Consider the following 68522-nt stretch of genomic DNA (forward strand, 5'->3'; position numbering starts at 1 on the left):
CAACTGTACATCTCTTTGTTTACTTGCGATTCGGTCAACGGCCAACGACTCAAAACTACGATCTCAATGCCACAATCTCTCAAAATGGACAGTGCGTTTGGACTGCAAGTGCGCATGACAAAAAGGAGAGACAACCGGAATGCTCGTCGAACCCACTTACCCCGATAGCAACATTGGCCAGGCATCCTGGGAAATACTTTGTAGGCGTAAAAAACTATAATGCCACCACAACCACCCCATACAGGAGAAAGAAAATGTTTTATCGCTGGACGGCAAAAGCGGTCTTGCGTCGAAGTTAAAGATCCCCCACCTGCCCTACCCATGAGTAAAACTGCATCTGTGACACCAGCTTATGATTCCAAAACCGATCAGAACTACACTCTGAGGGTGGCCTTCGGTAGCTGTGTATACTGGTCAGCGAAAGTTGAGATGTGGGTAACAAAAGGCTGTCGGGTGAGTTGCTGTAAAGTGTTAACATTATCGAATAATTTTTTTTTCTCTCTGGATAATTCCAGATTTTAGGAGCATCGAACAGATTTATTAACTGCAGCTGCGATCACCTGACATTAGTTCAGACACTTTTCAGAGAATTCGTAGGTTTCACGTAATTGTGGAAAAATGAGTGCTTCATTGTGATCATCTTCGCTTATTTGGCAACTAAAAATCGAAAAGACAAAACGTTGTCGAGCCCGTGCGTAGTCTTCCATCGTCAAAAATATAATTATTCTCATAGCTAATCACGACCTTTGAATACCTTTGAATGGACAAGACACATCATTAGCACTGAAAACCGAAACAGTGAATTTCTCTCTGGATAATTCCAGATTTTAGGAGTATCGAACAGATTTATTAACTGCAGCTGCGATCACCTGACATCGTTCGGGGGAAGTCTTTTGGTTAAACCGAATCCTATCGACCTCGACAAGGTTCAAGTGCAGATTCAAAAGTTGCCAGAATCTGGAAATATCACAGTTATTTTGGCGATGGCGTTGGTTTTCTTAAGTTACGTGATTGTGCTTGTTATCGTCAGGAAAACAGACATAGAAGACTCTAGAAATGTAAGTTCTGAACATATTTTGTATCATGCAGCACGTAATAGGCTTTGAAAACTTGCAGATTCATATTTTTCTAAGTATCCTGGAAAAAAGTGATCACTGAACTGGAAGAAATCACTTAGAATCATTTAAGGTTTCCAAGTTTTTTAACATCATCAATACATATATATATATATATATTTTTTTTTTCTTTAAGTAAGGGAAAAAGTAAAAAAAATAAATAAATCACCGATTCATCAATGGTATTATCATTTTTCTTAAGAACGTTTTACCAGTCCATTTGCCATCCTCTCCAGAGAGTACATATGGATACGAGATAGTAATAACTACAGGAGTCTGGATATACTCAGGCACAACAGCTCAAGTTGCTATGGAGATTTACGGTTCTGACGGAAGGAGTGGCATTCTTCAGCTAAGCCAGGAAGAGACGGGTTCAATTGACGCGTTCTTCTCTCGCGGTAACTCGGCCGTGTTTGTACTGTATGTTAACAAATCACTTGGTGTGATTCAAGAAGTGAAGATTGGTCATAACAACTTTGGTGACAGTCCTTCGTGGTTTTTGGAGGAAATTTTCATTCGGGACGTACAATCCAATCAGTCTTGGAAATTTATGGTCAGTCAGTGGTTTGCTCTTGAGCGCGGAGACGGGCGTATCGAGCGAATGTTTCAAGCAACGGTATCTCAAATGGACTTTGCCAGTGAGGTTGCAAGACGCTGGCGGAGAGGGCTTACAGAGCTACATATTTGGGTTTCAGTCGCTGCCAAACCAAAGAGAAGCCACTTTTCAAGAGTACAGCGGGTTTCTTGCTGCCTTTCAGTGCTTTTGACATCCATGTTTGCAAACGCGATGTTTTATGAGCTACATGGCAGATATGAACAACCTTTTCAAGTTGGACCGTTGAAATTCTCGTGGAGACAAGTAGTTACTGGTATTGAAAGCGCGCTCATTGTGGCACCAATAAACATACTAATAGTGCTTTTATTTAAAAAAGCATCCAAAAAGTCCTCGAGTAACAACAATCCTTGCTATAAAGCTAATCTAATCAAAAGTATCGCCTGGTTCTTTTTTTTCGGTTCTTGTGCTATTTCTGCTACGTTTACAATCTTCTATAGCCTGATTTGGGAAAAGAGTGTCAGTGAGCAGTGGCTGTCCTCAATGCTTATCTCCTTTGCTCAAGATGTCACAATCACGGAACCAGTTAAAGTGTTCTTTACAGTTGTAGTTTTGGCGGCCATTATCAAGATGAAGGCGAAGAGATCAACGGTACCTGCATGTGAAGACTCTAATCAAGTTGAAAGTGATCGCTCAAAACAAAGGCTGTGGACGTTGAAATTATCGGAAGTAGAAAAGATAAGGAAACGCCAGGCCAAGAAACAGAACCTGTCACGTTACTTCACAGAGTTGGGTATCTACTTGGTTTTTGTTTTCTTGTTAATGGTAGTGTGCTATGGAAACAGAAATGACCATCGTTACCTAATGACCAGATCAATTCGAGATGGACTGCCCAATTTTAACAATGTGAGTAACATTTATTGTGTTTGGAGAAATCGTTAAAAGACTGATATTACCCAACGATTGATTCTGGATTGCCAAACCCTATTTGAAATCTATTTTCACGACATAAACGTATCCTCCAAAGCGTAAATACCTCTTTTCTTTATAGAGAATTATTGCTACTTTTCAAGTCCGTGGGTTGTGTATAGAACAACTGTTATGATCACATTTCGAGTTTTGGTTAGAATCTGTATCAATTCTTCACGGACTTTGCATCATAATGGCTTGGCTCCCCTACCTGTTTCTAAATGTTCCTGATCCACCAGCGAGTCATGCCTCCATCCCAGTCCGTGAAATCCGACCAACACATCTCCCGTTCTTGATTTTCTTTTTATTTAGTCTGTTTCTAAGCATCATATCCACAATAAGCGATACGAAAGGTGATGTAGTCACAAATTGTAAGTAACGTATTAATTATCATTGAACTCAGATGGCAGATGACAGGAAGTACTGGAGCTGGCTGCGGGAAGTTTTCATTCCTGGAGTGTTTTCCGGTAGATGGTACAACGGTCAGGAAGAGAAAAAAACAATGTACATTGGTAATAAACGCTCTCTTCTCGTCGGGATGGCTCGATTAAGGCAACTGAGAGTGAAATCGAGTAAGTCCTTTCTTTTATTTACTTTTAAGTCTAACTCACCCTAAAAGAGACGCCCAGAAAATATATATTTTTTTTCTGTCAAAGTATTAGGCATACGTTGTCAAGATTTTGATATTCTACTTTATTTTGTATTGGTCTATACACCTTTTAAAGAGAAAAAACGGGCACAAGTGAATATCCGGTTTTTAACTCGTGAATTGCGTGCATGCGCAAGAGCGAGTTATAGATACGATGTGGGGAATGGCATTCGCTCGCTCGCTCGCTCGCTCGATTGGTCGATTCCTGTAAACTTTTTTTAGATTTTAGGCTTTTGAGTGCATTTGATAGTTTTTGGCGAGCAGTAAACAGACGAAATGGCGACCTTTGTCGCTAAGAATAGTGGTGGGGTGAAAAAGAAGCCAATGATAATCTTAAAAGAGTTTTTTTTTTTCGTTTTAGTTTCAACAAGCGGCGCCAGCGACTGGCAGGCATGCAAGGATTCACACTGAAATAACAGAACAACCTTCGTTTTTCATAAAATTGTAATTTACAATCCTTGAACTTGAAAACAATCCGAAGATTCATTGAAAATATCACTTACTGCGAAGCGCTCGGAGCTTACGGATGTTCAAAAGCTTTTTCTGTTATGGCGTGAGATTGAGGACAAAAATGATCATTACGTTTCGTTGCGTGTGTTTTTCCTGTGTGAAGCAATAGAAGATGCCGTCGTCTGACGAAATAACAAGTTAACACGAAAATCAAATAACACCTAAACAAACAATTTTAGCTACCGATTTTCAGTGAATTTTTAAAGAACAATTTTCTTTTAAGTTTCAAGACAATTTGAAGACTCAACATACATACAACGTACTAAAATGCGAAAGTTACACACCACAAAATTGAAATGAAATTCTATCTTGTTATTGATTATACGTTGCTTAGCACGTGATTCAAGTCTACCCAGGCGGAGATCCAAAATGACGGTGGCAGGCTCGGCTTAGTTCTATCACTCAAAACTCGTTCCCGTTTGTCTCATTTGATAAAGAGGGAATCGTTAATAATTTCATTAAGACAGTATTGCCTTGATTTTCTAATATTTACAACGAAAGACAGTAAATTTCACTTTTCACCCACATTTACTTCCAACCTTTTCTTTTGAACCAGAAACAAAAATTGATAGACGTTTAAAACACATGACATCATCCACCTTGTCAAATGTAATAGCATGATCATTTCAATTGTAATGCCTTCTTATCCCAACGTTACTTTGTTTCTTTGCTACATTAGCGAACACTGAACTACTGCTCGTACTCTAGATATGGCAATCAACCACAAAATTCCCTAAACCAGATAACATTAAACGTAATCTAAAAAATCATGTGTCAATTCACGAGTTTGCTCACAGAGCACTTTGATTAACTAAATTTTCCTACACGATAAAGAATATGGGAGATGTGCTATACCTGTAGATTGAATTAGTTCCAAAACAAACTTTCTAATAAATGTCCCTTTTTTTATTAAACTTACAGCACCATGCAACGTGTTAAAATACATGAAGACAACTTTCCAGGAATGTTACGAAGGATATTCGGAAACAAACGAAGACAAGACCGCTTTCTATGAACCGGGCTGGAGGTTTGTCGACAACTCTACAAGAGACGAAGATTTATTTGGACTTTGCCCGAAGCCATGGCGATATCAAAATGCGGAAGAAAGTAATAGCGGGTCAGAGTGGGGACAGTTCTCATTTTATCGTGGAGGGGGATTTGTAGCGGACCTCGGGTACAAGAACCATACGGGGTTCAAAGCCGTAACCACTTTGCAAAACAACGGTTGGCTTGACAGGCAAACCCGGGTGGTTCTCGCACAGTTTTCCGTGTTTAACCCGTCGGTGAATATTTTAGGTGTTGCCACATACTTTTACGAAGTTGAGGCATCAGGACTCAAAGAAGCTTTGGTACAAACTGACATTCTTTCTCTTGATCCTACAAACACAGCTTCATATCAGTTCTATTTGATTTGCATTTTACTATACGCTGTATCCGTTCTGCTGTTTTTGGGAAGAGAATGCTTCAAGCTTTACAATCACCGTTCCCGGTATTTCCAGTCCGTGTGGAATTGGGTAGAGATGTCCCAGGTTGTTTTCTCCGTGTTGGCCGTGGTTTTGTACATAAAACGACAAATCATAGTCTCTTCAACATGGGCAAGGTTAAAAGAAAACAGTTATGCAAATATAAGTTTCAAAATAGCTATCATTTGGCATGAAGCAGAAAATGTTGTACTTGGAATCCTGATGTTTATCGTCACTGCAAAACTCTTGCGAGTCATTCGCTTCAACAAACATGTTGCTGTATTCTCCAAAGCATTGACGATATCTGCACAATCTCTTTCATCCTTTAGCATTGTCCTATTGATTCTCTTCGTGGCATTTCTTTGCGCCGGTGTATTGATGTTTGGTACTGGATCTGAGCGCTACTCCTCAGTGCTAAAAGCAGCTTATTTCCAACTCGAACTGACTCTTGGAAGAGTGAAAGCCAGACCAATCAGTGAATTAGCAGAGGTAAACAGCACATACGCTAAGACATTCGTCTTTGCTATTCTTTTCATCCTAACAATTATCTGCATGAACTTTTTTATCGGCGTAATAAACGATGCACTTCTGGATGCAAAGGATACCGCGAATGAAAGTGAGTTGCACGAGCTCGTTGATGAGGTTCGTTGCAAAGGCTCAAAAGAACGGAACACATTTTTCGATACTGTCAGCAGTAGACTGAGACAACTGAAAGTCTCCCAAGCATCAAGCACGGAAGAGAAAAAAGCAGTAGATAGAAGCATTACGCATGATTCCACGAAAAGTTCAAAAGTCAACTTTGACCAAATCAGTGAGGCCATCAAAGCTTTGAGGGGAAAAACAGGCCAAGAACCAGGAGAAAAACAGCCGAAATACTCAAGAGGAAAATCATTTTTCGATGGAATTAGCAAATTCTTGAAAACAATGGGAAGAATGAGCCATGACGAACACTGCAAAGGTAAAAAAAGGAAGAAAGTTCGATTTCAAGAGGATGTCGCTAACTCTCATCTTCGGAAATTAGAGAAAAGAGGGTATGAATTGTTTCGGCGGCTTGATAGGGTTATGGCGGGATTCTCAAAAGAGGACGAAGAATATCTTTATCTAATGGAAACAAAGCGAGCCTGTGACTTCTAAAGAGAGAGGAAATAGATAAATGGTGAAAGGAATAGATCATATACTCGAGAATTAGACTGAAAGATCGGGACTGTAGTCTACATTACCCCGCGATCACTGGCAAATGGCTGAAATACTTCGCACGTATACGTATTAAATGTGTTCTTTTCTTTATAATTGAATTTCACGCTTAAAATAAAGAAAAACTTGATAAAGGATGGTAACATAGAGGTGGCAGCAAAAATGTAGAGACGATCAAGTAGAAATAATTTTTTGCCACTTTCCTTCAGAGTGTATTATGTTTGTATGTAGGTCCATCTAAATTAGATAATTAAAACGTAGCTTCGCGACCTGAAGATTAGTTTCTCGAAGCGGTGCTTAGGGAAAGGCCTCGTTAGAATGTCAGCAATCATCTCATCAGTGGCAAGATATTTACAAAAAATTGCTCCATTTAGTGCTTGTGGAGTACCAGCAAACGAAAACTACCCCTCGTCGGTACTACCCCAAGGTAAAGAAGAACCAGACGAAACTTTTTGTCGCCATTCCTCTACATTTGAGTGTATTCGACACCATCTTCTTTCACAAATTACTTTTGACATGTACATTCAACGGTCTATGCTATCGCTCGACGTAAAGCGTACTTTTCGATCTCTACCAACAACGGTCTGAAAGCGACGGTCAACAGAGAATTGACCCATGGGTAAAAAACTAAAAACTGAGCTTTCCAAAACACTGACAGCACATGTTAGCTCTTTTTTAAAGTCTTCCTCCCCCTCCCCCCCCCAAAAAAAAAAGAAAAGAGAAGGAAAAAAACATACCTAAACGGGGATACTGTGCACGGAAACAGTTAATCTCTTTTGAAACACACAAGTGGAACAATTTTGGCTGGAAATTCCCCGCGCAAAATGGTAAAGTAGAGGATACAAAGCAACCTGTCTGACGCAAAATCTAAGGAAAGAATTGAGTCAATGACAGAAAACAACAAAAGTTTGACAAAGGAAAAATACAAATTTTTTGAACACGAAGTTTATTCAAGTACGGATACTTTGTTACCCCAGTAATTTACCACTGACTTTGACAGCTTGAAAACGAAATATCCGTACACGTGCAAACGGTTGAACGCTTTGTCAAGTGATAATAAAGAGCGGGCAGCATAAACTCATCCCAGCGGCCAGTTTGAAGACAGAGAAAAAGGTCATCGTAGAGAGGTAAAGGACCACTAGCGTAAAATGACATCTTTTTTTCCGAGGGTAAATCGATTCTCATAGTAAAAGAAAAAATAAAATATTTATTGTGGCCTTTAAAGAGGTAATGTGACCAAAGTAGAGGAAAACCTAGTTCAAGTATTCAGAAGGGAAACCTCGAGGAAAAACGAAATCAGCAAGGTGAGATGAGTCAACCAGTTTGTGAACAAACGTTACACTTTGTTTTTTCTTTAATTATATAAGCTGTCTTAAGACTTTCTGTCAGGCGAGCTTACTTCGTACACATTGTACCGCAACTTTCCTGGTCACTCTTTGATCATCTCAGTTTTTTTTGGATCTGTGAGGAGTTAACTTTTCCGCTGTTTGGCGGGACTCAAGGGAAAATTTCGGTTGAGAAGAGGTGGTAAACTTGAAATAAAGGCCGTTTTAGACGAGTAAAAACTGATGGAAGTTCAAGAGTAAATCACAAGCCTAACTTTTTTTATAATCGATACTGAAAATCTGCTTTTTGGCTTCGCCGACGAGAAGCACCTTTCTATAAAAGGTGTCATTTTGCGTCGGTAAAAAATCATTTCCTCTTAATCATGACCTTCTTAATAGGGAAAACAGGTCCCACAAAAGAGGCAGAAACCGCACCCATGGCCGTAAGGTTTTTCTACCCCTTTTCACGTCATAACGTTGGCCCAAATAAAGATGTGTTCGCTAAGCTTTTCAATGAAAGTGCGCACGCGGAAGAGAAAATTGTCGCTCGAAAGACGTTCACAAAACTAAAAAACCATCAAATCTGAGAAAATTTCCTCTAAAACATTTAATGACCGGAAAGTCACGGGTGTCGCTATTTAATAAAAAATTTAGTCAGCTATAATATTATCACAACCATTAAGATCTACAACTAAAAAACCATCAAATCTGAGAAAATTTCCTCTAAAACATTTAATGACCGGAAAGTCACGGGTGTCGCTATTTAATAAAAAATTTAGTCAGCTATAATATTATCACAACCATTAAGATCTACAACGTGTGATTGCTTAACTCGCCGAGTTTAAATCTAGTTTCAAAACACATTACAATCAGCTTTAAAACTCTACTTAAAAATACTGAGTGTGGTAATGTTAATTATAGTTTTCGTTATATTCAACCATTGAGATTTTTCCCCTGTCATCGCATAGTCGAGAGTTATTTAGAAAAATATTGAACAATCGAGTGAGTAAAAACTGTCTAAAATACAAAACGTGCACTATATCTTATCACAGAAATCAAATATTTGTCCAGACATTCAAAACTGATTAAATCAAATTTGAAACTTATTCTCAAATATTTCCTTTGATGACGAAAAGCAAAGTTTCTACAAAAAAAATTTTAGTGGTATTTGGAGAAATTCTTCAACCCATAAAACAGAACTTTAGCGAATATTAACAATGACGTCAAAAACTTAACGATCTAAGTCACAATCTCACTCCGAACATTATCTGCGCTTGCTCCACCATGAAACAGGAGAGGAGTAGAACCGAGGCAGCGGTTTGGGTACAAATTTATTGAGCTAAGAAAGTTTTGAAAACTATAAAAAAAATGGCAAAAGTTTGTACGGGATTACAGAGTTTGAATAATTGAGTATGAGTGCTTATTTTTGGCAGGATTTGGAATGTATATCAGCATAAAATTTGTCTTCTCCGTTTAGTGAGGAAGGAAAAGCTATAACTATCAAGCTCTACCCACCCGACAAAGCTTGTCACTTTGAGTTCCTTGAGAAACTTTGTCAACAAGACGTTTGCGTAAAAAGAATCCGTAAAGTCATTCCCGGAGCTTCTCCAGATTTTCTAGGGAGCGAAAAGCCCTGGGTACGAGATTGAAAACTGCTAATGGAGAGGAAAAGGGTTGACAGACACGGCTTTAAGAATTAAACGCATTTCTAGTTTTCGCTGATTGAATAATCAAGCTGTACTTTACTATAGAGTAAAATCAAGGTCTAAATAAAGAAGAATCAAATCTATCAGGGACAGCGTTTGTTGATTTGTTTCCTTTGGGGAATGGGTGGAGTTTAAGGATTTAACACTTCCCCCCCCCCCCACCCCCAGCCCCTTATAAGGCTCTGTAATATTTTTAAGAAAACCCACTCATTTGAAGTAAATTTGCAGCCAATTTTATTAAGTCCAGTTATATACTTTATTAGCGACGACTGATCCTTCTTCCGTTCCCCCTGAAAACCATCTATTCCCCACCTCACCCATCAGCGACAAATAATGAATTGTTTCTCACATACGATTAGTGGTGGTCATCCAAGCTTGCCCATTCCCTATGGAAATAATTAAATAATAATAATAATAATAATAATAAAATTAAATAGTGAAAACCATCTATTCCCCACCCCACCCCTCAGCGGCAAATAATATAATGTTTCTCATACACGACTAGTGGTGGTCATCCAAGCTTGCCCATCCATAATTGGCCTGACTTGTTTTAATTAACTCATTTCCATATATGTTTTTTGGCTCTTTAGAACGGAAAGAAACGATTTACGGTGCGGGTTTCAATAATTTGGTGAGCATCGAATGTTGTCTCAAAGTATCAAAAACATACCAAGTCAACAAAAAAAGTTAGAACTGCATGAATCAACGGAAAAAAATAATTAGGAGAATATCACTTTATTGCATTTTCATCCTTAATGTTACTCAATATAGTTCACGTTAGATGTCTGTGACATTTCATGCTTTAAATACTAATTGAAAAGGATATTTTTCTTTTCTTGATGGCGTCCGAAAAGGAACTAATTTCCTTTCCTTAAAGCTCAAAATAAATTAAGTGTTGACGACTTGCTCGCTTTTTGTTTCGACAAAGGACTGCTAGCAGAGTTCCTTAACAGGGGAGGGGAGGGTCCTACTTCAGAGTGTCTGGAGTAGATTTTTTTCATTTCAAAAATTGTTACTTTAATCACTCTGGCAAAGAAAGGGGGTGATATTCTTTCTAGTGCTTCATTCCCCCCCCCCCTCCCCTCCCTCTTATTTTTTGATGCACTCACGCGCTATAGTTACGCATCTGGGTTGTTTTGCTAAGGGCAGTTGATTTCTCTCCCAGGCTCACCATAATGTAATGATCATATGATATTTCTGACATGTCTTGTTTTAATTTTTAAGTCAAGCACTAATTAGCCAGCTAATGTTACTCAGTCATTAAATGACGTCAAGAGACGATTGAGGTATGTCTGAGATTAATGCAAATGGCTTGAACATGGTCAGAGATATCAACACTTGGTTACGATACGAGAATAGAATGAAATTTTTGGATAATGCTCTATAAACTCGGGTGCCACTTTACAATATACCATCATCTTCAAAGAGGATTGCTTAAACTAAAAATATGTAAAGTTTCTGAGAAAAAAAGCAGTAATACCAAAGACCATTTATCCGTGGTTTCGATATTGTTCAGTGTCATCGATAACACTCGTTGATCTTGAACTTCCAGCTGCATGACAAGAAGAAATGTTCGCGATAGAAACTGCTTAAAGTTAGAAGGAACGGTCGATCAAGAAGCGCGTACTGTCCTGAAAAGAGCTAATGTCCATGAAAGTGATTAGCACTAATTTCATGTCTCGCGGAGGGGAAGTCAGATGAAAAATTGGTGACCACTTAAATAGTTCACTTATCCAGACAATCATACTTACTATTAGCTTTAATACCTTTACCTCTCGACTAATTCATTATTTGATTCTTTCTTTGTAAAGGTGTTTTTAAAATATGTTTAAAACCTTCTCAATATTATTTGATAGTTAACGCTTCTAAATTCATCGTGTTGACTAATTGTACATTCAAAATACAATCCTATGGCAAATATATTCTATTGTGTCAGGTGTGTAATCTGATATGGTCCATTGGCAAAGAAAACGCGATGTTATTTCAGCAAATATTACCTATAATATCTTCTCGTTGATTATAAATAAAAAGGTTTTTTAAAACTGGAACTCGAGTCAGTTTGTTTATTCCTCAAAGCTGGATGTTTTTTCTTTTGTTGACACGTTGTCGAGTAACCAATTCGGCAGTCATCGCGCACGACCAGAGGTTAACGTAATCACTTACGTAAATACGAAGCTAAAACATTGACACTCAAAAGCTGCAAACTGTTTACAAAGTGAAAACAATCGAGGGCACCCGCGTACGTGCAAACTTTCCTGATCAGTTGGCGGACGGTTGTTAAGATGCTCTCGGTTACAATACTTTCATTATTAGCTGAATGAGGTAAGTTTCATTTCGAAAAATCATCTTTTCGGTAGAAAGGAATTTGAGGTTCTCGGCTTCAGCGCAGCACAATTCAAAATTGTGTTTAAGATTATAACAATCTAATCCCTTGCCATACAAAGGTCTCAAACAGTCTCTAAACTTATAGAAAGTCAAATACAAAACTATCCGTCCTAATTTATTTTGTTAGACATTTTAGAAACTTCTGATATGCCTGGGATAGTTTAACTAATTTCTCTCAGAAGTAGAAATCACAAAATCACAGCTACATTTGTTACCAAATAAATCTCTCCTAACTGATTTTATGATATGATCACTTCTTAAACAACGCAGGTATTTTTACCTATGCAATCACAGTGACAAAGTTTGTTTATTCAATATGAGGCTAATTCCCGTAGTTTTTCGACTGCTAAGGAATTCAGTAATCACTATAAGCTTCTAATGTTTTGAATGAAGACAATTAAGTCGTAAAATTCCCGATCGCAGAATAATGAAATCTTTAAGCGATGTGGTTCTTGATGTTTTCCTTTCTTTCAACATCACGTCCAAATGTTATGGTAGCGTGATCTAGCCGTGTAGCTCAAGGGAAACCATTGTAACAATAAACTATGGCAAAATTATAAAAAAGAAACGAGTTGAAAATGTGCTTGCAGTGTAAACTAGCCTAGTAGCTCAAGTTGAACTTTTTCAAGAGATTATTTTTTTTAATTGCGGCAATGAATACGCAGCAGATTTATTCCAAAACGATGATTGAGGGTAATTGACCATTTGGTCTATTTTTCCATCGAAAGAAAAACAAACCTCCGTTAACACGAAAAGAGGAGGCAGACCCTTGCGATTTCTTAATTCGCGCGACGCCCTTTTGTTTTCCGCTGACTGAACGAAAAACAACTGCAACAGGAAGTGCTAGCTTGAAGGCTACATCTCATCTAACATTTAATTCGAGCTTAGTGGGTGGATCACGGTTATGTTCATGATTCTCTCTCTTCTAGAGGCCTCAGTTTCCCTAACTCTGCATTCAATTGCTATTGTTCTGCTTTTGTTCTGCTCATTAGGTCTTTTGTTTGGCTTCGTCCCCGTTGCCGCCGTCGTCGTAGCTAAAGGTCTCTAATCCACGGCGGCTGCGACTTGGTAAAACAAACGATTTAATGGCCTAGCAGCTCAGCACATGCGTTTTAAAGCTTTGTATATTTCTTAGCCATCTTCTGTAAAAAAAAAATACATAAAAAATATGTGATCATCAAAATTTGTCTTATTGTGAGAACGGATACCCAGAAAGAAATTTGTATAAGTTCGTATTTGGAACACAACGATGTCCACATTCGTCATGCCCCGAGTTGAGGTGACGAATCGATACGAACACGTAGACACTCCATCTGCCCACACGATCGCCAACGAGTGGCACAATCGGAATAAAACTGATTCAGCTACCAGCTGATTATCTGAGTGGTTTGTCCCTTCAGTAAATCGCGCAAATGATAGTGAATCTCTTTTCTTTTTTCTCTTTTTTGTGAGACAAATGGGACCTTCTCGATCCAACCATTCAAACAATCATATCGAGACAGAGACGAGGTATCGATTTACCACTGCAGAGTTCGCACTAAAATTTCTCACATATTGTGCTCTGTTCTTAGGCAAGTCTCTTTATCCTCACAGTGCCTCGCTTCATCTAGGAGTTGAAATGGGTACCGGCGAACTGACAGAAAAACCTCACGAAATGCTGAGCAAGGGGTTGGGTGGGGGGAATGGGGGGAGGGGGAGGAACATGTCACGGACGAGCATTCCAGCCAGGGGGAGAATTGCTATACTTCTTGTCGCTTCACGCTACAGAAACAAGAATAGGCTGTTGCTGGATAGGCATCTTGGCTCGAGTATAGATTTATCTCTCTATGCACTCAATAAGAAATAAATAGCGCGCATCGAGGCAATGAAATTTTTTTTTCTTCATCTCCGCTTCATACCGAAAAATTCCAACATCGCTTTGTCAATGTTCACAGTTTTTATTTTGTCTTTCATAACTACTTTGATCCAATTCATTTGATCACTGAGGACGCTTTCCGCCAATAATTTAAAAATATCTTGCTTTTAATCCTTTACTGGCTATTTGCACAAATTATCTAGCTAGTCATTCACTCTTATTATCCACGGAACTTACTTAAGAAGATGGCCGTCTCATTTCTTAAATGAACAAAGGAAAGCTGCCCCCACTGAAAGGCCCTTGACTCCAACCCCCCCTCTTCATGATTAATGTCTCCTTCCTAGTTGCCATGAATAAATTCTTTGACAGCCAATGATAAGTTTTAATGAGGTGAAGGGCTGTACAGTAATAACATCCCTACAGCTCCGCTTTTAGACTTGGCTACATCTAAATATTATCAATTGTTCTTTTGATTCGTAAAAGCTGATCATTATTCTCTTTTTGACTTTTTTATTTTCTAAATGTCCATTATCTTCATTATGGGAAACTCTATTGATTGCTGTTACGCCACTCGTCAATACAACCAGTGTTTCTTCCCGTGTATTCGATCGTGTTCGTACACCACTCGGCGAGTCTGGTACAATTACGATGGTCTGGAGACTGTGCAACCTTTGATTGACATCGTAAAGCCTGAAAAGGGTGTGATCTGAAAGTTTCCGAAGTCTCCAGCGGACATCAATGCAGACAAAGAAATAGCGAGTGCACTTGCATTAGGTAGAGTATCATTACACATTAAAATGATATGTTAATATCACAATATTAATGTTGAGGATTGCTTTTCATAAACCTGTAGAGAGTAGCTAAGAAACTAAACAAATTTCTTTCCTCGGCAAAATTGTAACCAAAAATTTCAATACTTAAAACTTGTTTCTCGAAACTGGAAAAGCAAAGGAGACCGTGGTGCTGAAATACATGGGCCACTGTATGCAGGCCTATCATTTAAGGGAAAATGATAAGCAGTCTCAGTTTGCACTGAGAAGAAGTAGTCGTACGGCTTCACCGTTGGAAGTCTGGACACAAGGCTAACAGAGACGACATTTTAAAAATGCTCTGGAGGGGAGCCGAAGTTAAAATTCGCGTTCATGAACGGATCAGTGTCCAAGCTCCAGAGAGCATGTAAGAGTCCAAACTTTTCGCGCGTAGGCTTCAAGGACTAGATGAAAAGTTTGTAAACACAATCATTAGAAAGAATGAAATTTTTTACATGCCTTTTACATGCTCACTTATATGAAGAATTATGCAAAAACTCTTTCTTTCCATAGGCTGCCTGTGTTACAATAGCAGCTCTGATGCAGTCTTTCTTGATGGCCGTTTTCTGTTGGATGCTGATCAAGGGAATTGACCTCTACTTCTTCGTTGTGAAAGTTTACAACATCAACACCAAAGTGTACATGTATCACGTCATCTCATGGGGTAAGTTTATTATTTCACAATCTGCACTGGAAACTGTAATCATGCCTACGGATCGCCAAAAATGGTATTGTCAGACAGTAAAATGTTTCGATTTTCTTCCTTTCTTTGTGGGTAGGTCTTCCAGTGATGATGGTGGCCATTTCACTTGGCATCGCTACTGGAAAAAAGAAAAAATGTTTACAAAGTTATACGAGTGATAAATAGTGAGAAAAAATTCAACGGTTTCTTCGTGCTCTTCTACTTTTATTTCGTTGCATTTAATTCTTTGTTTTGTTTTTGTACATATTTTGAAATCGGTATCATTTCATTTGCTGAAAATTTGTGTTTCTTTTTTTTCTTTCACTTCTTCCAGTTCAGTTGCTGACTTTCCTCGACTATTCGTCGCCTTTGTGGCTCTCATTGAAGTTGTGAGTTTTATGATTAGTGTTGGTGATTGTGATTGGTATACCTATACTAATTGCTGCCAAATATTTTTTCTCTGCTCTTGAAAAGCGAATTAAGAATATATGATATGACCCCGCACAACATTTATCATTTTTCTTTTCCCATTTACTCACAACAAACTTTGGACGTAGCCGCTGTTTGCGGGGATGCTGGTCAATTTTTCCCCATTGATATCTTCACAGGCATAGGACAGCTTCATAAATTCTCCAACTTTTCCTATGAAAAAAATACTTTTCGTATGAAAAAAAATTCTACCCCTTCCTTGTTGATGTTTTCTCATTGTTTCACATTGACTTTTTTTCTCGCAAAAATAACTAAAAAAAAAAAACATCGAGTAAGATGAAAGGAGCAGGAAGATTTGGAGATATTAGGAGATAACCAATTTGTCGCAGCCAACAGGGGAAAACTACCATTCTCAGCAAATACGATAAGATTGACAACACAAAACAAAATAGTGGAAGAGGTTTTCATGTTCTCCAGTGAGGCTCTATTCGCCAACCTTCCTCATTCCTTAATCAGTAAGGCCTTACGATATCTAAAAATGAAAATACATTGTTTAAGGAAAATAAAGGAATGTTTTCTCTTTAACTCATAGAATTGGCATCAAAGCATGCGTGGTAATGATTCCCCTACTGGGTGTCACGTGGCATTCGGTCTCCTCTCGCCTGTACATGAAGCTTTCGTTTACGTCTTCACCATACTCAACTCTGCTCAAGTCAGTATTCGCTGGTAACTCTCAAAATTATTCAATCTCTATCATTATTTTACTTTCTAACCAAGTGAGACACCATTACAATGATCACATGATAATTTTTTGGAGATTTGAAAACATAAATGCAGTTAGCTATGCAAGAGAAGGAAGACTTCTTTTTCAATTATAAGATACGCAATTTTCTTTCCTTCTTGAAATCGTTATAGGTATTTGACTGATATGTTTGCATATTGCAAAAATTAATGATCTTGAAATCATTTTCATGCAGCAGGGTTTCCTAATTTTCGCTCTACACTGCATGCGAAACATCCAGGTAAGAAAAAAAAACGTCAAACTGATAATTAACTCCATATCATCAAGTTTTAGAGTTTCGATAGATATCCGAGTACATGTGCTAAGAACCGAATTTCGTGTTGCTCGTCTATCTGCAGATCAGAGAGCGATTCAAAAGAAAGATGAACATCTTTTTTCCATCTTCTTTAAAGAACAACCCGACAAGGAAGAGCCACAGGTCAATCCAAATGAGGTTGGGGATGTATGGGCAATTGAATTGCAGTCTTCTGCTGAGTTTGAATCGAAATCACACCTAACTTAAATAACTGGATCCAGCCAACCGGAAATGACAGTCAATTACCTAGTACAATCACTTAGTTAACAGCAATAAGTCGGTTACCATCGATCTGACTTGTTCTCTGCAACTAAAAAGAGTTCTTTTTTTTCATTATTGTTTAAGCATTCAACTAGCTGTAATTGTTATGTATGCTCTTTACGATAACAAGGTTGTTTTTGGGGCGATAGTATATTTGTAGGCAAGATTAATCGAAATAAACAAATGTATAAATTTAAATTTCTAATAGCTCAGTATCTTGATGACTTTCCTTCGAATAAGACCACAGTCCACTACAGAGGAGGCGGGAATTTAAGTCAAGATATTATGAATTGTCTTTCTTTAAGAAGCACTCTAGCACGCAGCTTTAATTGAATGTATTTATATTTCGATTCTTGCGCGCTGACTTTCTACACTTACTGCATTATTATTTCATATTCGACGTTTCACTTATTGAATTTACAAACTTCTCACCAAACACTGTCATTACTTTAAACATTAAGCTATGGATAATAACTGAAACTATAGGTTTCTAGAAATTTCGAGAACGCCTAGTCATGCGGAAATGCATACCAAGGGACTTTCTGGAACAGTTAACTAAGTTACGTAGTTATGATGTAACACTACCAATATAGTTGTGTTGTAAGCGTCCGGAATTTTCGAGAATACTTTGTACATAAGGACACAGTCGTGCAGCAGTAATACTTGTTGTCGGGAGAGACAGACTTTTCAGAAAGCTATACCGAGAGAGAGCAACCGTAGAAGATTGTTAATCTCGAGTTACTTTGGAGACAACTTCCAGATTGTGTCAATAGTGAAGAAAGGAGTAGTTTGTGGTGGGTTTCAATCAGTTTTTTAAGGATAATTATTCTAATTGTTTAAGAGTCGCACCTTGGCAAGAATATTACAAGTTGTTTAATAAATTAAATGGGTCTGTTGATAAATGATGCTCTTTTTGTCTGTTAAATTGTACCGTAACAAATAATACTAATAGTCTTAACTGCTAACGCTGACATTCAAAGTTGTTGCTTAATGAATAAATAGATCAATTCGTAAATGTTTGAATAAGTAAACAACTTATTTAGAAAGAACAGAAAAAAAATCCTTGTAACTGGATCTTTTTTTGGATCAGTTACATTTAACCATTTTTTTTCGCATTCCTAAAATTAGGAGTATCGTTTTAAATCGAATATACATCGATTAATTTGGAATTAAACTGGGGCAATGTTAGCCGGAAAAGGCATAAAGCTAGAGATTATAAACTGTTCGGCACACATTATTGAACAACGATTAAAGAACTTTTACACAGAATATACAATTTAAAGGAAAAAGCTTAGCGATAGAAATGCAGAATATTTCGATGGGCCTGATTTTCAAATATCACTACAGCGGCACTTAGCATTGCAGAGGAATTTCAACAAGCGAGAGAAGGAGTCAATTATGTAGATGAGGCTAACAGTTTATAATGGTCTACTTTACGTCATACCCATTTATAAATAAACATGGTGACGAAGCGTGCGATTAAAACGGAAGAAGTTAAAATAAAAATTATTCTGAAATATACAAGCACTTTTTCTCTCTAAACTGCTCAAATGCGATAGGTAAAAACGTTTCAAGCTTCGATTGACTGAATACATTGCAGCTAAGACGAGCGAATATTCCAGAATAAATAATCAATTATTCCATGAGCGTGGAGAGATACTGGGAGAGTAGAATGTCTCGCCCACAGAGCACATCACTATGACCCAAGAACGTCTCGCACTAAGAGCTTTTGACTCACCGCTCGTTCTAAATTGTTGGGATTCAAACATTTGGAAACAAAAGTGATGGTCTGCATGACGCTTTTCTAGGAGAAAGTTGTTTTGTAGGCTGAAAACTAAAAATTGGCCGTTAGCCACCGTTGTTTTAAAGGCATACGAGGTAATTAGCGTGTCATAAGCGAGATGAATAAATAACAATAATTTCCATTTATGCATAACGAACAGGTGGCATTCTAGCTTAAGCTGCCCGTTGATAAAACAGAATTTTGTTTAGGACCACTTTCATTTAACAGAGTTCATAAAGAAATTATCGTTCTTACCATCAAATATTTTTTAGCTGTTTCTTCTGCAGCACTTGAACTACAAAAAGTATTTTAATGACGTGAAGCTTTTCAATTGTATTAGAAAAACAATGCTCTACATCAGGTGCAAGCTGCTTTTTGTCCATTGGTCCGTCTATGACAGAAAAAAAAATGGAGACTAACGCCATGAACATGTGTTCAGAGATCATGATTTGTATTAAAATCTAACTCGTACGAAAGGCTTTTTATGAGGATGCCGCAAATCCGCAACTCTCAAGCGGTGTGAATCAAATAGAAGTGAATTCGGCAAAATGTTCAAAACCCCGGTAATATGTTGTATGCTGGGTGAGTACGACCCTAGTTATTCCTGTTTGTTCTGCAGTAGCTATGAAACCGTCGAAATGGACTTTTTATTGTAAAATATTTATTTCGATATTTAAACTTACGGAACTCTAATAACGAAACATACCAAACTCCTAATATGTCCTCTCGAGTTGTTGTCTAATTATAAAGCTAATTATCACCATTATCGTTATTATTACTTTCTCAATATTTTTCTCTTTCCATACAATTGAAAATAATTGAATAATAATCACCCGTAATGACACATTCGTATATGTTGTTCTCTAGGTTAGTACCACCCTAATTATACCTTGACTTTCCATTTGTGACACATTAATATCCATTTTGGAACGTCCTGTGGAATTTAGCCAAACCAAACAGAGAAAAAATGTCAGGTGGCGGATATTTTGCACTGTTAATTAAAACAAAACAAAACAAAACAGACTTCCTCATTAAACTTTTAGTTCTTAATCAGACATGGATCTCTTAGAAATTGGATTCCTAAACCCGTTTAGATTCCGTATAGTGCAAAGTAGGTTTCCGTAGAGCGTTCGAATGAGGCGTTATTCAGACATCGCGATACCCAAACCTTTAGAGCTTTCATATTTTTGTTTTGTCATTAAAACTCAGAGTAGATGACTGCTGACTGCTCGCCAAGTTGGACGTCATAGTTAATTAGAACATATTTCTCTTCTAAATTATTCTTCTTTATGCCCGAAAGCAAACTTTATACTCAACCCATTGCTCTTCTTTTAAAAAAAAAATATATGGGCTCTGGAGGTTCCGCAGGTTCCGCGGCCTGCTGATCCATAGTTTTGTAACTCCCGAGAACATGGAAAAATCCTCACAAAATTTTGGAGACCAACCCCGCAAGATTCAAATTGTGCAAGTTTTATTTGAGCGCTCAGATTTGATACCCGATTCATTCGCTTGAAATGTGAAACATTTTTTTCTCTGGATAGCACATTTTACATCCTTTTCATTCGTTTATAGTTCGGTTGCGCGAATAACCCGTTTAAGAAAATTTTCCAAAGGACATTCCTGAGGGTCTATCGTATCCTTAAAAATGTTTCCACATGTGACAAGTTTTGTTCAGCTAGTTGGTGAATTGCGGAGATGCTGCATTTTTTATAATTTCTCCGTCAGCTCCCTAGGAAGGTAATAAAATTCATGAATGGATGTTAAAGGGCATGTAGCAAATAAAATGCATTAGTACTCGTCTTACTCGAAATCTAATAAACTTTTTCATTATTTCAAATGTTACTCTTGAGATAACAATCAATTTATTTGTCCATTTTCTCTTCTACAGTCATCCTTCGTTTGTTGATGAAATTGCCAGGGACAGGTGAGGCAGCTTCATTCCGGTTTAATATTCAAGTTCCTTGAAATAGACGGGAAAAAAAGATAATACCTGTCCAATTATCATATTAATGAGTTATAGACTCCCTTTTAAAATTACATTGGATTGCGATTCAAAACGTGAGTTGGAAAGCAAAACAAAAAGTCAAAGAATAACGGTGCTATTACCCTGATCTCCCAAAGATCCACTTTTAAAACCTGGCCTGATTCTAATATTTGCTTCAGGGATGTAGAGGGTTTTGATGCCCATCGCCTGTTATTAAAATTAATAATATAAAAAATACTTTCTCGTCTTTATCATTATCGCTCAGTCAGTGTTGTTATCTTCAGTATACATTTTTCGTTTATTTATTTATTTATTTATTTATTTTCTTATAGAGTGCCAACCAACCTGTTCAAAAACTCCTCTTACATATTTTCGAAAAGCAAAATTTACAGGTTTCCTAACAATGAAGTCTACTCAATCTTGGGAGGTTATTTAGTCTCCATCGAGACTGAGGAAGAATGGCAGTTTATCAATGATGAGATTCAAAAGCGTGGTACTTGGAATACCTCGGCTACTAATGCGTGGCTCATTGGTTTGGAGAAGAAATACGGGGTTTGGATATGGAAGAGTGGAAAACAGCTGAATGTCTCGAAATGGCGAGATTCTGAGCCAAATGGGAACGACGAAAGAGCGGAAATATCCATGAACGGAAGCCTCTTTAATGGTATCCCTCGGAATAATGAAGGAGATGCCTACATTTGCGAGATGCCCGGAGGTAAGATCACATTCCAACCATAAAGTATATAATGTGCTGAAACATTAGCAGTCTTGCACTGGTGTCATGAAAATTGCTCTTGCTTCTTAAAAGTAAAAAAGAACATAGTTCACAGAATATACTCTGCTCACCTAACTTGAACGTGTGAGCTATGAATGAACTTTTAGGCATAAGTAGTTGAACACACTGCCCATGAAATTTTCCGTAATACATGTTTCAAAAATTAAGTGAGTGTAGGCTTTTTGTTTTGAACATAACATATCGAATTACTTTTATTTTTGTGTGCCCGGGCGTGAGTTTCTCGTACAAGTCAGTGATAAATATATTATTCGCCGGCTGGAAGGTCTGTAGTGAGTAATACTGTGCCCAATGTCTTGAAAATTAAGATAAACTGCACAGTTTTTCCCAATACGGACCGACTTAGGCTGATAAATAACAGTTTTTTCCTCTTGAAATTAACTAAATGTTTTCCATATGGAAAATTAGAGAGCGCGTAACAAAAAAACGCATGCACCCTTTAAAACAAATCAACAACGACAACGGCGCTGGTTTGGCAAATAAACCGAACTGCAAAGTAATTTTAAGTAAATTTAAATCTATGTTTTGAAGTTGTGGGAGTTCCCTCGTTCGTTTGCTGCAATCACGAGTGCAACTCTGATCTTTCATCAAAAGGGGAATTTTCAAGCAGCTTTTTCTCGTTGAATTCCTTTGTTTACTGTTGCGAAATTTATGGTACCAATGTCCAATTTGAACGGACCTGCAAAGACTTACCGAAAGCGTATTTGAGGTATAAAAGACCTAGCTCACTGCTCTCCAAGGAAAAAATTTTTTGAGAGAATTCAGATACATAATGAATGAAATTACCATTAATGAATTCAACTGTGAAGAAATACCTCACGTTTTAACTTTGTGAGTTACCTCTAGTAAGGTTTAGGTTATTTACAAGCGGCTTTTAGGCAGCGCGTTAACCTATCTTATGACATATTTGCTACCAATATTCATCTCAAAACCAATTTTTTTTGCAGGGAAACAAAGTTATCTGAGAGAGAGAAAGTGAGAATTAATAAGTTATCGATCGGCTTGATTTGCTCCAAAACGATTTGCTTAAAAATACTGTCCAGCCGGCAAAACGAAATAAATTTCTTGAAAAATAACAACAAAGCAGGAGATGTAATCGGCGGCTCGCTCAAGCGATACCGTGCCCGTGGGCAGAGATAGGAAAACCCGGACCGCGTTAAGTACCAATAAGATTCCAGGATTCTTTACCGTGCCCTCTGAGAAAAACAAATAATAAATGCAGTTCTTTTGAGAAAGGTTATCGGAAAAATCTTGTCGGAATTGTAAGCGATAACCTGGAAGGTATTGCTGGTAGCTTTTAGGTCATGGCTAGACTTAACCTCAGGAATTCAGGGAAACCTAGGAAATGTCACTTTAAGGACGAGGCATCACGGGTTTGAACAACCTGTTTTAATTGCAAGACTTTCTTTAAATTCTAAACTGCATGAGCTAACCCTAATTAATTTATCTTTAATTTTTATGTCCCTATTGATTATCGTTACCCAGATAACCTTTTGAGATTGTTGCGTGCACTTTAAAGTTTTGCTCTTTGTCCGTAACAACTGCATACAGTTAACTGCGTATCTCCAGTTGCACATTTGTGGGAACCTACATTCACATTTAATTTTACGTTTTTTTAAGTCTGATTAGATAGAGGAGGAAGAGTAGGGGGCGGAGTGGGGGAGGTGTCAGCTCAACGTGGAACTAATTAATATTTAACAACTCGACTACCAAAATGATATGAATTCACAAATAATCGTAGCTGATGTAAAGTTAACTAATCCACAAAAGCAGGTAAGTGTGGCGGACGCCGTAGTGAAGAAAGATGTATGGTATTTATTGACACTGATCAGACAAATACATAAGATGTAAAAAAAAAGAATTCATTAGTGAATGAGTCACGTTTTCTGTCTCATTCGTTTTTTTTTCCTTTGTTGTGATTGTGATTATAATCTTTTCATGTTATCAATGCTATTATAATTATCACTTTGTTTATCATCATTAGGATAATTGGTATTTTTGTTTTCATCTTCATCATTATGTAGAATGCCCAAATATAACTTTTAAAAACTCTTGGTACATAATTTCGGTGGATGGAGAGTCCTGCTACTGGAGCAGAGACACTTGCTCAAGTCTAGGCGGGGACCTAGTTTCCTTTGAAACCCAAGAAGAATGGAATTTGATTAATGACGAAATTCAAAGGCGAAACACTTCGAACTATGAAAATAAATGGAGAATTGGTTTAAAAAAAAGGGCCGGGAATTGGACCTGGGTGAGTGGAAGACCGCTGACTATTTCCAAATGGGGACAAGGGGAGCCAAGCGGTGAACACGACGCGGCTTTCATGTACAAGAGCTTCCGTAATGGCGAACAGGGCGTATTTGAGAGTGATAATGGTACAAGTGGGAAAAAACAGCACGCTTATATTTGTGAGATCCCCGAGAGTGAGTTGATATGTTGTTGTTGTTGTTGTTGTTTTTCTTTTTTTTAAATGTTATTTTGAGTAAACTCAAAGGCACCGGGAGCGCTGAAGGGCAATAAGAACATTATTTGCTAACGTTTGTGGTACTCACGGGAGAAGTTATAAAAACCCTCAGACAGTCAGAATCAAGTTTACACTTACTTTTGCGTAAATCAAAATATGTTTGAAACAATCCCAATGAACGTTTTCACGATATACATGTCTAACTTTAACTTTCTAAACATGGGAAAGCTGCAGATGGTTCTGTTACTATCACTTTTACGAACAACAACAGTTACGAAACTGATGGTGAATACCAATTGCAAAGAATTATCAGTCCAATTGCTCTGTTGGATGATAGCACGTGATGATGTGAAGAGGGTTATCTTTTTGTGAAGAGCTTGTGACTCATGTCGGTTAAGAACCTTGCCAATTATCGTTTTCTAAAACAAATACAACAGACTTGCAGACTTATTTGTTCTTCGCATAGGGGAATCAATTTTAAGTTTACTGTATTCTATTTTAATGTCTGATCATTTGAACTGTAAAGTTGTAGGGGCCAATTTTAATGCAATGCGAAATGTGCAGAGAGCATAATAAACTGACCATCGTGCATCTAATCCGAATATGGCGGGCATTTCGATCGACTTAGTAACCACTACTCTATAACGAGGTTAGTAAGGATCACCTCAGTTCTCATACATCACCAGAGGGTGTAGATACATTTTCTTGTCTAAAAGATAGTCAATACTGAGGTGGAATATATTTGATGTTCTGCTCACCGAAAAGATAAACATAGGCATGCGTAGCATGCAAGAGTTATTATTTTGGCTAGGTGGGTTGAAATGGGACACTTTGGGTTCTTAACCCTTTCAGTCTTGAAACAGGAAAAGAGAATAACTTTAAGTCCAGAATTGTGTAGAGAATTCATTATTTTTCAGTGGTGTTAGATAATGCGCTTCGAAAACGTGACAAAATGCAGATTGTTTCCGAGGAAACGACACGTAGTAAAGTGAAGTCTTAAGAGGCAAAATGGATATTTGACTAGTGGAATATTATTTAAGAAAACGCAGAACAGGATATTGAAATATTGTGTTACAGCTTTTTAGGCTATTAGGGAAAAGTCTACAGAATATATTTCATTCTCTAGTATTATGGGGTCTAGTTTTCGAAAAACATCCTACAGCCGTATCTAAGCAACAATCACACAAGACATGTGCCAACGACAAATAAAATGTTGAGGAAACAATAAGAGCTTTCTGTATTACTGATAAAACTCGAGTGCGTTTAAGAGTTTTGAACGTTATTGGCGGCCATTTTTTTACTCCCCTTTCTGTCCGCAGTTTTGCTCTCGCAGTGTAATAGTAAGGCAATTTTTTGTATGATGTGGTCTTGATTAACATTTTTCTTTAAAGACTCCTCAATACCTTCAGTACCTTCGTCGTCCTCACTATCATCCAGAGTAGCCTTTGCAACCTCACCATCACCATCACCATCGTCGTCGCCACGACCATCGCCCTCGCCCTCGCCCTCGCCCTCGCCATCGCCATCCTCCTCGCCATCGCCATCGTCATCCCCGTTGCCGTCGCCATCGCCATCGCCGTCACCAGTTGAGCAGCTTGTATGTTTTCTAGTCATTTACCGTTTTTATACATATCGTTTTTCAGGATCTCCTCTGCTTACAAACGTGAGAGACAATATTTTTCATTTTAGGCAAAGGAGTATGTTTCAAAATTTGGCGGAATAAATATTACCAGAAGGACTTCCCTACAGGTATCTAATTTTATATGACTTAAAGGCTTTTTAACTTTGGTATATGTTTTTAAACGATAAAAAGGTAAATATCTGATCTTTAAGGATAAACCACCATCGAGCCATATGAAGTAAAAATGTTGAAGCTTAAAAAATAATCCAGGCCCCTAAAGGAGTTCTCCAGCCGATGAATACCCTGGACACCATTTGGGGCCTTAGTATAAATTTTATATATGAGACTGGCTGTTCAATGACCTGGAAATATTTTACGTAATTGTAGGAGGCTGTTACTGTGTTTGAAGATTTCACCTTAAAAATCAAGAACGTCACAAAAGACAAGGCCGGCATAGAAGAGGTTAAAACACTGGAAAAATCCATCTTTGAGGTGGCAGAGGCCGTCGAGAAATTTGCTCTTAATTACGGCAACCGACACCTGAGAGGAATGAGGCCTTCAGAAAGGATCGTTTCCCCCAAAATTGGTGAGTTTGCGGCCTTCAGTCCTGCTTAGTTTCAAAGTCTATTCCTCTGTTACTTACTGACTTGCTGACTCACTGAGCTGTCTAATTTCCTATGGCTAGATGGTGTAAGAACTCAGCTATTAGCCCAACGTATCAGAATGTTATTACTGGATGTCATCGATTCATCTGTGTTTTTTTTCAATTTGTTTGATACTTTGATTTTTCGCGGTGGAGAAGGAAATTGAACGTTTTCTTAAACAATCAACAAGAGAGAATAGAAATCCTTCAAATTGTGAAACCCTTCTTCTCGATCTGTATATTGAAACTTTTCTTAAATAATGGGTTGGTGAGTAACACTTTACTAAGTAAAATTGTCAAATCTAAGAAATGCTTTCCGCTTACTTCATACCGTACACTGAGCTCAAAATTGGCCTATCGTCTGCGATGTACATAAATGCAAGATTTTTAACCGTACGCTTCAAAATTCTCTAATGAACTCTATAGTTTTCCAACGAAACGGTTCGAGGAACGAATTGAGTTTTCACAATTTTAGTCCGTGCAGTACTACTCACTTTTTTATCAGCCTTACATTGAAAAAACTTTATAAAATGGTTGAATTTGTCGAATAGTCGTGGAAGGGCAAATACGATACATACAATACACTTTCAACCCATAAGATTATGAAATATTTGTGTACACCACAAAATGGAAGTTTGTGTATGTGTGCTATTGTAAATTTCACCGAGGGTGCTTTCAATTGTAATTTTTCTTTTCGACAGTTTTGGTCATTCAAATAGCCTATCGCCAGAATGCAAGTGGCTTCAACTTTGAGGAACAACGATGGCGAGCAAGAATCGATATCGCTTCTTCAACTTTTGAGGAAAATGGTTCGTATTAACTATTGTAATAACTTTACTTTTAGTATTACCTTGGTTTCTTCGATAGAAATTTCTGTATCGAAATAAAGCCTCATGTAAAGGTGCTTCCTTAGTTTACATAGTCTATCTTCTTTAATCACTCGCCCTCCCTAAAATATCACATACCTCAGAGCCTGATAAAAATTTCAATTTTGTGTGCTTTTTTGTTTTTGTTTGATAAAATTTTTTTGCTGATCCTTGGGGTTTAAAGGATCAATGGTGGTTGCATGTGTGTACAAGGATTTGCATGACCTACTTCTGACAGACCAAGCCATGAAGAGTGAAACAGACAACCAAAGGTGCCGTTATTTTCATATTACTCCATGTCGTTTACCTCAAAAAACACATAACACGGATACACATAAGATCTAAGTTCAACTAAACTGAACTGAGAAACTTTCCAAAAACCCTAACTAGGGTTGGAAGACTCCCTGCTTGTCTCTGACCATTCCACCTTCATGAAAAATTGGCCTGAATCTACAAAAAATATGTAATATTGCTTCCTTGGTTCTGGTCCATTTTTAAATACAATTTATTCTTAGGTATATCAGCTCCAGGATAATGGCCGTAACTATGAACCCCAAGCCAGAGAAATTTCGAGAAAATGTCATCCTACAGTTCAGAAACCTAAAGGTAACATGAAAATTAGTTTCTATGCGTTGTTTTGATTTATTCTGACAAGATAAAATCTATTTTCAGGTCTTGACGGCAGAGAAGCGCTGTATGTTTTGGAGTGGCCTCAGCAAAAAGTAAAAAACTACAATATATTATTATATATTATATATATTATATATTGTATGGTACTTATTCCTTCTTAAATTAAATTTAGTATGGAGGAGAATGAATGAACCTTTTCAGATGCTTTTGCGCAGATGAACACTTTCCTGGAAGCCAACATGTTGTCGTTTTTAGAGAGGGGAAGTCTGATTGAAATGTTCTCGCAACTATAACTACAATTGGAGAAAATCTTGGCGCAAAATTGTCAAACATCACCTCTTCCCCAAACAATGAATAATTTTTTTTTAACTTTACTTTTTTATTCATGTGTGACAGCTTTTCAGAGGAAGGTTGTCATGTAATTACATAAAAAAGTAACTCAGAAGAAACAGTTTGCAGTTGCAATCATTTGACGCATTTTGCCGTCTTAATGGACTACAACGGTAGCACAAAGGTAATAAAGTTATTTTTGCCTTACTTAATAGTTTTATGGGCTCAATGAACTAACTCAACGTTGTCCTTTAATTTTTTCTTTTCTTGACACAGCCCACCGAGGAGGACGAAACCATTCTGAAAGTTGCCACCTACGTTGGACTGAGCCTTTCCATAATCGGGATACTTTTAACAATAATACTTTATTCTTGCCTCACGTAAGTAATGCACTTGATTAATAATGAGGTAGATTCTTAACTCCCCTCAACAAGGCTGGTGAGAAAAGAGATCTCAATGCCAATCTCCATGCAAACAAGAACAGTCATGTCGGATAATTCACAAACTCAGGCTACATTTCATGCCCCATCACGAACTTTTGAACAACTTATGATTTCACTTTTTATGAATTTTTTAGGCTTTAGACATTTTCTTCGTAATATTTTCTTTTTTTTGTCCTCTTTGGAGCTATTTACTGACTTTCTTCTTTCCTTCGCTGTCAAGATTTAGTTAATTTTTTTTTGCCATATTTTTCTGTGTTGTTGCTTTTGTCTCATTCATTCTTCTTCTTTTTAATATTATTTTACCAGAGATGTTTGTAAACCTCTCTCTCAAATTCGAATGAGTGTTTCTATGTCCCTTGGGGCTGGACAGATCATCTACCTCGCTGGAATAAACGCCACAGAAAACAAAGTCAGTAACCTTTCCTTCTATCCGTAGAATGAATTTACTCTTTGCACCGTAAATATCTTCTCAAAGGAAGAAGCTCGTTAAGAATTATACGAAAACTCGTCCTTTCCACAGGCTGCCTGTGTTACAATAGCAGCTCTGATGCAGTATTTCTTGATGGCCGCTTTCTGTTGGATGCTGATCGAGGGAATTTATCTCTACTTCTTCGTTGTGAAAGTTTACAACATTAACACCAAAATGTACACGTATCACGTCATCTCATGGGGTAAGTAAACATGCACTGGTAACTGTAACCATGCTTTCTGATCGCCAGGTCTGGTGTTGTCATGCAGTAAAGTGTTTCGATTTCCTTCCTTTATTTATGAGTAGGTCTTCCAGTGATCATGGTGGCCATTTCACTTGGCATCGCTGCTGGAAAAGAAGGGTTACAAAGCTATACGAATGATAAATAGTAAGAAAAAATTCAAGGGTTTCTTCTTGCTCCTCTCCTTTTAATTTGTTGTATTTAAATCTTTGTTTTGTTTTTGGATATAGTTTGAAATCGGTATCATTTTATTTTCTGACAATTTGTGTTTCTTTCTTGCGTTTCACATCCTCGAGTTTAGTTGCTGGCTTTCCTCGACTAACAACCTGATCTGGATATTCGTCGCCTTTGTGGCTTTTATTGAAGTTGTGAGTTAATGATTGGTGTTGGTGACTGTGTTTGGTATACCTTGGACTAATTGCTGCTAAAGATTTTTTCCTCTGCTCTGTAAAACGAATTAAGTATTTATGATATGACTCAAGACAATATTTACCATTTTCTTTTTTCCTATTTACTCACAAAAAGCTTTGGACGTAGCCGCTGTTTGTGGAGATGCTGGTCAATTTTAACGTAATGATGGTCTTCAATAGCGAGAAAAACTTGTGGAGACAATATCCTCACAGGCATAAGATAGCTTCATAAATTCTCCAACTTTTACTACATAGTATGAAAAAAAAACTTCTCCCCCTTCCTTCAACGCAAACAGAACTCATAAAAAAAACAAAACAAAACAAAACAAAAATAATATGAAAAATATGAAAGGAGCGGGAAGAGTAGGATTTATTGAATTTATATAATTTAACATGAGGCTATGCTTGGCGTGGTTCTTTCAGTTTAGGCACTTTTGTGCGCGATTTCCTTTGCTCATTGGCAGAGGATCGAAGCTCCTAATCTTGGTTCCCCAGTTAGGGGCTCTATTCCCAGAGAATTACTCTTCATCCCACGCTTGTTACCGAATTAGTAACTTCCTTGGCAAAGATCCTCCCCTGCTTTGGCTATTCGACTTCCATATCTAAATAATCACTTTTGATTTTTGTATATTTTAGCTCAACATTTTAATACTCCTACGTGTAATAAGGGAGATGACCAATATGTTGCAGCCAACAGGGGCAGACCACCATTTTCAGCAAATACGGTGAGAATCACAGCATAAAACTTAAAAAATAGTGGAAGACATTGCCATGCCCTCCTGTGGCGCTATATTTGCCTAGCTTTCTCATTCCTTAATCAGTAAGGCATAAACATATCTAACAATGAAAATTCATTCTCAAAGGAAAGTAAAAGAATGTTTTTTTCTAACTCCTAGTCTTGGCATCAAAACATGCACGGTGATGATTCCCCAGCTGGGTGTCACGTGGCTATTCGGTCTCCTCTCGCCTGTACATATAGCTTTCGCTTACATCTTCACCATACTTAACTCTACTCAGGTCAGTGTTTGATGGTAACTGTAAAAAGTCATTAATCTCTATTATTTATTTTACTTTCTGACCAACTGAGACACCATTAGGATGGTCAGATTATATTGTTTTGGAATTTTTAAAACAAAAAGGTGTTAACTATGCAAGAGAAGACAGACTTCTTTTTCAATTATAAGATGCGTAGTCTTCCTTCCTTCTTGGAAATCTTAATAGATATTTGACTAACTTGTTTGCATATTGTAAATATTAATGATCTTGAAATCATTTTTATGCTGCAGGGTTTCCTGATTTTCGCTCTACACTGTGTGCGAAACACTCAGGTAAGAAAAAAAGATTGAACTAATTATTAACTTTATATCATCAAGTTTTAGAGTTTCAAGAAATATGCGAGTGCTAAGAACCATATTTCGCGTTGCTTGTCGATCTGCAGATCAGAGAGCGATTCAAAAGAAAGATGAACATCGTTTCTCCATCTTCTATAAAAGACAACTCCCCAATGAAGAGCCCACAGGTCAATCCAATGAGGTTTGGAATGTATGGGCAATTTAATTGCAGTCTTTTGCTGAATTTGAATCGAACTTGTATTTAAGTTAAATAACCGGATTCAGCCAACCGGAAATAACAACCAAATACTTAGAACAATCACTTAGTTAACAGAAATAAGTCGGTTACGATCGGTCTGAGTTACGATCTCCAAGGAAAAGAGGTCTTTGTCTTCATTATTGTTTAAGCATTCAACTAGTTGTCTTTATAACCTATCACTTTTAAGATAATAAGTTTATTTTCTAGGTGATCGTATATTTGCAGGCAGGAATAATCGAAATTCCTGATGGCTCCGTATGCTGATGACTGCTTTGTTTCACTTACTTAGTTTATAAACTTCTTATCAAACACTGTTATTACTTTTAACTATAAGCTATGGATAGTCACTGAAACCATTAGTTTCTAGAAATTTCTAGAATACGTAGACATGTTGACATGCATAAAAAGGAACTTTCTGAAAAATTTTATTAGGTTGCGTAGCTATGGTGCAACACCACCAAAATGGTTCTTGTAAGCTTCTGGAATTATCTGGAGCACTTTGTACAAAAGGACTCAAGCTTGTTGTTGTCGGGAGTGACTGATTTTTCAGAAAGTTATAAAGAAAGAGAGCTATTGTGGAAGATTGTTAATTTCGAGGAACTGGGGAGACAACTGTGAGATTGTGTCAGTGGTGAGCTAAGATGTAATTTGGGCTTAAATAAGTTTATTCAGCATAAAAACTGTACTTCCTTTAAGAGTCGCTCCTTAGTTGGAATATTAAAGTTGTTTAATAGTGTTCTTTTTGTCGGTTAAATTCTACCGTAACAAAAAAATGCCCATAGTAGTAGCAGCTAAAGTTGACGTTCAAAGCCATATCATGGTTCAAACAGGAAAATGACACCGACATTACACTTTTAAATAAACAAATAACTTTTAACGACATCCCCCGTTTAACTCTCCAAACCGATTTCCCGAGACGCAGACTACACCTTTTCGTTATTATTCTAAAATTATACATTTAACGTTGAATATGTTTAGACAAGAAACTAAATATGCAGGAATTTAAAGAAGGTCAGCCCTAATTCACAGATTTTCCCGTGAAACCTTTTTTTACTGATTTAAGCAGCCAATTTAAACAGACACACTAAATCAAAGCCCAAAATCTTATCTTTACAGTTTTCTACTAGCACTGTCTTTAAATTTACTTGGAAGTGTTCGTAGAAGGTAATTAAGGTGCGGTTTCGTAAAGTACTCAAGTAATTATAAGTAGGCAAGTGAGCTTAATTAGCGAATTGCGAGTTTTGTATTGTAATGTATTGTAAGTCATGTTCTGTTTACTAATGTAATGTAAGTAACATTACGCTGTAAGTGACTGTTACTAAGTGACTGTTAGTATAAGTAAGAAATAAGTACTAGAGACTGATCTAATAAGTACAGTAATGTAATAAGTAGAGTGATGTCGAGTAATGTAAGAAGGGTAATGTAAGTTTAGTTTTGTACAAATGTTTCTTCAATAAATATTTATTACATTAGAAAAAATTAAAAATTAAGTTGACATTCAAAGTTGTTGCTTAATGAACAAATAGATAAATACGCAAATGGTTAAATAAATAAAGCGCTAATTTAAAAAGGACAGAAAAACCCTTATGATTGGGTCGTTTTTGATCAGTTACATTTGCCAGTTTTTTTTCCCTTTTTTTTAGCATCCCTAAGATAAGGAGTACCATTTTGAATCGAAAATACATCGAATTATTTGGAATTCAATAGAGGCGACACTAGCCGGAGATGGTATAAACCAAGATTATAATCCCTTGCGCAAACTTCATCAAACAGCCATTAAAGAACCTTTACACAGAGAAGACAATTTAAAGGAAAAGGCTCAGCGATAGAAATGCGGAATATTTCCAAGGGCCTGGCTTTCAAATATCATTACAACGGAGAGGCTAGCATTGAAGAGGAATTTCAACCAGTGAAAGAAGGAGTTGATGATGTAGATGTGCCTAACTCGGTTTAGAACAGGCTAGACTACGTCATACCGATTTATAAAATCAGCATGGATGAAGAAGCGTACGATTTAGGCCGGAGAAGTAATTAAAAGAAGGAATATTCTTGAATGTACAACTACATTTCTCTTTACACCGCCCAAATGCGATATGTCAAAACGTTTCAAGCTTCGATTGACTTTTGCAGCTAAGACTATTGGATATTCCAGAATAAATAATCAATTATTCCATGAGCACAGAGAGATACTTGAGAGTACAATGTCTTGCCCACAGGGCACATCACTATGACCAAGGAACGTCTCTCACTCAGGCCTTTTGACCCCACCGCTCCTTCTAAAATGTTGGATATCAAACATCTGGACACAAAAGTTATTTTTGAGCTGCTTCTTCATCAAATTGGAATTATAAAAAGTATTTTAATACCGTGAAGTTTTTAGATTATATCAAGAAAAACAATGCTCTACATCTTTTGCGGGCTGCTTTTTATCTACTGGTCCGTCTATGACGGAAAAAAGGAGACAAACGCCATGAAAAAGCTATCAGAGATCATAATTTGCATTAAATTCTAACTCGTACGAAAGGGTTTTATAAGGATGCCTTATATTCGCAACTCTCAAGCGGGGTGAATCATCCCGTGATGCTAGTGTTCTGTCAGTTGCTTATTGACAGAAAAAAAAGATCACCAGTCCCCGCAAGACCGTAAGTAGACTGCCTGTAGAATCATGATTCGGCTGGGATGATTCTGATGAGCGTACGCATGAATGGGCGAACAGACGAATGGGCAACTGAAGCTTAGAGACAATAGGCACATTTGTTTCCCTGATAAGATCAAAAGACAGCGCTGTTTATGCACTGGCAACCGGCACTCAGCAACCAATCAGAACACTAGAAATAATCTATTCACGGAGGGCAAGAAATACATAATTTTCTTTTGTTAAGCGTCGTTAGTAATGTGAAATCGTGGAAAATTTGTCAGATTTGATAAAAAAAAATGGGTACTATTGAGAAGAAACTTACGATATGAGCTATGTTCGGTTGGTTACTATTCATTTGATATCCATTCTGTGGTCACGCGGGAATATTGAAAGTTACCCTTTCTTCTTTGCCACTTTGCAAATTTTTTTAACAACTTAATCGTATCTCACAGACAGTTACTTTTCAATCCAACCTTTAAAAAACGATTATATTCGGGGTGATATAGAACAGTTTTAAGCCTTTCACGAGGAGAAAAAGAAACATCCCCACTTGTGTAACCCTTCTTTTTCATCTTGAGTCTGAAGTGCTTAAGCATTCCGTTCTTTCTTTCTTTTGGCATATTTTCTCTATTGCTATGATTCCTTTGTTGTCATGAACTAATTTTTTGAAGGGTAATTAACTTGAATACTCGACAAAGTCCCTCGTCCAAATCTCTCAAACGCAGCTTACAGTGCTGTTCCTCTCTCTTTGTCTTTCAGGCTTTAGTCGGGAGCCCCATCAGCCGCGCATGTCTCAAAAGGCTGTCAACTGCTGGTTCCTGGCTGTGACTCTCCTACGCAACCCATCTTTTATCAAGTACCACCACCGAGGCCGCCATCTCACAGCATCTGTTGTGACTCTTGGAAGTGTCAACTTTGACGTTCCAGTGTAAACCTTTGAGACTAAGTCAGAAGGAAGAACACTCTTCTTTCTTTATGGTTCACTTTTCCGGAGATCTGCTATAGCTTGGGGCAAAAGTCTCCCTCGTTTGTTACCACAGTATAATACATTCTGTATCTGGGTGTTGCTGTTGTTGTTGTTGTTTTGGTTTTTTTTTTTTTTGTATTTTAAATTTTTTTGAGTCAAAATGTTACTCCCCTAATGAAAGCTACTCTAACTTATGGGCTAAACTTTATTAAACACGTAGATTGTGGTAGAGAAGTGACCAAGGAAGCACACAAAGTACTCATTGAAAAACAACTTAAGATTGTGGATTTTTATTGCTGGCTTCGGAAATGGGAATTCTATTATCTGACAAACATGGAGGCAAATGGTAACATTTGCAATTTAAGATGAAGTGCTTTTATATCTATTTCTCTGTAAACGATAGTGGATTCTTAATATTGATCAGTTTTCTTTGGTACATTTGAATTTTACCATTTTTTTTAAAGATAATATATAAGGTATTGGAAGGTAATATATAAAAAAAGAACAAGCAGTTTGAGTTAGGCTAAAAGCCAAGTATATAGGAAAGAAAAAAAAAGAGAAAAATAATAAATAAATATTGCTTTTGCTTGGGCGTTTTAAGCGAAAGTTTTTTGGTTTTTTATTTTTGGTTTGTTTGTTTGTGTTTTTTTTTATTTTTTGTTTTTGCTTTTGTTGTTGTTGTTGTATTTTTTCCTTTAAATATTATGAAAATAAGAAAAGTGAAAATTGGTGCACGATACCAAATAACGTTGTGAATTAATGAGGTCCGTGATTAGGGGAAAGACTTGGGGAAGAAGGTGTGGGTTTGGAAGAGGAGCAAAGAACCAGCGGCAAGGAATACTTAGTTGACAGACAGCTGTGAGCATTGACCACACGAGTGTTTTGGCGAGGGCCGATTTCTTTCACACGTGCGAATATATTCATTTACAACTAGCAACTCTAACATCTTGAAGACCTCTGATCTTTCTCGGAAAAAATTAGCGGAAGTGCAAAGTGAGGTGGAAGTGAAATATTGGATTGGTGGGACTACCGGCGAAACCGGATTTCATTCAATTTTGTTTGTCTATTTTTACCCACGCGGGGATCCCGGTCGTATTCCCGCTGATTCCCTGATACAAATCCCCTCCCTAGCATCCCGAGAGAGATCCCCACAGGCGTCCCGTGGGAATCTAGGCGGGAATTTGAGAAAATACCGGCGTACACTCCAGAGGGTAATGACATCAAGGAACTCGTCTTTGTTGTCTTATAACTAACCATTTCATTCTTTCATAAATTTACGAAGACGGTACAATTGAGCAACCGCTTTTAACTGAGTGTTATCACCATTTAATATAGGTTAACAACAAAAGACAAGAAAACAACATTGTTTAGCTTTTTTTAAAAAAAATCGCTCTAAAATGTTTCGAATAACCTCAACTAAAGGATGATGCAGGGTAAAAACAGAACAATAAATTGGAATTCTAACAGTTAGACCTCTTGCTAATTACCCAACAAATGGTTTGCGTGATTTTCTTGCGTAATATTTGCCAGATACAAATAGTCCTAAGAAGAAAGATAATCGGCAATCCGTTAAGGACATTTGAACTCCAAATACTAACATCGATTTTAGGAGACAAATATGGAATAAATTTTACTTCAGAGACAACTCGTCGTTTTATTCGAGTGATTCCGCTCTAAGTAACCGTTCCGTACAACCCGAACAGGCCGATGGGACTCAGTCAAGGATGACCACAACCGCTTAATCGGAGACCACCGCTGACCACCGGTGTACATACTAAAAAAACGCGTCGCGTGACATCCCAAGGAACGGCTGCCAATGAAACTGGCAGAAATAAAATCTGAAAATATCGAAGTCTATATCTCACTTAATAACTCTATTCAAGGAAATGGGAAGAGGCTGAGCGAATAAGACATGGGTGGCTCACTACTCCAAACGAAAAGGTGTGACAAAACATCATATCTGCCACATAATGTGCTCAAGAAGTGCGTCGCGTGACATCTTAAGAAACGGTTGCCAATGATCGATATTAGCAGTTAGAGTCGAAGTAGTATCGAAGTTTATCTCTCATTCAGTAAACCTATATAAAGAAATGGGCAAAAGTTATTAAGCGAATACTACTTCAAACGACAAGAAATGGCTTATGCAGGTTGATGCAGATTTGTTATTGATTTCCTCTTCCATTCTAACAAAATACCAAGCGACTTGTTTCATTGTTTGACATTTAAATGTCAGTTTATTGTACTTAGATAGTGAGTAAACAATCTAATCGGAGAAACTAAATAAATCATGTGGCTTCAACTTTCCAGCTCATTCTGAGCCTCCTTCAATGCTTTGTAAGCCATAACTAAAATTATAAAATAAAACTTCTGGTTTCGCCTTTGCATCGTTCTGCTTGTAAAAAATAACACAATTTATTGCATTTAAAATTAAAGGAGAAATCTCAGAAAATTAACTAACACAAAGACTAAATCCTGGCCATTACGGCCAAAATCTGTCATTTTAAGTCCAGATAAACCAAATTCTGATTGGCAGAAACTAACTTTAAGTACCAATGACTGTTTACAAATCCTCTAAAAGTTAATCACAATTTCCATCTGACATAAACCAAAAGATAAACGAGCAATCGGACAACTAATTATCTTCTAATTTCCATGGAAATTCTCCACTCATGCACATGGCTAAAACAGCTTTACATCACTCATGAGACGAAAAGCGATAAAGAAAAAAAAATGTGGAAAATGTTTTCAAGACGTTTCAACTTCCACTTCAACGTAACGCCTTAATCCTCTTAGTTGGTAATACTTAGATTAAAAATAACTTTTACATAGCTAGTCATGATAATTTCAAGACATCATATGAAAAAAAAACCAGTAGTTTCAGCAGGATATCAAATATCAAGCTCTTAAGAGCAGTTCAGACAAACAAAAAGTCAACTTTTGAATCATTTCTCTTGTTGAACTTGACTTTGGCCGTCATTTGGTTCTTCCTGCTTTGAAAAGAAGATTCTTGACAAATATTTCATCGGTAGCTTACTGGTTTATGGTCCAAATATCTGCGTTTGCAGGTATCCTAAAACTCCCTGGGATTCCAATGCTCACTGCCTTAACTGAAAAATAAAAGAATCTAAGTTTAGGGAGGATAGTTGAGTTGCCATGAAATATTTCTTGGCACATGAAACGATACAGTGCACAACAGGATTGTTTTAAAAAAATTTGCTTTTTTACTCCTATCAGGTTTCCAGAAAAGAATGTTACCATTGTAAACGTGTCCTCTTGATTCTACTGCATCTCAATTTGCCAGAGTAAAAGATTAATTCGTAACCCAACTAAAACATATAAGCAATAATTATGATTTAATGTAACTTTGTATTGAATAGAATGTGTAAACAGAATATTTACTTCCTTCAGCTTCGAAATATACTTGAAATCCAGGTTGACGTCGTCACCAATGAGTACAAATGGTGCCCAGTAAATCACGTCCTTGAACTTTTCAATTTCTCTCATACACTTCATGGCCTGATTGAGAGCTTCACTTGCCTTCTTGCCTTTGGCAAGTGCATCGTAGAAGAAACTCATGAACTCCAGGGTTCCCTCGTCGCCAAGCGCCCACAAGGTTACCACAACAGATCTGGCACCGGCACCCAAAAGTGCACGCGCCATGCCGACCACACCCTCGGCCATGACCTCCCCACGAGCAGTGTGACAGCAGCTAAGTACAACCAGACGTGCTCGCAACCCAACTTCTATGATATCTTTCATCGTCAGTAGATAGTCTTTCTCTTGCGGCTGAGAGTTATCTCTTGTGGTGTTTGGTGCCAAGATAACTTCTCCTGTTTCCTTTTTACCGTGTGTTGCAATATGAACTAACGCCACTGATGATATTCGTTTTAACACTTCATGTTTTGATGCCATTTCTCCAGTGAGGGGGGATACATTTAGGATACTTCCGATCATCTCCACTTCTTTCCTTGCTCCTGGAAGTTGCATCAAAAGTCCGCCCTCATAGATGATGTGTTTGAAACATGGGTCGCCGACAAGCAATGCACCAGTCTTCACGTGAAAGTCTGCTGGACAATCATGAATTAGTTGCAAGGTCGTCAGAGAGGGAAGCACACGAATTCTGAAAGAATCACTTAGATATGATGAGTTGGAGTCCTGCAACGCTGCAAAAGGTACAAGGCAAAATGGCCCTTCAGGAACGAATGTTATCTCGTTGCCTTCGAACAGGTCAGCAATAGGAGCAACGATGATGTCATGCAGCTTCTTTAAAGCACTTGATTGGGAGTGCCTCACATCAACTCGGATCACATCATCGGCCATTTTCTTTACAGTCGGCGAATCAGGAGAAGGATTTTCGATTTTAACAGTATCTCCTTTACGGATCTCCTTCAGAGTAGTTTCGTTCAGCTTCTGGATGAAACATTCCAATTCATCCTGAAACTTATAATCGTTGACGTGTACCTGCCTCATCTGGATGTTATCGTCACTACGGCGAACCCAGAAGTAAACGCATGGTCCATTAATAGCTATGAAAACTGTGCTCAGTGGAACCCAACTCAGAGAATTAAATGATGCGCTGTAAGTTGAAGAATCTCCAGGCTGATATTTTGTGGCCATGAGATCTCTCAGAGCTTGAGCACGTTCTTCCTCTGCGGCAAGAAGGGAGATACAAAGCTAAAGAAATCTCATCAATAATATGTATTCTTCATGTATCCTTTTTTTTTCCAATTTTCATGTCTTTCGATTATAATATGCTGCATATTTCTTCATTATCATTCCTCACTTGAAGAGTACTTGCATTAAATTTAACTCAAATAAAGTTCTTTTCCAAGAAAAACACTTAACTTCTCGTTGTATCTAGAGAAAAGTATATTCAAATCGTTTCGCGTGTTGTATAGAATTAAAGCGAATACCATAAGTATTCTTGTTCAAGAAATATCCGAGGAAGATATTAAAATTTTTTTTAATCTGTGTACTCCAAGCTTCTTTGTGTACAGAAACCCTCAGTGTATCTTACAGGAATTTTACGAATAAAATGTTACTGAACCAGTTGTCTTTAAGTTGGAAGAGAAATCTGAGGCCTTAGCTCTCTATCTCTTTGAGCTCCAGAATTGTCTGCTGAGTTTGGATGCAGTAAGCGAGGCCATAAATAAATGTATAGTAGTTCATACAGACAAGTGACGCACTTGATACTGGAATCAGAAATGCTGCAGCTTCGTAGATCCCTCATGGGAAGATAAATAAGCTACCTCAAGGTCTGGTATGTTTATTTTCATGTCAGCATTGATATTTAATCTGTCGTTTAACCTGATCTAACGGATGGGGTATTCTTTTTCGGTCGTCGGTAAAAAATGATTTTTTCCTTTGTCACGAAAGAGCTTGAAAGTTCCTTTCTAACATTTTGTATTTTAAGACATGAAACTTTCGACATTGATGATCTGAGCAGTATACAGGATGATCCTTTATGTATCCACTGTGTGTCATGGCTCATTAACGAGAAATCTATAACTGTATGTGAGAACTTCAAATCGTAAAATCCGATGGTCTAAGATTCGATCCTGCGTGCGTGACGAGTAAACAAGATCAATATTTCTTTCGTTCTTTTTTCTCTTGTTTCCAATTATTTCTATTTGTATCTTTAGTCAATACCCGTTTATCTCATTCACTGTATTAAGTCGCTATTAACTTATTCTGTCCTCACCTTAACTCCTGTGAAAATGTGATTTGCCCCACGAGTGTGTAACAAAACGGTGTACCTGGTAACACCAGCAATATTGGAGAAGCTGAATATGAGTTCATCGAACTCGAAACAGAAAGTCATGTATCATTGTTTATTTCGTGATCCACGATTCTATTTTGAAGCTATGCTGTTTCACTATGTATACGCCAGATTTGGACAGGGCGTCATATTACATTTTTCAACTTTTCATTTTCATTAATCCGGAGCATGGCACAATGACATAAACATGCTATTGTTTTATTTTATTTTTTGCTCACGTGATGGTCGTTAAACCATCGCATGCTTAGGTTGATTGAAGGGCGCTGGACTGCCATACGAGAGGTCTTGAAAGAACTGAGGGGAATGAGAAACACACATACTGAAAGCATAGTGAAGAAAATTTTCTTATTAAGGATGTAGGCGATTTGTCGGCCTGGAAACGTTACAATTTTTTTAGGAAAAGTTGTATGCATGTACTTATACAAAGTGGTACCTGGATGCACACAAGAGACTATTTTCACTAGGTATGATCACCCCATAATACATGTAGGATGCTTACTGGTAAGGAAATTTAAGGCACATAACAAAAGTTTGAATTAAATTTTCTGTGAAGTCATGCTCTTTTGCTAATTGTTGAAAAGGTTTGAAACACCCACTTTTCAGTGCAGGTGATGATGATGGTGTTTGTGTTGTTGGAGATGACACAGATCTTTCACTCAGTTGTGACAAATCACCTTCACACTGATCTTTTCCTTCTTCTCCACAATTGGTGGTTCATAGCTGGTCTCATTGCCTGGTTTTGTTCTGACAAGCTCAAACACACCGTCTTCATCTATTTGTGATGTTCCACATTGCTTAGCCTTAAAGATAAGCACCAAAGTAAAAAAAAAAAAAACAACAACAACAACAACAAAGAAACCATAGGTTTCTTGTCAAGTAATGTTTAGCTGCTCAAGGAAGCAAATACAACCTTAAACCAATTAAAAGGTCTCTTAACAAAGAGACATATGACTTCCACAGCAAGAAATATATATTTATGCTACTGGAGGAAAAAAAAAAACCCTCTTTTAGAAGCCATCATGGAATTAATTAGTTTCTACCCTCTGGCTGGTAAGTTTTTCCATTTCTTGTTAGTTTTCTAATATGTTTATATTCATTGTTCTTTTTTTTTTTCCTCTTTTGAACTGTGCATTACAATGTACCTTGGAAAGTTTGCTCTCTCCAGGATCCTGTCCCACCATGACATCACTTGTTTTCTTGCTCACTGATTGGGTAACTTTTCCACGATATCTTTGAATCAAATCAGCAGTCTCCTCTCTCTCAATACTTTCCAAGATTCCCATAATGACAAATGTCAGTCCATCCAAACAGTTTTCCGCACCCTAAAAATTAAATTATTAAGTGCACGCATGATTCAAGATGTGCAGACAAATAATTAATTCTTCCCCTGAAGGCCTCTTAATACTGTCCAAAGTGAAAAGTTATAAATGGCAAAAAAGTAAAAGACTCAGTGGATATTTGTCTTGCATCTCATATTAAAATTTGAGAGGATGGAAAACAAACTGTTAACAGCTTTGAGAGATAATAATAATTTAACTAACAGAAGAAATTAACATGTAACTGCTCCCTAGAATATCCATACATTATCCAGCAAACAGGTTATGAGAACACTAAAACTTATCAGGTACACACACTTGTTATAATGATCTGACAACAAATTCTTGATATTAATTAACAGGAAAACGTCTGGCAGCAAGAGGAGAGAATTAATATCAGATCTTGGGCTTTGAAACCAACCTGAGGAATTTCCTTTGAACCAAGTGCCCTAGGACCATCTCTTGCCATAAACCTACAGTAGCCAGACTTTTTCTTTTCCAATGAGGGTGGAATTTCAACCACTTCCTCTGATTTTGACACATTTGGTGTTTCTTTGATTGGAGTTTCCTTACTGACGTCTTTTTTATCCTTTTTTTGGAGTAACAGTTTCTTTTAACTTGGTTTTGAGTCTCTAACTGGAGTTTCTGGAACTGTAGAAGCTTTGGCAGCCAGTTTGCTAGCAGGAGTTGTCTTTAGTACTTCCTGAAAAGTCCATGGATAAAATTTGAAGTGAAGAAAAGTTACATGTATATAAAACATTCTAACAGCTAAGAGTTGTCCTAACAAGGTAAGAGTTGACCCAAATAGGAATGTTGATGATGAAAGACACTGCTGCTTTGAAAAATGAAGACAAAGTGGTAAAATCTTCCTGGATTGTCAAAGTTAAAATCACCAAGAGTGTACCTGAAAGTTTTTTCACTATTGTTACTGTTTTTGGTATACATTCTAGGTACAGTGATGGTAGTATTTTGAGTTGTGTTAGTATTGTAAGTAATGTTTTGTTGCAGGTATTGTTAGTAAAATGCATCTAAACAAAAACCATCTCCTCTCATAGTAGGGCAGGATATATACAACATGCACATTTACCACCAGTTAACAAGTTTTAGTAAGCTTTTGGATCTCATACAAAGACAAATTTAGTCATAAAAGGTTACTATTTCATCTACAAGTACCTCATTCAAGTGCTTAATAACACTTGCCATAAACATGAAATCATATCAGATACAATCCGTTCTGGTATCAGGGTAGTATGTTTAAGCATAAATAGTACATGTAATGGTTAATTTTGCAATAATAAAGTATACATGGTAATCAAAAGGCTTACAAACCTTTTTCTTCACGGGAAAAGCTTTTTAACCTCAGCCTTTGACTCTATACATTTCCTATGGTACTGACAAGAAGAATTTGTTATACAAACAAGAGCTCAGTTGGTGATCACTTCCTTTACTCTCATGACCTTAATGTTTGATTAAAGGATGATATTGTAAAGAGAAATTAGATGCTGGTCACTCTTCACAGTCAAAGGGTGAAATGTATCATCATAAGAGCACTGTCCTATCACAGATCTAACATTCTCAATGCCTGATGGAAGAGAGGAAAAATCAAACAAACAAACAGACAAACAAAATTTAGCCGGATAATTTTAGAAGACGCCAGATTATTCTCCAGAGCAATATCTTTTATTCTAAATGAACACTATGGGTTGGTGCTGAAATGTGAAATATAATGAAAGAGAATGATGGATTATACCTCTCTTTAACTTGCTGGACATTTTCTGTCTGTTTGGCAGATTTTTTTAATTTGCTGGTCACAACTTCTTCCTCATCTGTGGAAACCACATCAAAATATAACTCAAGTGCTATAATATTAAAACCTTTTCAAGACAGAGTGATCTAATGGTAAGTGTGCTAAACCCTGGATGAAGCAGATTTGTTTTCTTTGGCAAGTAAATACATGAGCAAGGTTAAAGGGCAGGTGATGTAAAAAAACTGACCTCATCTTACTACCCTATCCAGCCTTCACACTCCATCAATAAGGAGGGTCCCCTACACTCTTTTGTAGAACTCAGTCACATAGAAATATTAGGCCTTTCCATGCATCATGAAAAACATTCAAAATTCTTTCAAGACTATCACGTTTTGAAGATAAATAAAACCAAAAAAATTAAAAAATTATACCAAATTCATATTTTCACTCTTTCTATCCTGTTAATAAAGCTGTTAATCCTATAAAATCAAAAAAAAATTAAAAAAAGATGTTATCATGATTCCCGTGAAGACGAAATCTCCCATCACCTTTCACATAAAAAGTATAAGGTACCCTCGATTAGTGCACATACCAGTAATTTCCTTATCTGAGTCCAAACTGATTAGTCTTCAACTTTTCCAAGCTTTTCAACTCTCTTCCTTCTTTACTGATGTGGCTTTTCTGAAAGTGCATGAAAGAGAACAAGATACTAAATACAACCTGACATCAGTATGCATATTCTCCATACTGTTCTCTGTGCATTTTCTAAGCTGCTGACAAGGAGAATTTGTTTAATAATCATGAGCTTCTATAGTTGGTGATCATTTCCTTGACTCTTGATTCAGGGGTGATACTAAGGTCCAAAACTTTATCTACAACTGTATGAGAGGGGAAAAAAATTCAAGAAACAAATCACATACCTGATTTTTGGAGGAAGAGAGATGTAAGATTAATTTAGAAATAGGGTCAAGACATCATTATGATGTTGTATGTATAATTAGGTGAATCTTTTTACACCATGTTTCCATAATAATGCAAATTGCAGTGGGAATTGACAAGGACACTGTACAGCACAACTACCTAGCTTACATGTAAATTGAAACCATTAAAACTAATACAGAGGTATGACAGTTTGTATAGAGTCTCAACATCTGTTCCTTTTGAAACTTTTTGTGTTCACCCTAAAACATTACCTGAGTCAATAATGTTTTTCCCTTTCTTCTTCTTCTTCTGATTTTCTTTTGGTTTTTGCTTCTGGGCAATATAATCATCTTCACCGCTTGATAAACCCTGCCCAGCAAATTAACAATTACCTGTTCTTTTATTCACACATTTTACAACCCTGTTAAGGATTTTTAAAAAAAGGCAAAACACTGTAACTTATCAGCCTCACTCAGCTACCCTGACATACTCAGACAAACTACTGAAAATTATACCTACAAAGTTAGTTAACACACAGTACCACACCATTTCTCACATTCCAATCCAGAAAGATACCTTGGGTTAGAAATATGAAGTGGAATGAAACTCTTGGTTAAAACATGTGGTAAAATTACCTACCATGTGCAAAATTAAAGATTCATGACAAAGGAAATTTTACCATGTATGGCAATAAATACCAATTTTGGCCAAATAAGGTGTCCCCCCCCCCCTCCCATCCCCAGGAGAAGATAGATGGGAATGTGAACACATGTACATGATGATCGATTCAGTCAGACAGGGGCTATGATATGGGCAGATCTTTTCTCCGTCACCTCTGAAGTCGAATTCCCTGTTAACACAAATAATTTACTCTCTCAAATGCTACATAATCCATTACTTACCTTGCTTTTCGTTCGGCTCTTTCTTACATCTTGCTTCGATAATGACTTCGCAGTAAAATCTTTGCTGCGCTTATTTTCTACTTTCGAAGCGCTTTGCTTCGCTGTCTTTCCTGTAGGACCGAAGAACGATCGAATATCCTGTAGAAAAATATGTAATTATAATTAAAATACCGGTTAAAAGACTGACGCTGAGAACTAAAACAACTAACAAAACATTTTAGTATAGTGAGGTGATAACATCACTCTCCGACATTTCGCGCCATCTTTGAAAATCTCCTGTACTTTAGTCAGCGGTCACCAACCTAGCTAGCTTCCAGACTCCTGCTATTTCTCCTCCGCCAATTTTCCGAGAAAAACAACAGGTCATAAGATAAACATAATCTAATTCAAATTTACGGAACCAAATGAAAGGAGCTGTCAGACGAGGGAGATTAAACCACGTGCAGTTGCCCTGCTAGATTGCTTCGAAAATGGCAAATAGATCCGCGGAGAACGCTTCTCAGGGGTACGTACTCTGTTGTGGATGTCGATAATTCCATGAATGAATGCGCCCTAGATTCGTGCCCGCTCGTTCTGCGATTTGGTTCTTTCGTTGCGCTGTCGTCTCCTCGAGGTATATCGTTTGTTTATTGAAAAATATTCAAATTCGCTGCATGAAATTTGCAAAAAGTTGTTATAATTTATATTTTGTACTCTGTGATTAAAAAACAATTTCTTATAATATGAAAAGACTATATAGAAAAAAAACTACGTATGAAAGTTCTACCGATTGGACTTGGATGGAACAAATGTGGTCGTGTTACGACTAGCGCGCATTTTCCTAAACTTAAAGTTACACTGGTTTGTAAATTGTATCTGCTTGACTGGTAGCAGATGATGGAGTTTATGCGCAGAATTGGATACAACTGAGTTAAAGACTTAACATTTGTAACACTGTTCTTTGCGCCTGTCTTTCAAAGATCTTATGTCATACAATGCATTCAGTCTCTATTGTAAAACTAGAATCGACCATATCTCCGGAATTTTTTAGGGCTTACTGTAAATTGCCAAACGAAACGAAACGAAACGAAAGAACTGATCTGAACACCATCTCCGTGGTGTTCTTGGCTGAATCTTCAATACGTACGCGAAGAGATCAATCCTCTTCTGTATTTATAGGAAGGACTGTGCCATTTCGCCATAAAATGCAAATCTACAATTCAAGTTAAAATTCCGTGAGGCTGTAGCAGTACAATTTCCAAGGTGTCAAGCATCGATGTTCGTCGTCGATGATTAATTCGATCGCGTGACATCAAACACCTTCCCTGAAAAATATCGCGTGACTAAAGTTGGTTAGCAGCACGTTTCTGATTGAAAAATAATGATAATAAATAGTTTTTGTCGAGGTTTCAGTAACAGTAATGGTCGTTCTGTTATCATTTGAATGATCTGTGGACTGAACTGACCGATTCATCCTTAAGGGGGGCATTGGGATGTTCTATATTTTTTTAAGATCGGTTTTTGTGCTAAAGAATTTCGGTTTTTCGGATTGGGTGTTCATTGCTGTTTGCGGATTTTCCGTTCTTTAGCATTTGGTTTTCGGTTTTCGTCAAAAACACTTGTCTAATGGGCTACGGATTTGGTTTCCGATTAAATTTTCGGATTGTCCTATTTGGATTCCGTTTTCTTTTCGATCCAAGCGGCCATTATGCGCCTCCACTGATCTCGAATAGCCCCGCGAAGCCTCTGTATGCTCCACTTGTCAACACCGTATCGGATCGATTAGGGTTTTGAGAACTCGGATGTGAACATTTATCGGTTTTGACTGTTTTGCATGTGCTTTTCGGTTCCTGTCGAATTTTTTTTTGCGGTTTTACAGTTTTGCGGTTGTGGATGATTTTTTCGACGGCTTTGAGGTTTCTAATAGACCCTCTCATCCTTCCGTACAGTGGAGTTCCAAACGGATTCTTGCTTTGCAAAGTGAAAATCTCTCTTTCTAAAATTACAGATCTTCCTTTTCATTCTGTTCCGTGTCTTAAATTAGAGTAGGCCTCGTTTAGTTATTTCTTTTGAAATTGTATGAGGAATTCTTTCAATTTTTTATTTTTAATTTTTCTTTTATTTTTCTGGAAATAAGTGCTGTTGTCTTTCTCACTTCACACTCGAATTCGGGACAGAAGGTGAGGGGAATGTGGGCTGAAAGTTGGGGTGTCTGTGCCAGACAGTTTGATCCTGCCTTTTTCTGTATTATCATGCATTAACTTTTTAATTTTCCATTCCAGCATGAATTTTAGTGTTCTGTAACAGCTGTCTTTTCTTCTTGAATCCTAAAAATGTAACAAATTTATTTTAATCCAAATCAATCTTTGTAATTTTGTTTTTTGAGATATGTTGACAGTTTTTCAATCTCAAAAATTATCAGTTAAGGTGCCCCATAGTTATCAAGGAGAGTCTGTTTGATCTTGGCTGTCTTCCTTCAGCTGTAAGTGAAATTCTGAAGTAACTTTCATGAAATAATGACAACAAAATTGTTTACATGTTGCAATGATTTGATTTAGCGCTCTCCTTCCAGTAAGCACCCCCTCTGGAATAAGTGCCCCCCTCCCCCCTGTTTTAAGTCAGAAAGTTTAAAAGGTGATGCTGTTTTGCTAAAACTTCACCTGTAATTTCATGTTTGCCCAATTGATAATTATTATTACATGTGTTATTATTTTTAAGCTTGTAATTATTTTTATACTGGCCTTTTTCAAGCAAAGGGTCAAATCTGGACTTCAAAACTGCAATGGATATCCTGGTTTGCTGATGTGAGTACAGAATTGATTAATGGAGCAAGGTCAAGGCTTATATTGAAGGTAAGCAACATATAGTCTAATCATTGTGTACTTTTAAGTAGTTGTACTTAAGTTGAAGTGACACCCAGCTACATGTACTTTTTTTAGAAAAAGTTGCCAGTAATACAAGGCAAGGGGATGTGCTGCTGGTTTGGGTGGCATTTTCACGACTCTCTTAACTACAATGGGGTTACATTTTCAGTAGAGTTACAAGAGTGGGGACTAATACATTTTCATGATTTGGAAAACTTTCCTACATCAAAATAAGGATTTACAAACAGGAAGGTTCAAATTAGATTGAAATGTACCAGAATGTTAATGCACTCAGGATGAAAAGTAAAGTGTTCTAAATTCATGTAAACAAATGTGTTGCTTCATTTTAGGATCATGACCTACTTAAAAGACTTGGTTTTAGCTAGATAGATGCATCCATAAACAGACATCAACTAAGCTGGGATCACAAAATTACATTTCTGGTAAAGTGACTAACTTAGCAGGTGGGGTGTATAGTTGGCCAAAGAATAGATTATAATGGGGCACGTATTCTGAAAGGCCAGCAGCACATGGGTAGATGGGATCACAAAAATAACACTTCCCATAAAGTGACTCACTTAGCAGATGAGTTGCATAATTGGTCACAGGGTAGACTATAATGGGGCAGGTATTCTGAAAGGCCAGCAACACATGGGTAGATGGGATCACAAAAATAACACTTTCCGTAAAGTGACTCATTTAACAGATGAGGTGTTTGTGTTGTTTCTTTTCAGACCATTTGATTTTTTAAGTGATTTTGGCAACAGATTCACCTTAGCTGTTATGTTTGGAGCCACTTCCAGCACATGCCTGAATATGTTTTTACAACCAAAAAATGGAATTTTTCAGATGCCTGCATGACCCAGCTGGATGGGTGCAGGGTAAGTGGTCATACCTTGGCAACCTGATTTTGAATAAGTTGAGTGTTTGTTTGTTTTGTTTTGCTTTGTTTCTCTCATTGTTGAAATCATTTTAGAGACTCTAGTAGGTAATTAGGTAAACTCAGTTGCCAATTAGGTCAGTATTAGTTTATGAACAAATTTTAATATAGCTATATGGAATTTAACAAACAGTTTAAATGACTAAAAGCAAATACATGTATGGTCAGTAGTGTTTTTTTAGGTGTTTGGTTTGTGTCTTAGCCAGTATTTGTTGTGTTCTGCAGAGTCTGTAGCAGTACTGTTGTGGATGTTAGGGCCTTTGGGCCACCCTCCTCCAGCAGTATACCTCATCAGTGCATGTATTGTTCCACCATGTGCCTCAGTGTTGTGTTTGCTGCTCTGTAGCATGGGATTCTTGTCTTTGAGGATAACGTTTCTTGGTGTTTCCTCCCCTCAAACCTTAAACTGCAGGGTTTCTTTTACGGGGTCTATTTCTGCAAGCTGCCACTTTAGCGTTGGGTAGGCCAGTTGGGTGTTCTAGCACCTAGGGGTGTGATTGTAGTTGCAGCTCCTGGGCCCCTTGGGCACCTAGCCTCCCTTTGTGATGTGGGTGTGAATATGATATTAAGTTATTTATTTGGAATATTTAGATGGGCTGGCTCAGCTTGGCTGTGAAAAGCAGGTTTAAATGTGGGCCTCTATAAATGATAACAAGGCCAGATGACCACACTGGGAGCCACATTCATTACTTTGCTGCCTTTCCTTATACATCTATATGAGGCAGTTTGGAGGGCCGCAAAACTCCAGAACAAAAATTATTTTTCAAACAGGCACTCTTAAGCCACATGCTGTCAACGAATGCTTTTCATTCAGCTAATTTATTCTTGTTTTCTCATCTCCATATTCCCACCAATAACAAAGCTCCATTTTCTGCATATAAATACACACACAACCCACAATTCCCACAATTTCTCTGATGAAGGGCTATTGCACTTGAAACGTCAGTTGTTAAACTCAACACAGTGGCCAATTTACATTATTAACTCAGTTAATAATTCTAAATTACCCTGTTATATTCTCCCACTGACGTAGCACCATAGTTTCTTTATAACTTACCCCCTTTACCTGCACAGCAGTCCAGCACTCAACATGAGCAAGCAGAAAAAAAATTCCTCTGTTTTTTTAGTTTTTCAGAACAATTATTGTCACTGTTCTTGTATACGGGATCCTGTTCTACCCATTTTTTGCCTGCCTGACAACTGACAACAGACTGGTTGGGTCCTTGCTGGGTTTTCTTTATGTTACAATCAGGTGAGCTAGCTATTACTTTGTTTATGAATACCAATTTCATCAGACCGTGAGTTTTTTTTTTAATTATCAAAGACAGTTCTCAGAACTCTACAATTGCCAATACTTAATTCAAATATTACTCTAATGTGGAATATTACTCTTGGCTTTGAAATAAGTGATGTTTGTGGTAATTTTGGAGCATGTTTTGTACACATGTCCTGTTAAATAGGGATCACAGCATGGCTTACAAGTGAAACAATAGACTAATTTGGTTCTCTCTGCTTAATTAACCCTATTACCCCCAAGGGTCAGCAGGTAAGTTTTCCCTCCAGTAATATTGCTGAATCACTCATTGAGAACATCAGAAAAACAAAAAGATTGCCAACTCAAGACGCTCTGATTACAACATGAATTCTCCTCATCGGTAACAATGGAAATTTATAGTGAAGAGTCTAGCGAATATGGATATTGATGCTAACCCTTTGACTCCTGTGAGTGACCAAGAGAGAATTTCTCGTAATAGTGTAGTTTGATCGTCCGGGTGAGTGTAGTCCTGAGAAGGACTGTTGTCGGTAGTGGTGACTGACGTTTCGACAACCTGAGTGGAAGTCATCTTCAGAGTTAAGTGAATAGTTGTTGTCAGTCGAATGTTCTTAGCCCGGTTTGTATAAACTGATTGGTCGGTTTTGCCGGGATGTTATTGGCTGTAAGACTCACGTGGGTCGGTCGTGATTGGTCAGTCTCGATCTGTTATAGTAAAGTTAGGTCGTTCTGTTCGGTTTGTTCGTAATGTTAATGTCATGGATGAGTCGTTTGTATGTTGCAGGTAGTGGTTGATACCTGCTGAGGGGAGTCAGTTCCAAGTTAGTAAACCAGAAGAGTTCCAGTCAATAGTGTGGATCGTAAGTCGGTGTTGTTCAGTAATGTGATTGTTGACATCGCCTTTCCTCGCCGCCTGTTTGTGTTTAGTCAGTCTGGTTGTGAGGTTTCTGCTAGTCTCACCGATATGGGAGGCGTGCCAGTTGGAGCAGTTGATCTTATAAACTGGTCCCTGTCTGTTCCTCGGTTCGTCTTGGTCTTTGACGTTAGTCAGTAACTGACGTAGTGTGGTAATGGGTTTGTGAGCGACGCGGATATTGAATGGTTGTAGGATGCGCGAGATGTTCTCCGATATGCCCTTTATGTGCGGTATAGTTGCTGTAGTCGTAGGAGTTGCGTTGTCGTTAGCTTCAGAAGTAGTAGTTAAGGTCGATGAGTGTTTCGTTGGATGAAGTATTCGTTATAGTTGCAGTTCTTGGAAAAAACACGGTCAAGGTACTTGTTCTCGTCAGATGATATCAAAATATCTGCGTTACGTAGTTTAGCAGATATTTGTTTTCTGCACGTTCTGCATTTTGTATTCTTAATGTGTTATACAATTTGGTGTTTCAGTTACGCAATAAGCGTTAATTGCATGTCGTATATATAGCTGTTGTCAGTTCGTGATCTTCCTTCGGGTCTGCCAACGCCACACGCTACTCCAATGTTCTTTAGCATGAGCGACTCTGAGGAAGCTAGGGCGCGTTCTAGTCGGAACGATGGAGTTTGAGATCCTTCTGTCGGTGCTGTTATACGGTCTGCCGTTTCTGAATCGATGGGTTCTTTAACTGATAACCTCACCAAGGTTATTGAATCTAGGCTTAGCGATTTCGCGAAGCGATTTTCCGAGGAGAATAGCTCGTCCGTTGAACAAGCAGTCAAGAGAGCTCGGTGCGAACAATATACCTGCAAAAGGAAAGGAAACCAACAGCAGTTGGATCATTCCCTCCAAGTGATGGATAAACTAGACGAAGCATCCGACGCTCTCAAGCAGAAATTGTACGAGAAAGTTAAAGTTGCCCTGGAGTCAGGTACTGAATTAGTTTCCAAGCGTGTTAAAGGCATTAAGCTAGCTGACGAGAGCGAATATGGATGGGTGACCGTTAACGAATATTTGTCCGATGAACTTACCTCTGACTTCGACGACGAGAAGAGAATTTGCCGGACCGAGAGGAGAGCCGGGAGAAAAACAAATAAAGAGAAGCGTCGTCGTGTCCGTTCTGACGAGAAAGGAAGCGGTTCCTCCTCTGTAGTCCGCGCGGCTTCTTCGTCGAGATTCTCGTCTAAGGATTTGGCCTCTTGTTCGGAAGCTAGACCAGCTCGTCGTTTGGGGCCTTGTTTTCATATAAGTAGCCCACTCTTTCTCGTTATACTGGCTTTGTTTTTACCTCGTCGATTATGGCGTTACACTCAGGCCATAATCAAATATTTTCCGTGAATTGCTGTTTTGCTGTATGTCGTTCTATAGACTAGGTTAGTGCAGAATATCGAAATATCTGTGGTACGTCGTTTAGCAGATATTTGTTTTCTGCACGTTCTGTATTTGGCAGTCTATTGTGTTAGACAATAAGGTGTTTTTAATTACGCTATACGCGTTAATTGCGTGTCGTATATCTAGCTGTTGTCAGTTAGTGATCTTCCTTCGGGTGTGCTAACACCACACGCTACTCCACTGTTCTTTTATTTTTATGCTTTGGATTTTATTTTCATGCCGTTGTGTGTTCCCCTTTTTTCAGTGTGGAGGTTTTGGTCATTTGAGCTTGACATGCACGAAACCTGCGGACACTTGAAAGAGTAGCGCTCGCCGTGATTGACTAGAGGGTGGTTTGTTGACCACTGATAATGCTGATGCCCTGCAAGTTGAGTGCGAATTTTTAGATTTATTGTCTTCCTGTAGCGACGAATTTAGTGTTAAAGGCGGTAGCAATGGCGTCAAAGGTCGCTTGAGGTCCTCGCTTAACTTTTGGGTTGAAGCATTAGATGCTTCAGATTTTGTGCTTGACATGGTTAGGCGTGGTTACAGTTTACCTTTTGCCCAGTATCCCTCACAGTGCTTTCTAAAGAACAACAGATCTGCGCTTCAGAATCCAGAATTTGTGGCCAAAGCAATTACCGAGCTTCTTAGTAATGGTTGTATTGTTGAGCATGTCGTTCCTCCGTTCTGCGTGAATCCTTTAACAGTCGCGGAAGGAAAGAAGTTGCGTCTTGTTGTTGATCTCAGGCACGTCAACAATTGTTTAGTTAAACCCAGATTCAAATATGAAGACTTACGCTCGCTATCCCAAGTTCTGAATGAAGGACACTGGATTTTCGCATGGGACCTTAAGTACGGCTACCATCATGCTGATATTTGTCTTGATCGCCAAAAGTATCTCGGTTTTGCTTAGCCTTTTTCCGGCGTTGTTAGATATTATACCTTTGCAGTTCTTCCTTTCGGAAGTGCCTGCTTTTGTTTCACTAAGTTGATGCGCCCGTTAGTTAGACGCTGGCGTTCTATGGGGCACACAAGTTTCATTTATCTAGACGACAGTTTCGGTAGTCAACCTGATAAGTGTTCCGCCACGTCAGCAAGCCTAATTCAACGCAGAGAGCTTTCTTCATCTGGTCTTCTTTGTAACGAGGAAATTTCAGAGAAGAAAGTCTCCAAACTTAAGGGCTTGTTGGATTCTGCGATTCAAGCGGGGTACTCTTCATTCCGTGAGTTAGCGAGAATCACTGGTACTATCATTCCAGTTGCTTTGGCAGTCGGCCCGATATTTGTCTTTTGACCAGGCAGATGTACTTCGCCATTGAAACCAGGTCAGCATGGGACAACACCATTCATTTTTCTCCCAGTCTTCAACTCAAGCTCAAATTTTGGTACTGCAACATCGATTGCCTCAACGGTTATTCTATAGGGCCAACATTAGCGACCCATACCGTTGTGTTTTCCGACGCAAGTGATGTAGCTTTCGGAGGTTTCTCACCTTCTCTATACGGCAGCGTTGTCAGCGGCATAGATAGATAGATAGATAGACGTTTATTAATAATACCTTAATAGCAGCTGGAAGCTGAATTACAAAGGTGTACAAATTATATAATAGAACTATACAATAAAATCAAACCTAAAAGGGAACTAACTTACATATGGGCCCATATACAATTGTAATAGATGTCAATTAAAATGTCTTGCGCTTGCTGGAATGAAAGTATCTCTGAACCGATTTGTTTTAAAGGAAACTCTAAATGGTCTGCGTCGTCGTAACTCCCTAAGTTGATCTCGGTTGTCGAAAGGCAGTAAGTGGTACAAACAATCCAAGGGATTGGAGACGATGTTGTTAAAGAATTTTAAGCAAAGGTCTTCCCTCCGATCCCTTAGGGTTTTCAGCTCTGCCATCTGGAGCACTTCTCTATAATGATTATCATAACCGTATATAATTTTCAAGGCTCTCTTTTGGACCCGCTCTAAACTTAAGCTCAAATGCATGTGGCAACCCAAGGCATGTGGCAACCCAAGGCATGTGGCAACCCAAGGCATGTGGCATGCGGCATGTGGCAACCCAAGTATATCGGCCAAAGTTCTACGTTCCGCGAACTGAAAGCTATTTATTTCTTGTCACTTGCTTTCCTATGTTGCTCAATTGAAACACAAGAGAGTTAAAATCTTTACTGATAATCAGGACGCCGCCAAAATTGTTGCTATCGGAAGCTCCAAAATTAATCTCCAGGCTCCGGGCATGGACATTTTTAATCTCTTTCTTGTTGACAGCATCATTCTGGAAGCGCAATGGATCCCAAGGTCACTTACTGAAAGGGCAGATCTTCTCAGCAGATTTGTTGACAAAGATGACTGGTCCGTCAACCCTTCTGTATTTCGGGTGATTGACGCAAAATGGGGCCCTCATACAATCGATCGGTTTGCGTCGCATTACAACGCCCAGGTTCCTAGGTTCATTTCTAAATTTGCCTCCCCCGGCTGCAGCGGCGTTGACGCCTTGGCCCAGGATTGTCTAGACGAGATAAACTGGGTGTGCTCTCCTGTGAGTGCCATCGTTCCTTCTGTTAGAGCTCTCTCGTCGTGCTCTGATTACGGCACTTTGATTGTCGCACAGTGGCCTTCGGCCTATTTTTGGCCCTTTTTGCATGACAGCTCTTCTCAGTTCAGGTCTTCTGTTAAGGGAGTGTTTGAGCTTCCTTGTATAGAAGACCTCTTGTTGGAAGGTCGCGGCCAGAGGCAAATTTACAAGGCGCGTCCCTCGGTTTTCAGTGGTTGCCTGAGATTCATAATGTTAGCCTTATGGGTTGATTTTAAGTGAGCTTTTGTCATCCTTGTTTACAATGTACGTCTCTTTTCTTTCAGCTCTACTCCTCATCTTGTCATTGCTGATCTTTTAGTCTAGCCTCGTTGTGTTTTGCCTGATTTGGCACTGTCATTTTGGTCAGTAGTTTGACCTCCGTTTGTTTTGCACCTTTTTCCTGATTTGGCATCGTCGTTTTGACCGTACGTGTTCTGGGCTAAATTGTTTTTGCGCCGCGTTTGCTATTTTATTGTGTTTTATTGAAGATGGTTTTTGTGGCATCTCATTTTCTGTTTGTATTATGTATCTCTTTTTTTGTTATTCTACCTTTTTTTTGCTTACTCTTATTATATTTTATTTTATTTCTTGTAGACGTTCCGCAATCGGGGATTTAGCGTGACGCAAATTTTCTGGTCGAGATATCTTTGCGTAGGCTTGTTCCAAACCTTCTACATTTACGGTTGGAGTCTAGGGCTCCTTCCACCGTGCAGAAATACAGATCTGGCTGGCTGAAGTGGCGTCAATGGGCAGCTCCTAAGACTGGCGTTCCAATTATCTCAGCAAAGCCTCTACATGTCGCGCTCTTTATTAGCGAGCTTACTGTAATTTCAGTTAGCAATAATACGGGGATATCTTCTATAGAATCAGTTCTTTACGGCATTAAGTGGGCTCATAGTCTGGCCGGGATAGTAGAAAGCAACTCAGAAGAAACAGTTTGCAGCTGTAATCATTTGACGCATTTTGCCGTCTTAATGGACTACGCCGATAGCACAAAGGTAATAGAATTATTTTTTCCTTACTCAATAATTTTATGGGCTCAATTAAGCAACTCAATATTGTCATTTAATTTTCCTTTTTTTGACACAGCTCACCGAGGACGACGAAACAATTCTGAGAATTATCACTTACGCGGGACTGAGCCTTTCCATCGTCGGAATACTTTTAACATTAATACTTTATTCTTGCCTCATGTAAGTAATGTACCTGAATAATAATGAGGTAGATTCTTAATTCTCCTCAACAAGGCTGGTAAGAAAAGAGATCTCAGTGCAACTCTCCATTCAAACAAGAACATGCATGTTGGATAATTCACAAATTCAAGCAACATTTCACGCTCCATCACGAACTCTCGAACAACTCATGTCTTCAGTCTGTTGTTGTTATTGTCGTTGTTGCTTTTGTCTAATTCGTTATTTTCTTCTTTTTTTTACTATTATCTCATCAGAGATGTTTGTCAACCTCTCTCTCAAATTCGACTGAGTGTTTCTGTGTCCCTTGGAGCTGGACAGATCATCTTCCTCGCCGGAATAAACGCCACAGAAAACAAAGTCAGTGGCGCCTCCGTCTGTCTATGGAATGAGTTTACTCTTTGCACCGTAAATATCTTGTCGAAAGGAGCACGTTACGAAGTATACGAAAACTCTTTCTTTTCACAAGCTACCTGTGTTACAATAGCAGCTTTGATGCATTATTTCTTGATGGCCGCTTTCTTTTGGATGCTAACCGAGGGAATATATCTCTACTTCTTCGTTGTGAAAGTTTACAACATTAACACCAAGATGTTCATGTACCACGTCATCTCATGGGTTAAGTTCATTATTTTACAACATGCATTGGTAACTGTAACCATGCTTTCGGATCACCAAGTCTGGTGTTGTAATGCAGTAAAGTATATCGATTTCCTTCCTTTCTTTATGGGTAGGTCTTCCAATGATCATGGTGGCCATTTCACTTGGCATCGCTGCTAGGAAAGAAGGGTTACAAAGCTATACGAGTGATAAATAGTAAGGAAAATGATTCAACGGTTTCTTCTTCCTCGTCTCCTTCATTGCATTCTTTCTTTTGTAGTTTTGTATATAGTTTAGTATCATTTCATTCGCTGAAAATTTGTCTTCCTTTTACATCTTTGAGTTTAGTTGCTGGCTTTCCTCGACTAATAACCTTACCTGGATATTTGTCGCCTTCGTTGCTTTCATTAAAGTTGTGAGTTTATGATTAGTGTTGGTGATTGTGATTGTGATTGTGATTGGTATACCTGCACTAATTACTACCAAAGACTTTTTCACTACTCTTTCAAATGGGAGTTCAGTATTTACCATACGTCCTCACACAATATTTACCATTTTCCTTTTTTCCTATTTACCCACAATAAACTTTGGACGTAGCTGCTGTTTCGAGGATGTTGGTCAATTTTTAACCTGGTGTTTGCCTTCATAGGCATGAGATAGCTTCATATATTCGCTAACTTTTACTACATAGCATGAAAACAAAAACTTATCCCCTTCCTTGTTTCACATTGATATACCAAGATATGATTTTGGCGCAAAAATAACTCATAAAGCAACATTTCAAAAGGGGAAAGGAGCAGAAAGAGTAGGAAATATTGCATTTATATCATTTAACATAAGGCTTCACTTGGCGTAGTTCTTTCAGTGTAGACACTTTTGTTCGCGATTTCTTTAGCTCATTGGTATAGAGGATCGAAGCTCATACTCTAGGTCCCACGGTTGATAGTTCTATTTCCTGTAGGTAGAGAACTCTACGCCCGACCCTTGTTACAAAACTAGTAACGTCTTTTGCAAGAAAGGATCCTCTCTCACTTCGGTGATTCAACTACCATATCTGAATACTTAATTTATTTTTATTGTACATTTTAGCTCAACGTCTCGATACTCGTACGAGTCATAAAGGAGATGACCAATCTGGTGCAGCCAACAGCGAAAGACAACCATTTTCAGCAAATACGGTAAGATTCACAACATAAAACTAAAACAAAATATTAGAAGAGATTGCTTGTTAGGCTATATTCGCCAACTTTCTCATTCCTTAATCCGTAAGGCCTTACGATATCATAAAATGAAAATTCATTGTCAAACGAAAAAAAGGAATATTTTCTTTTAATTTCTAGAATTGGCATCAAAGCATGGGTGGTGATGATTCCCCTGCTGGGTGTCACATGGCTCTTTGGTCTCCTCTCGCCTTTACATAAAGCTTTCGCCTACATCTTCACCATACTTAACTCTACTCAGGTGAGTGTTTGATGATAACTCTCAAAAAGCATTCAATCTCGATTACATATTTAACTTTCTAACCTAGTGAGACACCATTAAAAATAGTCAGATGATATTTATGAAAATTTTGAGAAAAAAGACAATCGTTAACTATGCAAGAGAAGACAGCCCTCCATTTATGAGATATGCAAGTTTCCTCCCTTCTTGGAAATCTTAATTAGATATTTGACTAATTTATTTGAATATGGTGAAAACTGATGATCTTGGAATCATTGTTATGCTGCAGGGTTTCCTGATTTTCGCTCTACACTGTATGGGAAACACACAGGTGAGGAAAAAATGAAACTGATTATAGACTAACTGCATATCATCAAGTTTTAGTGTTTCAATAAATATCCGAGGGCTTAGAACCATATTTCATGTTTCTCATCTATCTGCAGATCAGAGAGCGATTCAAAAGAAAGATGAACATCGTTTTTCCATCCTCTATAAAAAACAACCCCGCAAGAAAGAGCTCACGTGTCAATCCAAGTGAGGTTGGGGATGCATGGGCAGTCGAATTGCAGTATTGTGCTGAATTTGAATCGAAAACGTACTTAACTTAAATAACTGGATCCAGCCAATCGGAAATGACAGTCAATCACTCATTTAAAAGTGATTAGTCGCTTGCAATCGGTCTGAGTTACAATTTGCAAGTTAAAAAAGGTCGTTCTAACCATCATTGTTTAAGACTTGAATTAGTTGAAATTGTGACTATAATAACTATTATAATTATTATAAATAAATAAATAAACCAAGCTATAAATTTAAATTTGTAATGGCTCGGTATGTTGATGACATGCCTTTCGAATAAGACCACAGTCTGCGACATACGAGGTGGAAATTTATGCCACGAAATCACGACTCGTCTTTCTTTAAAAAGCACTCAAGGACGCAGCTTTAATTGCATGTATTCATCTTTTGATTCTCGCGCGCTAACCTTCTACGCTTACTGCATGAATGTTTCATATTCGACGTTTCACTCATAGAGTTTCAAACCTCTCAACCAACACTGTTAGTACTTTTAACTATAAGTTATGGGTGATAAGGGTAAAAAAAATTTCTAGAATGCCTAGTCATGCTGACATGTATACCAAGGAACTTTCTGGAGCATTTTATGAGGTTGCTTAGCTATGGTGTAACACTACCAAAATAGTTGTGTTTAAAAATTTCAGAATTTTCTAGAATACTTGGTATATAAGGACTCAGTCGTACAGAAGCAGTACTTTTTGCTTTAGGGAGTGACTGACGTTTCAGAAAGCTATACCAAGAGAGAGCTACTGAGGGAGATTGCTAATTTCGGAGAACTTTGGAGACAACTGTGAGACTGTGTCAGTGGTGAGCTAAGATATAGTTTGCTGTGATAGTTTGTTGTGGGATTAAATAAGTTTATTTAGGATAAATACTATAATACTATACAGTTAATGTATGGTCCCGAGGAAAACAGTTAGTTTTGTTTCTCCGATAGTTCTAATGTTTCCCGAGACGAACATCAGGACTCGAGGGAAAACAAAACTAACTAGTTTCCCGAAGGACCATTCTTTAAGTTCTTTGTTATATATTTAGACTTTTCCTTAAGCTATCATATGATTAGGGGCACGTGATCAAGAATCATCCAATCACAGTGCTCATTTTCTTGAGTGAAAGTCTGGGCATATAACAATACAAGTTGTTTAATGAAGCAGTTGGGTTTGTCAAAAGAAAGTGTTCCTTCTGTCAGTTAAATTATACCGCAACAAATAATACTACTAATAGTAGCAGCTAACACAAACATTCAAAGCTGTTTTTCAATGGGTAAACAGTTGAATGAGTAGATATTTGAATATATAAGCAACTAATTTAAAAAGAACGGAAACAAAACTCTTATGGTTGAATCTCTTTGTGGATCAGTTACATTTGCCAATTTTTTTTAATTATTATTATTATTTTTCGCTAGAAAAAGGAGTACCGTTTTTAATCTAAAATACATCCAATAATTTGCAATTCAATAGGGTGATGCTAGCTGGAAATGGCATAAACTAAGAGATTCTATTAATCTCTTGCGCAAATTTCATGAAACAGCGATTAAAGAACATTTACACAGATTAGACAATTTAAAGGAAAATGTCTAGCGATAGAAATGCGGAGTATTGCCATGGGCCTGGTCTTCAAATATCACTACAACGGAGGGGCCAGCATTGAAGAGGAATTTCGACTGACGAGAGAAGGAGTCTACTTTGTAGATGTGCCTAGCAGTTTACAATAGTCTAGACTACGTCATGCCTATTTATAAGTCAACATGATGACGAAGCGTAGGATTTAAACGAAAGAAGGTACAAAAACGAACATTCTGAAATGCACAACTAAATTTCTCTCTACATTGCTCAAATGCGCTGGCCGAAACGCTTCAAGCTTCGACTGACTCAATATATCGCAGCTAAGACGAGCGAATATTCCAGAATAAATAATCAATTATTCCATGAGTGCAGATATATATTCAGAGAGTAGAATGTCTCGCTCACAGAGCACATCACTATGACCCAGGAACGTCTCGCACTCAGACCTTTTCACCCCACCGCTCCTTCTGAAAAGCATTAAAAGTTGGAATTCAAACATTTTACTTCGAAGGTGATGGTCTGCATGACGCTTTTGTAGGGGAGAGTTGTTTGTAACCTGAACACTAAACTATAGCCGTCAGCCACCGTTGGTTTTCCGATCAATTGGCGATCAACTTCATTTAAATTCACATCGAACTCTTGATCTAAGAAAACCGAGGAGACATTCTTTGACTCCGAGTTTGTCGTCGTATTAAAATAATAATACACGTTAATAAACACATGAGCGAGTTAGTTCATCAAAGTTAAAGGTATACGAAGAAATTAGACCCTCTAACTGAAACGCATAGCATGTCATTGGCGAGATGTATATAAATAGCAATCATTTCCATTTCTGCATACGGACAGATGGCATACTAACTTCAGCCGCCGGTTAATAAGACAGAGGTTTGTTTAAGACAACTTTCATTTAGCAGATCTCTTAAATAAATTATCATTCTCAAGATCAGTTATATTTGAGCTGCTTCTTTACAAAACTTGAACTACAAGAGTATATCAATGCCGTGAAGTTTTTCTATTGTATTAAGGAAAACAATGCTTCACATCTGGCGCAATTTGGTTTTTGTCTATTGGTCCGTTTATGACAGAAAAAAAAATGGAGACTAAAGCCATGAACATGTGTTCAGAGATCATGATTTGCATTAAACTCTAAAACGTACGGAAGGCTTTTTATGAGGATGCCGCAAATCCGCAATTCTCAAGGGTGGTGAATCAAATATAAGCGTAACGATAACTCTCAACAGCAACCTTTGATTATCTTGGGCATGGTGAAGTGGATGGTAAATGGTAATGAATCCGTCAAAATTTCCAAAACCCTTTTTACACGCTGTGTACTGGGTAAGTACGACGCTAGTTATTTCTGTTTGTTTTCAGGTAGCTATGACACCGTCGAAATTAACTTTCCAATTGTGAAACAAACGGAACTCTACACATGTCCTTTCTAAACTATTTGTTCACCATTGAAGCAAAACTTGGGGATCTTTGTATGATCAAGATTATCATTATTATAAGTTTCTCAATATTTGTCACTTTCCATACAATTCCAAATTATTGAAAAAATAATAACCCGGAATGACACATTCGTATAAGTGTAAAGACAGCTATTGACAGCAACCTATATTAATATCGTGCGCTTGATGAATTGCGAGATGAGTATAACTGAGCTGTTCAATTTTTTTTTTTTAAAGTTGTGTGCTAGGATAGTACCAACTCAGTAATATCTTGACTTTCCATTAGCGAAACATTTATATCGATTTTGGGACGTCCTGTAAAACTCAGCCGAACCAATCTGTAAAAAAAATTGTCAGGTGGCGGTTATTTGGCGCTCTTAATTAAAAAAAAACATACCAGTCTCTAAAGATGTCCAAATTAAGTTCATAATTAGAGAAGGATCTCTTGTAAATTGGATTCCTGATGCAATTTATGCAGAGCAAAGCAATCAGAAAGCAAATAGCACAAGCGAGACATTCATGTACTTGCTCGCCAAGTTGGACGTCATGGACAATTAAAACATATTTCTCTTTTAAATTATTCTCCTTTATTATTCTCTTTTGTTTCATCAAACACTGTTATTACTATTAACAATGATTATGGATACTAACTGTAACCATAAGTTTCTAGAAATTTTTAGAATGCTGACATGTATGCCAAGGAACTTTCTGGAGCATTTGATTGGGTTATGTAGCCATGGTGCATCCCTATGATATGGATTATCGTTTTGAAACGAAAATAAATCGATTCATTTGAAATTAAATTGGGGCAAAGTTAGCTGGAAATGGCATAAACCAATAAAAAATTAAAGGAAAAGCTTAGCGATAGAAATGTGGAATATTTCCATGGGCCTGGTCTTCAAATATCACTACAACAAAGACGTAGCATTGAAGATGAATTTCAACAAGCCAAAGAAGGTGTCGATTATGTAGATGTGCCTAACAGTTTACAATAGTCTAGGTTACGTCATACCCATTTATAAATAAACATGGATGACGAAGCGCACGATTTTGGCGAAAGAACAACAGCAAAAAAAAGAATTATTCTAGAATATACAAAACGCGATAGGTCAAAACTCTTCAAGCGTCGACTGACTAAATATTGCAACTAAGACTAGGGAATATATTTATTCAAGAATAAATGGTCAATTATTCTATGAGCGTGGAGAGATACTAGGAGAGTAGAATGTCTGACCCACAGAGCACATCACTATGACCCAGGAACGTCTCGCACTCAGACCTTTTCATCCCAACGCTCCTTCTAAAATGTTGGAATTCAAACATTTGGACACAAAAGTGATGGTCTGTATGACGCTTTTGGAGGGAAGAGTTGTTTTTGAGACTGAACAGTAAACGGTAAGGCCGTTAGCCTCTGATGGTTTTCTGATCAATTAACGACCAACTTTATGTAAATTCACATCGAACTCATGATCTAAGAAAACCGAGAAGAAATCCTTTGACTCGGAGTTTGCCGTGGTATAAAAATAATAATACATGTCAATTAACACACGAGCGAGTAAGTCCATCAAAGTTAAACGCATACGAAGTAATTAGACCCACCAACTGAAACACGCAGCATGTCGTAGGCGAGATGAATAACTAAAAATCATTCCCATTATTTTATGCATACGAACAAATGGCATACTAGCTCTAGCTGCCAGTTGATAAAAAGAAGTTTGTTCGAGACAACTTTCATTTAGCAGAGCTCAAAAAGAAATAATCATTCTGAAAATAAATTATTTTTAAGCTGCTTCTCTACAAAACTTTAACTAAAAAAGTGTTTTAATGCTGTGAGGTTTTTCGATTGTATTAAGAAAAACAATACTCCACATCTGATGTAAGTTGCCTTTTTGTCTATTGGTCCGTCTATGACAGAAAAATAAAATGGAGATTAACGCCATGAATATGCAATCACAGATCATGATTTGAATTAAAATCAAACTCGTACGAAAGCGTTTTATGAGGATGCCGCAAATCCAAAACTCTCAAGCGAGGTGAATCAAATTTAAAAAGAAATTTGAATATCTTGGGCACGATGAAGTAGATGATAAATGGAACTGAACCCGGCAAAATTTTCAAAACCCTTTCTTTAATGTTGTTTGCTGGGTAAGTACGACGCTGGTTATTCCTGTTTGTTCTGCTATAGCAATGAAACCGTCGAAACTAAATTTCCAATTTGTGAAATATTTATTTCCATTTTAAACCAACTGAACTCTTATAACGAAACATACCAAACTCTACACATGTCCTTCTGAACTATTTGTTAACCATTTAAGCAAAACTTGGGGATGTTTGTTAATCATTGTTATTATTATTAGTTTCTCGATATTAATCACTTTCCGTACATTGCTAGTTGATTGAAAAAGAAATAACTGGAATGAAACATTCGTAAAAGCGTAAAGACAGCTTAATGACAGCAGCTTACAATAGTATCGTGCGCTTGATGAATTGTGTGATGAGTACAACTGAATCCGGCAGTGTCTAAAATGTTTTTTAATAGGTTGTGCGTAAAGTAAGTACCACCGTAATTATATCTTGACTTTCCATTTGCGAAACATTTATATCGATTTTGTCACGTTCCGTGAACTTAAGCCAAACCAAACAGAGAAAAAATGTCTGGTGGCGGATATTTGGCTCTGTTAATTAAAACAAAATTGACCAAACTTCAAAGATGTCCGCATTAAACTCTTAGTTCATAATCAGAATAGGATCTTTTATAAATTGGATTCCTGAAGCCTTTTAGATTCCATAAAGTGCAAAGTAATCAAAGATCAAATAGCACAGGCGAGACATTCAGGCGGTGGTCACGTTGTTTGCGTCATGATTGTCTACACAACAGCTTTGGCAGCCACATTTAGGATAACAGGAACACAATAGCTTAGTTGCTATCGTTTTATGCTGTTATGACGAGATATTAAAGGGAAAAATGTCTCCTCTTCAGTTAGCTGCTAAACGTTTGACATACTCAGACAAGAGATCGAACTTAATCATCAGGGTCTACTTAAAATGGCATTAGGTTAGACAAATACAAAGTTTATCATTCGATCAGGGGTTTGGAATAAAAATGGTTGAATTGATGTACTTTTTCCTTTCTCGTCGCAAGTTAAAACACCATTGGTATCCATGAAGTTCAATAGTTGATTTCCTGAATGAGCTGAGGGGTTAAAGTGACGTGCACTCACAGAAAAATGATTAAAAGAACCCTTAAAATTAAACAATTTTTACGTATTAAAAGTCAGCGATGAAACTGCTGACAGCCACATGGAGACAGTTTTTTGATTTAAGCTTGATTTAAAAATTCTGTCTTTGGCTTTTAATAAAGTCCTGTTATTAGTCATGTTTAATAGATCACCGGACGATGATGTTACTTTACGCCTCGTTTTCCTCATTGAAGGGTCATGCACAATGAATTCCAGCTTAAAACTTTACCGAGAGCCTTCCGATGAGGCGTTATTCACACATCGCGGTACCCAAACCGTTAGAGCTTTCAAATTTTTGTTCAGTTTTTAACACTGAGAGTATATGACTGCTGAATGCTCGCCAAGTTGGACGTCATGGACAAGTAAAACATATTTCTCTTTTAAATTATTCTTCTTTCTACCCGAAAGCAAACTTTATACCTCTCTCATTGCTCTTCTTTTACAAAAAAATATATGTGTATATTATATGGGTTCCACAGGCTCCACAGTCTGCTGATCCATAGTTTAATAACACACAAGAATATGGAAGAATCACAACAAAATTTTGGACACCAACCCGTCAAGATTTAAGTTGAGCAGAAGTTTTATTTGAGAAGTTAGAATTGATACCTGGTCAATTCGCTGAAAGAAACATCGTCTCTTTCGAATTGTTGCGAGCTAAAGCGAAACAATTTTTTTTTTCGAGATAGCATATTTACATCCTCTTCATTGTTTTATAGTTTGGTTGCACTCCGAATAGCCCGTGTAAAAAAGGTTTTCGAAGGAAATTCGCGAAGGTCTACCGCATCCTTGGGAATGATTTCCACATGCAACACTTTCTGTTTAGCTGGTTGGTAAATGCGAAGATGCCGCATGTTTTAAAATTTCTCCGTCTGCTCCCAAGGAAAGGAAGTCCTGCGTAGATGTTGAAGGGCATATAGCGATTAAAATGCTGTAGTACTCGTATAACTCGACATCTAATAAACCCCTTTTGATTGTTTCAAGTGTTTTTCTTGAGATAACGATCAATTTATTTGCTCATTTTCTCTTCTACAGTCATACTTCATCTGTTGATGGAATTGCCAGGAACGGGTGAGGCAGCGTAATTTCAATTTGCACCTTAAAATGAGCGAGAACAAAATATATGTATGTGACTGATTATCATAAAAGTTAGTCATAAAATTCCAGTTGAAATTACATTGGATTGTGATTAAAAGCGTAAGTTGGAAAGCAGAACAAAGACGTCGTAGAATAACGGTGCTATTACCCTGATCTCCCCAATTTCCACTTTTAAAACAGAGCCTAATTCTAATTTCTGCCTCAGTGAGGTAGAGGGTTTTGATGCCCATCTTTTTTTTTTTTAAATTAATGATATAAAAATACTTACTAGTTTCTATCATTATCGTTATCACTATTCTTATCATCAGTGTACATTTTTCGCTTATTTATTACTTCAGATATTTTCCTCTCATAGAGTGCCAAGCGACCTGTTTCAAAAACTCCTCTTACATATTTTCCAAAAGCGGAGCAGATTGGTCCTTCAACAGGTTCGTCTGCTTGAGACAGGGAGGTGATTTAGTCTCCATCGAAACTGAAGAAGAATGGAATTTTATCAATCGTGAGATTCTAAAACGTGATACTTGGAATACTGGTGCGTGGCACATTGGTTTAAGGAAGATAAACGAGGTTTGGAGATGGGTGGGTGGAGAACAACTTAATATTTCGAAATGGCGAGATTCTGAGCCAGGTGGGAACCGCAAAAGGGCGGAAATATCCAAGAATGAATGCCTCTTTAATGGTATCTCTTGGTATAATGAAAATGCCTACATTTGCGAGATGCCCGGAGGTAAGATCAAATTCTAACCGTAAAGTATGTTATGTACTAAAACGTTAGAGTCTTGCACTTGTGTCGTGAAAATTTCTATTGCTTCTTAAAAGTAAAAATATTGTTCACAGAATATGCTCAGCTCACCTAACTTGTGGTGCGTGAATGAATGAACTTTTAGGCGCGTATAAGTAGTTGATAATGATGCCCGTGAAAAGTTCCGGGACACATGTTTCAAAAAATTAATTTGATCACTCTAGAATTATCCTTTTTGCATGGCATGCAGCTGGAAAAAAAGCAATCGAAATTGTACATTTCACAACTTTTGTCGGGTACGTTGTGTTTGGGATAATCTAACCAACGGAATTTTCCCTTGTTACAAATTACAAAGCGTGTTCACAAAGGTCAGAGAGAGAACGTAACACGTCGACGCATTTTATCTTTTATTTCATTCAGATATAAAATGAATGAAAGTTCTATTAGTGATTTCAATTGTGAACAAATACCTCACGTTTTAGCTTTCTGAGTTACTTCATGCGAAGGTTTAGGTTAATTGCAAATGGCTTTAAGGTTGCGTGTCCACCCGTTTAATGACATATTTGCCACCAAAATTCATTTCAAAACCGTTTTTTTTTTGGTGGCAACCAAATTGATTTGAGAGATAGAAAGAGAGGATTAATAATTACCAGTGGGCTTGATTTGCATTAAAATGATTTGCTTTAAAATGCTGCTCAGCCGGCAAAACGAAATATATTTATAAATTTTAGCAACGAAGCTAAGGATGTAGTCGTAAGGAGAGATAAGAAAATCCAGGCCGCATTAAGAACCAATAAGATTGCAAGATTCGCTACCGTACCCTCTAAGAAAAACAAATAAAAATTACAGTTCTCTCGAGAAAGGTTGTCATGAAAAAACGTATCGGAAATTTAAGCGATAACCCATAATGGTATTGCGGGTAGCTTTCAGGTCAGCTTTCAGGGAAATCTGAGAAAATGTCACGTCAAGGACGAGGCATCACGGGTTTGATTAACCTATTTTATTTACAAGACTGACTTTAAATTCTTAATAGCATGAAAAACGAAAACAGGAACGAGCTTAGCCTAATTAATTTATCTTTCTTTTTATTTCTATATTAAGTACCGTTACCCAGATAATCTTTGGAGATTGTCGTGCACATTTTAAATTTTTGCTCTTTTA

The 68522-nt window shown here is 37.7% G+C and overlaps 8 protein-coding genes, 1 long non-coding RNA gene and 1 pseudogene across 24 annotated transcripts in view; 8 read left to right on the top strand and 2 right to left on the bottom strand.

The window, feature by feature from the left end:
• LOC149052093 (sperm receptor for egg jelly-like) overlaps positions 1 to 299 on the top strand; it is a 3907-nt gene extending 3608 nt beyond the window's left edge. The window contains exon 7 of the mRNA XM_089180203.1: positions 1 to 299. This exon is cut by the window's left edge and continues 271 nt beyond it. Coding sequence (XP_089036329.1) covers positions 1 to 299 — 299 coding nt within the window.
• A 1036-nt stretch (positions 300 to 1335) lies between these two features.
• On the top strand, positions 1336 to 6518 carry LOC149052094 (polycystin-1-like protein 2). Its single transcript, XM_089188131.1, has 3 exons — positions 1336 to 2574; positions 3041 to 3209; positions 4718 to 6518. Exons 1-3 carry the CDS (start codon positions 1426 to 1428, stop codon positions 6391 to 6393), a joined length of 2994 nt encoding a protein of 997 aa, XP_089044257.1. The 5' UTR covers positions 1336 to 1425; the 3' UTR covers positions 6394 to 6518.
• Positions 6519 to 11669: 5151 nt separating this feature from the next.
• LOC149052095 (adhesion G protein-coupled receptor D1-like) lies at positions 11670 to 17204 on the top strand. 8 transcript variants are annotated; one of them, XM_089181265.1, is made up of 8 exons: positions 11670 to 11806; positions 14312 to 14498; positions 15047 to 15197; positions 15313 to 15400; positions 15550 to 15604; positions 16237 to 16370; positions 16625 to 16666; positions 16785 to 17204. In XM_089181265.1, exons 3-7 carry the CDS (start codon positions 15074 to 15076, stop codon positions 16632 to 16634), a joined length of 411 nt encoding a protein of 136 aa, XP_089037391.1. In that variant the 5' UTR covers positions 11670 to 11806; positions 14312 to 14498; positions 15047 to 15073; the 3' UTR covers positions 16635 to 16666; positions 16785 to 17204. The 8 variants fall into 8 exon arrangements, with proteins under 8 accessions (XP_089037391.1, XP_089037314.1, XP_089037150.1 ...); XM_089181024.1 differs by having other exon boundaries at positions 11671 to 11806; positions 16237 to 16356; XM_089181188.1 differs by lacking the exon at positions 16625 to 16666 and having other exon boundaries at positions 16237 to 16356; positions 16839 to 17204.
• Positions 17205 to 19841: 2637 nt separating this feature from the next.
• Positions 19842 to 27993, top strand: LOC149052096 (uncharacterized). Its single transcript, XM_089180216.1, has 8 exons — positions 19842 to 19896; positions 23587 to 23985; positions 25418 to 25623; positions 25716 to 25775; positions 26035 to 26233; positions 26992 to 27099; positions 27341 to 27428; positions 27672 to 27993. Exons 1-8 carry the CDS (start codon positions 19842 to 19844, stop codon positions 27769 to 27771), a joined length of 1215 nt encoding a protein of 404 aa, XP_089036342.1. The 3' UTR covers positions 27772 to 27993.
• Positions 27994 to 28392: 399 nt separating this feature from the next.
• On the top strand, positions 28393 to 31914 carry LOC149052097 (adhesion G protein-coupled receptor D1-like). Of its 3 annotated transcripts, XM_089186450.1 has the most exons (8): positions 28393 to 28496; positions 28866 to 28968; positions 29080 to 29230; positions 29335 to 29637; positions 30316 to 30404; positions 30576 to 30696; positions 30966 to 31007; positions 31477 to 31914. In XM_089186450.1, the coding sequence occupies exons 5-8, from the start codon at positions 30352 to 30354 to the stop codon at positions 31531 to 31533; spliced, it is 273 nt and encodes a 90-aa protein (XP_089042576.1). In that variant the 5' UTR covers positions 28393 to 28496; positions 28866 to 28968; positions 29080 to 29230; positions 29335 to 29637; positions 30316 to 30351; the 3' UTR covers positions 31534 to 31914. The 3 variants fall into 3 exon arrangements, 2 of the variants coding, with proteins under 2 accessions (XP_089042576.1, XP_089042546.1); XM_089186420.1 differs by lacking the exon at positions 28393 to 28496 and having other exon boundaries at positions 28518 to 28968; positions 29080 to 29637; XR_016180777.1 differs by lacking the exons at positions 28393 to 28496; positions 30316 to 30404; positions 31477 to 31914 and having other exon boundaries at positions 28518 to 28968; positions 30576 to 31007.
• Positions 31915 to 37111: 5197 nt separating this feature from the next.
• LOC149052098 (tetratricopeptide repeat protein 28-like) lies at positions 37112 to 39491 on the bottom strand. Its single transcript, XM_089179959.1, has 2 exons — positions 38274 to 39491; positions 37112 to 37981 (listed from the first exon to the last, which is right to left on the bottom strand). The coding sequence occupies exons 1-2, from the start codon at positions 39489 to 39491 to the stop codon at positions 37970 to 37972; spliced, it is 1230 nt and encodes a 409-aa protein (XP_089036085.1). The 3' UTR covers positions 37112 to 37969.
• On the bottom strand, positions 39385 to 45803 carry LOC149052099 (replication factor C subunit 1-like). Of its 5 annotated transcripts, XM_089184307.1 has the most exons (11): positions 45540 to 45803; positions 44910 to 45058; positions 44309 to 44397; positions 44148 to 44195; positions 43720 to 43795; positions 43299 to 43360; positions 42391 to 42672; positions 41796 to 41975; positions 41328 to 41453; positions 40576 to 40677; positions 39385 to 39523 (listed from the first exon to the last, which is right to left on the bottom strand). In XM_089184307.1, exons 7-11 carry the CDS (start codon positions 42436 to 42438, stop codon positions 39500 to 39502), a joined length of 480 nt encoding a protein of 159 aa, XP_089040433.1. In that variant the 5' UTR covers positions 42439 to 42672; positions 43299 to 43360; positions 43720 to 43795; positions 44148 to 44195; positions 44309 to 44397; positions 44910 to 45058; positions 45540 to 45803; the 3' UTR covers positions 39385 to 39499. The 5 variants fall into 5 exon arrangements, with proteins under 5 accessions (XP_089040433.1, XP_089040390.1, XP_089040490.1 ...); XM_089184264.1 differs by lacking the exon at positions 44148 to 44195 and having other exon boundaries at positions 44910 to 45006; XM_089184364.1 differs by lacking the exon at positions 44148 to 44195 and having other exon boundaries at positions 43299 to 43352.
• Positions 45804 to 45905: 102 nt separating this feature from the next.
• On the top strand, positions 45906 to 56401 carry LOC149052100 (uncharacterized). 3 transcript variants are annotated; one of them, XM_089181554.1, is made up of 4 exons: positions 45906 to 46152; positions 48270 to 48370; positions 49117 to 49263; positions 50450 to 54241. In XM_089181554.1, the coding sequence occupies exon 4, from the start codon at positions 52187 to 52189 to the stop codon at positions 52847 to 52849; it is 663 nt and encodes a 220-aa protein (XP_089037680.1). In that variant the 5' UTR covers positions 45906 to 46152; positions 48270 to 48370; positions 49117 to 49263; positions 50450 to 52186; the 3' UTR covers positions 52850 to 54241. The 3 variants fall into 3 exon arrangements, with proteins under 3 accessions (XP_089037680.1, XP_089037714.1, XP_089037763.1); XM_089181588.1 differs by lacking the exon at positions 49117 to 49263 and adding an exon at positions 56061 to 56401 and having other exon boundaries at positions 46063 to 46152; positions 50450 to 50574; XM_089181637.1 differs by lacking the exon at positions 45906 to 46152 and adding an exon at positions 56061 to 56400 and having other exon boundaries at positions 46683 to 48370; positions 50450 to 50574.
• LOC149052101 (uncharacterized) lies at positions 54872 to 56063 on the top strand (annotated as a pseudogene).
• Positions 56402 to 57419: 1018 nt separating the features above from the next.
• On the top strand, positions 57420 to 58717 carry LOC149052102 (uncharacterized). The gene is made up of 3 exons (XR_016181567.1): positions 57420 to 57671; positions 58346 to 58434; positions 58597 to 58717. It is a non-coding gene; the product is annotated as an uncharacterized LOC149052102 (long non-coding RNA).
• The last annotated feature ends 9805 nt before the right edge of the window (positions 58718 to 68522 follow it).

The sequence above is a fragment of the Pocillopora damicornis genome, chromosome 1, assembly GCF_964200805.1.
Source record: "Pocillopora damicornis chromosome 1, jaPocDami1.2, whole genome shotgun sequence".
In the NCBI taxonomy this organism is placed as follows: Eukaryota; Metazoa; Cnidaria; class Anthozoa; order Scleractinia; family Pocilloporidae; genus Pocillopora; species Pocillopora damicornis.

Bases quoted from the DNA above. Each gene is read 5' to 3' on its own strand.
- LOC149052094 (XM_089188131.1), top strand. From the start codon at position 1,426: ATGGAGATTTACGGTTCTGACGGAAGGAGTGGCATTCTTCAGCTAAGC. The intron at 2,575-3,040 runs GTGAGTAACATT...CATTGAACTCAG, and splicing joins GACTGCCCAATTTTAACAAT to ATGGCAGATGACAGGAAGTA. The intron at 3,210-4,717 runs GTAAGTCCTTTC...TTAAACTTACAG, and splicing joins GCAACTGAGAGTGAAATCGA to CACCATGCAACGTGTTAAAA.
- LOC149052095 (XM_089180982.1), top strand. From the start codon at position 15,074: ATGCAGTCTTTCTTGATGGCCGTTTTCTGTTGGATGCTGATCAAGGGA. The intron at 15,198-15,312 runs GTAAGTTTATTA...CTTTGTGGGTAG, and splicing joins GTATCACGTCATCTCATGGG to GTCTTCCAGTGATGATGGTG. The intron at 15,401-15,549 runs GTGAGAAAAAAT...CACTTCTTCCAG, and splicing joins AGTTATACGAGTGATAAATA to TTCAGTTGCTGACTTTCCTC.
- LOC149052096 (XM_089180216.1), top strand. From the start codon at position 19,842: ATGGATCTCTTAGAAATTGGATTCCTAAACCCGTTTAGATTCCGTATA. The intron at 25,776-26,034 runs GTATCTAATTTT...ACGTAATTGTAG, and splicing joins CCAGAAGGACTTCCCTACAG to GAGGCTGTTACTGTGTTTGA. The intron at 26,234-26,991 runs GTGAGTTTGCGG...TCTTTTCGACAG, and splicing joins GATCGTTTCCCCCAAAATTG to TTTTGGTCATTCAAATAGCC.
- LOC149052097 (XM_089186450.1), top strand. From the start codon at position 30,352: ATGACCAATATGTTGCAGCCAACAGGGGCAGACCACCATTTTCAGCAA. The intron at 30,405-30,575 runs GTGAGAATCACA...TCTAACTCCTAG, and splicing joins CACCATTTTCAGCAAATACG to TCTTGGCATCAAAACATGCA. The intron at 31,008-31,476 runs GTAAGAAAAAAA...TTTATTTTCTAG, and splicing joins ACTGTGTGCGAAACACTCAG to GTGATCGTATATTTGCAGGC.
- LOC149052098 (XM_089179959.1), bottom strand. From the start codon at position 39,491: ATGGCCACAAAATATCAGCCTGGAGATTCTTCAACTTACAGCGCATCA.
- LOC149052099 (XM_089184264.1), bottom strand. From the start codon at position 42,438: ATGGCAAGAGATGGTCCTAGGGCACTTGGTTCAAAGGAAATTCCTCAG. The intron at 41,976-42,390 runs GTTGGTTTCAAA...TTTAATTTTTAG, and splicing joins GTTCAAAGGAAATTCCTCAG to GGTGCGGAAAACTGTTTGGA. The intron at 39,524-40,575 runs GTGAGGACAGAA...TTCTTGCCGCAG, and splicing joins ACATTTTCACAGGAGTTAAG to AGGAAGAACGTGCTCAAGCT.
- LOC149052100 (XM_089181554.1), top strand. From the start codon at position 52,187: ATGGGTTCTTTAACTGATAACCTCACCAAGGTTATTGAATCTAGGCTT.